At 40.7% G+C, this 72,089-nt stretch overlaps 1 protein-coding gene across 6 annotated transcripts; it reads left to right on the top strand.

Moving 5' to 3' along the window:
• Positions 1-39,174: 39,174 nt before the first annotated feature.
• Positions 39,175-64,988, top strand: NUDT12 (nudix hydrolase 12). Of its 6 annotated transcripts, XR_012656115.1 has the most exons (8): positions 39,175-39,253; positions 42,088-42,301; positions 47,416-47,996; positions 49,639-49,806; positions 55,535-55,648; positions 58,489-58,688; positions 62,180-63,722; positions 63,795-64,988. XR_012656115.1 is itself a non-coding variant. In XM_032763482.2 (7 exons), exons 2-7 carry the CDS (start codon positions 42,096-42,098, stop codon positions 62,288-62,290), a joined length of 1,380 nt encoding a protein of 459 aa, XP_032619373.1. In that variant the 5' UTR covers positions 39,175-39,253; positions 42,088-42,095; the 3' UTR covers positions 62,291-64,988. The 6 variants fall into 6 exon arrangements, 5 of the variants coding, with proteins under 5 accessions (XP_032619373.1, XP_032619372.1, XP_074923227.1 ...); XM_032763482.2 differs by having other exon boundaries at positions 62,180-64,988; XM_032763481.2 differs by having other exon boundaries at positions 39,207-39,769; positions 62,180-64,988.
• The last annotated feature ends 7,101 nt before the right edge of the window (positions 64,989-72,089 follow it).

The raw sequence follows: 72,089 nt of genomic DNA, 5'->3' as shown, positions 1-72,089 counted from the left end.
TTCTGAAAAAAACATTGTTCCCAAGCCTATGTCTTCAATGCCAAATTTATTTCCAGAGACATTTTTACAGCTAAATTATAAACCTATGAAAATAAATATTTACCAATGAAATATCCACAGACTTTAATTTATAGTTGTGTGAATAGTGCCACCGCAATACAAGTTATTATTATAAATATACTAGATACTGGAGAAGTTAGAAAGGGATTAAACAGACACTTATAGTTAATACGTATGTACATAGAATAATGGGTACAACATTGGCCAATCGACAAGATGCTTAATTTGAATTCACTGTTAATTACTACAAATTCCACAATGAAGAAAGTTAATCCAGCAATTATTTTTTCTGGTTAATCAGTACAAACAAAACAAATATTATGAGACAACTGTCTGAATAAATGTTTATATCCTCTGCCCATTTCTACAGCAAATAATACACGTTATGATTATAATACTGCGAGGTAGAAGATACATTCATTATACACCGATAAAAATGTCACCCTGATCTTGTATTCTTTTCACTCCCAAAACTCCCATTGGGGTGTGCAAGGAATTCACAACTGAAATCTATTCCTTTGTGTAACAATTCACTGTTCTGAATGCCAAATACAAACAGAGAATTTTTCAGAAGTGTTCTAAAGCTATTTGTGTTTTATCAATAATGTGCTATGCATGCTAATATTTAGGCTGATTTTTATGCAGACATATTTACAATTGGATATTTTTCAGCTTTGTGAAGTATTGCATATAATTCAACAAATTATATAATTTGTTGAATTATGGATGTTCAGAAAAGAGGAGCTCTGATGACACTAAAACTCAGATCCAGTGAATAGGGCAGTGATTGTTTCTGTAAATCACACACTTTAGCTTGGCAACCGTAGTTCTAACCTTTTGCTCCTTGCTCCCCTAATCCAAGCCTGTCTAGAATTGCACTAAATGGTATGGCATTCTTATTCTATTCTGATTAAAAGTCTTACCTTTAAAAGGGTATCAATATTTGTAATACCAAATGAAATCTCTGAAATCTAGCAGTATAGTCCTTCATAAATTATGTTATCTGTACATAACTGGTAAGACAATAAATTAAAGCCAGTTATTCAAAACCCAGAATATTTTTTTAAAAAGCCTGGGTTATTGCTGAACACTGCAAAAATTCAAGGAAAAAATGATTTTGATCTAACACTAAATAAAAAGTAAAATGTTAATACACTGTTGGCTTTTTTATTTAATCCATCGTTCCTTGTGAGAATACCTGCTTCAACATTCACAATTAACCAAAGCCTGTCTGTATGACGGTCTTTACAAGTGATGGTGATTCAAGACAAAGGAGGCTTTAAACCCATTTAGCTTTAGGAGTTACCACTGAGTTTAACCTCGAAAGCTTTTTGCATTTTTTTCATGCCTTTGTTTGCCTTCAGGAATCTACCTCCATTTTAACTTTAATCTTTTTATATCTCCTACTTCATCTTTGCAATCCATAAAGCATGAGCATCAATTGGGCTCTAAACGTTCTTCTCTCAAAATCTCCTGTTTATGAAGGTAGATATATTTAGATTGAAAAAGTTGGCAAAAAGCCTATAATAAGCATTTTATCCATTAGATTGAAAAAATGAAACTCCCATTGTTCAAGAAATACGTACTTGTTGCATATTAAGCTGCTACTTCACATAGGATGCACACAGGGATGGCTCCAGGCCCCAGCACGCCTAGTGCATGTTTGGGTCGCCATGCCGCGGGGGGTGCTAGGCCAGCCACCGGGATGGCAGTAGGTGGCTCCGGTGAACCTCTCGCAGTCCACCAAAGCCACGGGTCCAGTGGACCCTCCACAGACATGCCTACGGGAGGTCCACCAGAGCCGCCTGCCATGCTCCCGGCTGCTGGCATAGCACCCCCTGTGGCATGCCGCCGTGCTTGGGGCGGTGAAATGTCTTGAGCCGCCCCTGGATGCACAAAACTTATATCAGCTTCACTAGCCTCAAGATGACAAGTTTTTGTCTCAAAAAGTACTTTCATTTCAACTTTAGTTCTTTCTCTAAAAGATCTACCACCCAGTACAAATACAGAGATATGTCAGGAATGGTAAAACAATATAAATTAGTCTTCCCCAAACATTTATTATATAGCAGATATTAATCGCTACATGTTAGCAAAATAAGAAGTACAACCTGTGAAGCTCATTATAAATTCATAAGCAAAAATGGAAATATACAATATTAAAACAAACTGGCATACTGAAGGAACTTTGAATCAGATTCCAGACAGTCCAAAGGAAATTCTGTCTTTCCAAAGTCCAAACCCTTCCCATTCTGCAATTCATCTTATTCTTTTCTCATTTTCTCAGAAAAATTATCAGAAATACTATCTTCCTGAACTGATCATAAAATGTTTTATATTGTCCCTGAATTTATTACTGGTAGTTTTATTACCTCTGTACAGGATCTCTATTCTAAATAATTTAAACTTGGCAATAGTACATCATAGACATTACTACAGGGAGGTGTTCTCATAAGACAACTTTTTTTATTAACTCAGAGTGCTTTGAACAATATATGAAGTGTCAGAAGACTATGAAAAAGGTTTGGCAAGAGGCTATAGTTTTCTCAGCTTAGTCCCCACTTCAAGAAAGCACTTAAATACCTGTTTAGCTTTAAGTATGTGCTTAAGTGCTTTCCTCAATCAGGGCCCAAATCTGTATTTGTTTTCACTTGTTTTTATTCTTTATTTAAAATTCAATGTGGTTTCAAGGCTGTGCCTTGTAATTCAGTGTCTGAGTTGAAGTTGCAACAGTCTGATGTTGCTACCCATTTCACTGAAGAGCTAGGCCTATATAAACTCTGCCTTAAAATTGCCTGATTCGAAGAAGCAAGACTGTTGGTTCATAGTCACAGGTCTATAATGAGAAAGATTTCATAATAGCACTGTGACACTGCATCCCTGAAATATGACTGCTTCTGCCTCCGTAACTTAGTTTCAATGTGCAACGGGACCCGTGACATGAAAAGCTCAAATCTCACTTGTATCTTCAATGACAGAGTTAAGAAAACCCAAGAGAAAAAGGGGAAATCCTTTTATCAAAGTCAAAACACAGAGATAAGTCGCTTGTTAAAGCTTCTGAAATATAGCTAAATAAATGTATTTTAGAGTTTGTGAAAGGTGCTGGGTTGACAGCCCTGGAGATGAGTCATCTACACAACAGGTACAACAGGAGCAGCAGAAGTGCAAATTTCCACACACATCCCAACTTTGTCCCAGAGGAACCTGTGACGTTGCACTGTATATGATTTTATGAAAATATGCTGATGAGTTTAAATACAATGTAACTGGAATATTCTTCATGCAAAAGGTCCCTTGTAAGCTTATAATCTACTGAGTGTGATAATTATAAATCTTATAATCTACTGAGTGTGATCATCCTATTTGTATAAATGTACCACTCTTATATCTGAAATTAGAAATCTGAAATATAACTCTGAGGCCTATTGTAATTATGCAAAGTGTGGGCCACTAATGGTGGTTTGGAATCCTGATGACTTCCATTAACTAGGACAATTGTCTACAGATGGCCGTGTTTTACTTGTAAGTCTCCCTGTATACGTGTGTGCTGGCAAGTGGGAAATGAAGTCTTACGGTGACATGTGATCATGTCACCTGAACTGGAATCCATCTTTAACTTGGTGCTTTTCCATTGAAAAGGAGGGGGTGGGAACCCACAGAGGGACAAAGGATTCCTGCCTTATGCAAAAGATATATAAATGAGTGGAACAGAAAAAAAGGGGCAGCCATCATGAGGAATCCCCTAGCTACCACCTGAGCTAGAACAAGGACTGTACCAGGGGAAAGGATTGTGCCCAGACTAGGAACGAGTCCTGTCTGGGAAAGAGACTTATTGAAACATCTCTCAGGGTTAGATTTTATCTGTACTCAGTTGTATTACTGTATTAGGCTTAGATTTGCATGTATTACTTTGTTTCACTTGGTAATTCACTTTGTTCTGTCTGTTACTACTTGGAACCACTTAAATCCTACTTTTGGTATTTAATAATCACTTTTTACTTATTAATTAACCCAGAGTATGTATTAATACCTGGGGGCGGGGGACAAACAGCTGTGCATATCTCTTTATCAGTGTTATAGAGGGTGAACAATTTATGAGTTTACCCTTTATAAGCTTTATACAGGCTAAAACGGATTTATTTGGGGGTTAGACCCCATTGGGAGTTGGGCATCTGAGTGTTAAAGACAAGAACACTTCTGTAAGCTGCTTTCAGTTAAGTCTGCAGCTTTGGGGCACAGGGTTCAGACCCTAGATCTGTGTTGGAGCAGACGGGTGTGTCTGGTTCAGCAAAACAGGGAGCTGGAGTCCTAAGCAACCAAGGCAGGAAAGCAAAGGCAGAAGTAGTCTTGGCACATTGGTTGGCAGTTGCCAAGGGAGTTTCTGAGATCCAGCCCATCACAGAATCATCTCTAGAAATGATGGGTCTGGATGCTTTATTGTACATTGGATTTGCTGGAAAAAATAAGAAGATATGACAGCAGACCATATAAAATGAACTAAGACACGTAGAATTGGATCCATTTATTAAACTTAGAACAATCTTAAATTCTCCTTTTTTATGCTGGATGTAGAGCACTATTCAAAAACCTGAAATGGTGACCCTAAGACCCTGGATTGATTTAATCTGGATAGGAGATTAACGAAAGAGTGTGAACTCATTCATGGAGATCTTGATATCATGCCAGAAATTATAATTTAGTCTTAAAGGACAAAATGGAACATAGAATCCATTGGGTAACGGTTAGTAGCAACCAAATATTGTTATTACATGTTGGCTGTCTGGTGGCTTATGTTAAATGAGATGGTGGTCTTGGTCCAGTTCCCAGCGTACAGATATCCATGTTATGAAGAAAAAAAAACTTTCACATTTGACACCCTCGTCAATAACCTCAGCAGAGAGTGAGAGAAAGGGAGAACTAAATTCATGGATTGGACTGTTTGTAGGTGCACACTCTACAATACATGGCCAAGCAGGGAACCACAGCTTATAGCAGTCACACCTCAAACTCAGTCCTTCAAAGAAACCTGTGGAACTCACACTCTTCAGGACTTCTGTAGCAAACTCACAGCTAGGGCAAGCAGCATCGTAGGCACATTTTAGCCCATAGCCTTCTGATTCCTGGGTTGTGCCTCCCCCTGGAGTTATTTGTACTCCTGTGTGGCTGATGCACAGGTGCTCTCAAGCCATCCCCAGTAGGAGAGTAAAAAATGCTGCTTTAGCTAAATTATTTTGACCATTTTTAAAGGCATTAGAAAAAGTGTCCTGAATTTTATAGCTCTTAACATGATCATCTGAAACAAAGGGTTTTTGGTGATTTTTACTACACGCTGCAACTTCAGTAGAGATAGATACTCTCAATTCTTGATTAATGTCCTTTATTACCAGAGATCAGGGGGTAGCCATGTTAGTCTGTATCCAGAGAGTGTTTCAAAATCACTGAGTCTTCCAGTGGCAGAAACAGCAGCAGCCCTGGAATTAAGTATCCAAGAGATGAGAGAAAAATCTGCTTTTAAAGAACTTTGCCTGTATCTTTAGTTATATTGTGTTGCTGACTATCTTAAATAAATGTATAGGTAACAAAGCAAACCAAAAGATGATAATTGGTGAAATTAATTTATCACAAACATCTATCCCAAGCACTATATTGCTGATTCCATTTCAGAAAGGATTTGTCTTAAAAATCACCTTCTTTTTTCCTTACTCAGTTTGCTGGTGCAGCTGGAAACTCAGATGAAAAATTAGCTAACAAATAGTCCCCGAGACACATTTGTTCAAAACCTGCTTCATCTTCAATGGACACCTGAGGAGAAACTAGTTAAAGGCTTGACAGATTCAACACATGGCAAAGCATCTTTTGTTTGCAGTGCCTTAAATTGCTATGAGGAGAAGGTGTATCAGTGAATTAGAGGTCAGGACAAAAAAAAGCCACTGTTAGCTCCATCTTAGAAAAGAATGAGGATGTGAGGGAGAATCTGAAAGTTCAGTAAACTATTGCATTTTCTGAAGATATTCAGAAAACAAATCTTCTTAAGAACTTATGTTTATATGGAAACTATATTTTAAAACCTGCTTCAGTAGCAGCAATAGTTTTGTGTCATAGTGTAGATAAATGAACAGATTCTCCAACCATTACTCCCACTGAGCAATACTTACCTATGCAGGAGCTGTCAAAGGACTACTCATAAAGTACAGTTCAAGTACTTATGGGTTGGAGAATTGGGACAAAAGGGTGGTATGACTGGAACTCAAAAGAAATGGAATTGATGACATGAAAGAGACAACAAAACACAGTACATTTGTCAAGAATTAAAAGACGCAGGATCTCCTTGAATGACCAAGGTGCTCTAGCAATATCTATGAATGAACTGTTGTGTTTATTTCTTCTCTCCTCTATTATTTATGAACACAGGTTCAAAGTGTAACCAAGCCCATCTGGGACCTTCAGGCCTGAAAGGATGAGCCTAGAGTTTAAGATCAGTAGAGATCATTGGCTCACCTAGTCTGACCATCTGTTTATCACAGGCAAGAACTACCCTATCCATTTTGCTGGCCAAGAAGGAAAACATTTTTGGTGCCCTCTTCCCTGGGGGCAACCAAAAAAAATCCAACCAATCATCAGCAAAACAGAAAACAACCAGACCATTGGAGCAGAAAACACACACACAAAATAAAATAAAGATGAGCAGCACAGCAGTCTGGAACACTCTGGAAGTTGGCACCCAGGACAACCACTCTGCTCGCCTGCCCCTAGAACCACCCCTGATCACTAGTCAATTAAACATCATCAGTATCTCTGTATAGTGCTCAAGTGTTTGACGACTTGATTTAAAAGACTTAGGCTAGGATTTTCAAAAGGACATAAAGGAGTTAGGTGCCCAAATCCCATAGCATTCCTTCCCCTCCCTTCAACAACATGATCCCTCCCCCACCCCCCGAGGTGAAATGGCCACTGCCAAAACCCCTAAATGCTGCTTCACAGTGGAATAAAGAAGGTCCTGTCAAGCTGTACTCCATTATGCACAAGGGGTGCAATATGCCTTTCTGAAATCTGTCCTTCTTCCTCCCATGCCATATATCATTCTGGTTGCACTGTGATCTGGAATTTCCTCCTAATGGACAAGAAGTATAAACTTAGAGGATAGTAAAAGTCAGAATAGTTCTACTGAAGTCAAAATTATCTTCTCCTAAGGGGGATGGGAAGAGAACTGAAGGAACAATGCATGGCAAGGACCAAGTCCTTCAAGGCCAGGGATATGCACAGGGAACATAGCAGCTCTCAAGCCCAATACAGAAATCCTTCCACTTCCATCCTGTCCACCACAGGCTCACCAAAGACCTTCCACAACCTGTCAAAGTTGAGAAGGAATTGGTGCTGCTAAGGGCACTGCAAGTTCTGTTATCCTGTGAGGGAAACATGCTATGTGGAACAGCCATTTCCTTGACTTCTCCACTCTGCCAGCTAGTGACCAGCACATTGGGCACACAAACAGAACTTCTGCACAGAGGCTGTATGAAAAGAGGCAGCTACATGATGATAGAGGGAATATACCATATAAATCTTCCCATCTGTGCACCCTCAGGCCTCCCTTTGTATGCTTTGGGTTATTCTTGCCTTCAAGCTGTGTAAATATGTGTCCCTTTATGAAAGCACTTTAAAACTTCCAGAATGTTCAAAGTAGGGTTGCCAGGCATCCGGTTTTCGACTGGAACGTCTGGTCGAAAAGGGACCCTGGCAGCTCCGGTCAGCACTGCTGACCGGGCCACTAAAAGTCCGGTTGGCAGTGCAGTGTGGCTACAGCAGGCTCCCTGCCTACCCTCCCTCCAGCTGGCTCCTGGAAGCAGCCAGCATGTCCAGCTTCTAGGCACAAGGATGACCCCGGGGGTCCCACGCTTTGCCCCTGCCCTGAGCGCCAGCTCCACAGCTCCCCTTGTCTGGGAACTGCAGCCAATGGGAGCTATGGGGGCGGTGTCTGCAGGTTTGGGCAGTGCGCAGAGCTGTCTGGCCCCTTCACCTAAGAGTCAGACATGCCAGCCACTTCTGGAAGCCACTTGAGATAAACACCTCCCAGCTGGAGCCCGCACCCTGACCCCCATATCCCATCTCTGAGCCCCCTCCCGCACCCAAACTCCCTCTCAGAGCCTGCACCCCACACCCCCACTCCAACTCCCTGCACCATGTCAGAACCCCCTCCCGTACCATAACTCCCTCCCAGAGCCCGCACCTCAACCCCCTACCTCAGCCCTGAGCCCCCTCCCGCACCCAAACTCCCTCCCAGAGTCTGCACCCTGAATCCCTCCCCATGCCCCAACCCTGTGTCACAACCCTGAGCCTCCTCTTGCACCCCAAACCAACCCCTGACCCTACCCCAGAGCCTGAACCCCCCTCCAGTACCCCAACTTCCTGCCCCAGCTCAGTGAAATTGAGTGAGGGTAGGGGAAAGCGAGTGATGGAAGGAGAGGAGATGGAGTGAGTGGGAGAGGGGCCTCAGAGAAGGGGCAGGGCAAGGCAAGAGTGTTTGGTTTTGTGTGATTAGAAAGTTGGCAACCCTAGTTCAAAGACTGGTTATATTTCATAGTCTGGAATCTAGTTATTACCTGTTTGGAAAATAAAAAGCTACTGAAACTCTTTGGCTGCCCTCATGTAATCCTGTTTGGTAATGCTCTCTTTTGCGAATAAACAAATACCTAATAACACAATATAGGCGAAGCCAGTTTTCTCTGCACATGCAGAACTCCCATCTACATCCCTGTGTATAATGAAATATAATTGCAATGATAACCATAGTACACCCTCATACCCCTAGTTTGCCTAGGTTTTAATTATGAGAAAAAACTTTATGTCTACTATACATACTAACACTTCAGGTAACATGTATTGTTGGTCTAACTCTGCTGAACTCAGTGCAATTGACTATCTGTGGCAAATTTTGTCTTTTGTGCACTTGTCCTTCCTTAAAATAAAAACCACTTAAAAGCTCCTTCGTGTTCCCCCTTTGTTTATGTTCTTAGAGATGTTCTATTCTGCTTTATTTTATTTTTACAGAGAGGAGAAACAATGAACAGTTACAACTGCAAAGAACACCCATGTTTGCAGGGGGCAAGCCTACAAAGAAAGGAGAGTTCTCACTCTCACCAAAGATAGCATAACTGCTGCTTTACATGAGGCAACTGACAGCCTAGGACTGGAGATTGTAGCTTCCATCAGAAACCTCGACACTCAGGATCTGTGAGGAAAGGTTGGCTCCATTCCAGTTTCCACTCTTAATCCAGAGTTCATTTATAATAGCATTACATTTAAATTGTGCTGTAACAAGTTTGCAATGGGTAATTTAATACAAAAATGTTAAAGCTGTTGGTATTAGCAGGTTTAGTGAAGGGGGCCGAAGGTCAAAAATTGTTCACCTGCTTCTCCTCATTAATCATAATGCACTGTAGATATTTTGACCATATTCATGGTTAATAAAAATTATGAGCAATCAGTGAATGACCTGTTAGTTTTAGGCAAATTATATGTAAATGTACATTTTAAAAACAAAATGGATATTAAATGTATTTAGTAAAGATGTTATTACCTATTTTTTTACATATAGCCTTGTAAATTGTGTTCCTCTTTCAAGGAGCTATGGAGCCACATCTTAATAGCTTTTAACACAGTGAAATTATATCAAACTCGTTCACCAAAATCCTTTGCCTACTTATTAGCATTAATAATTCTTATTAATAGCAATCATAATAATACTTTGCACTTGTATAACACATTACACCCAAAGATCTCAAAACATTTCAGAATAGTTTGCTAATTCATCTTGATAACACCCCTGTGAGGTTGGAAAAGGATATTTAGGGATCACTTCACGCATCGGTGAAATACATCTGCCTCTGCAATGCAACACAGCAGATGCTTACCAGCTCTCAGCAGAACAATACTTGAGGTCTGATCCTGCAAGGTGCTAAGCACCCTCATCTTACTGGTTATGGGATGTTTAGTATCTTGCAGAGTAAGGCTGTTAGTGCTTTTGGAGAGTAAATAAATTAGTGTAAATGAGGTCAAGAGACATGTATGGATTTCCGTAGAAGGCAGAGATTGAAAAAGTAGAAAGGTGGAATTAAAACAGGCTATAAAAGGGCAGGTATGTAGGCCAGATGGCCTTTACTTGTTACTGAAATGACTTTTGCTGTAGTGGTTGTCACTGCTATATTCCATTCCATTCCAATGCAATTTTCACACTAATAATTTATCTGTTACACCATCATCTTGCAAACACTAACTTGACTTGTTAGCACATGGTGATATCTATTGGTTTACAAATGGTGTGGTGTGATAAGTCACATGTTCCTAACAAGTGCTTTAAAAACAAAATGTGTTGTCATTATGTATACATGCAACACAGCTATTGTAAATGTGATTTTCTGCATTAAGTACAGTAAAGGTACAGACAGTGTTCTCAAACTATCCTACTTTGTACTGGAACAGCAGCTCAGCCAAAGAAGCCCCACACCGTCAGAGTCATGCCGGTTTCTCAGGGAGAATTTTAAGGTACCAGGAAAAGAACTACTCTTGACTAAACACTAGAAATATAACAAAAAGAGTTTCCTGTCTTGGAGTTTCTTCTAACCCAGATACATAGAGTCCAGTCTCAGGTTGTTCAGCCATTTGGCAAAGCAGCCATGTGCCCTGCTGAGTGACACACTTTCCTGCCAGGTACAGGTCTGATTGTATTTTTTTAAGAATGGAGTCATAGATTTTGTGCAAACTCCTCACCCTTCTCATATTTTGCCCCCATGTTGGCTGACCCCTTTGGTTTAGACTCTGTACTAGCCTCTTGAGAGAGACTGCCCAAGGGTAGTAGGAAAGGATGGTTTTAGATCATCCTTACTCAGCCTAGATTCTGAGCTACTCTAATTTATGGCAACCTCCTAGGTCTGCCTATGAGCTGTGCAGCAGTCCAAATCCCCAGAGTGCTTAGACGCTGGTCCTCCAGCTAGTCCTCACCCCAGTCTGTCCTCCACACCACTTACAGCAAGGCTTGAGAGAAGAAGCAGCTCAGGGTCCATTATATAATCTCTACATTGCTCCTGCACCAATGGAATTCTACCACTTACTGTTCTCAGGCAGTCCCTAAACACCAATGCAGTGTATAGGGGCCTCAGCAGGGGGCTTTTCAGTTTTCCAGGACTTTTTTAACTGCCATGCCAGTCTTTCCTCACTCTCGATCATCTACTGCCTGCCACTGAAAGCTCTGCACAAGGATTCGATGGCAGGAGTGAGAGAACCACCAATGGTGAGAAACAGATGTGACCAGATGAAAGGCAGAAAGGGGGCTGTGAATAAAAGCTGGGGAAAAGAAGGGTATCCAGGTGTTCCTCCCTCCTCTTATTTTCCCTAAATAACTTCCCTGACAGTTGTTCTCCATTTTCTGTTATTCCGCATCCGCTAAAGCACTTCAACACAAATCATAACTTTAAGAAAAAAAAGAAAGACTGTAAGAGGACAGCCACTGATTCTTTTCAGAAGAGAACAAGAAACACTTTTTCCCTCTGACCTCCCAAATCAATGAGCAGGAAATAAACAATGTCACAGCAAAGAGGCATTTTCTTGATTCTATTTCAATCATTTTTTTTAATGTTGAAAATGTGTGTCCTGCTTTGATCTTCCCTCTGCCCCTCCCCAAAACTGTGCTCTGTACACTTGATAAAATGGTGTGTATTATTAATAGCCCTTAACTGACTGTTTAATAAAAGCCCGTAGTTTGAAACTGGAGCAGGTTACAAAAGAAAGGGAACTGAATGGCTCAGAAAACTGGGTAATTGCATCTACTGCTTTTCTCCTCGAGGTGACAAGTTCAAATCCACTTGAGAGTGATAATGACTAAATGTCACTACCATCCAGTATATGGTTGGGCTTTTATATTAAATGAATTCAGTAACACAGGTGTCCATTCCATATCAAGAAATCCACCATGACTGGTGTGCGTTACAACTGCTGGCAGTCTCGGTAGCACGGACAAAGAATTAATGCACTTGGGAAATAAATCACTCTCAGCTCGGAGTTTAGGCACAGTCAGGACCGGCGCTAGGATTTTGAGCGCCCTAGGCAGGCGGTAATTTTGCCGCCCCCCGCACTGGTCCCGGCTCCGGTAGAGCTGCCGCAGTGGTGCCTGTGGGCGGTCCACCGGAGCTGCCCGAGTAGCCGACCATCCGCAGGCACCACTACGGCAGCTCCATGGGAGCTGCCTGCTGCCCCCTCCGGCGGCGCCCTGGCCCACGGAAACCCCAGGCTGCCGGCTGCGATGGCGGCATCCTGACCCAGGGTTAGAGAGCCTCCATGGCAGCCGGCAGCCCGGGGTTTCCCTGGGCCAGGGGACCCCTTGGGCTGCCCGGCTGTGGCGGCGGCTCACTGACCCCAGGGACGGGGGGCGCCCTGGGCTGTCCAGCTGCGGCGGCGGTGCACTGACCTTGGGGGGGGCTGCGCCCTGGGCTGCCGGGCTGCGGCGGCGGTGCACTGACCCGGGGGACACCTTGGGCTGCCGGCTGCAGGCAGCTGCTGCCGCCAGCAGCTCAGCCCCTCCAGCAGCAGCGGCTGCAACCATTTAAAAAATTTTGGGGGGCACCACTTTTTGGTGCCCCCAAATCTTGGCGCCCTAGGCAACCGCCTAGTTCGCCTAAATGGTTTTACTGGCCCTGGGCACAGTAAGGGAAAGCTTTCACTGTGGCCCTCCTTTCTGTGGGTGAATAGAGGGCTTCCTTTTTCAGGGACATTATAGCATTTTTTATACCACTAAATTCACACGTGGATTATTTAAATGTAACTTACAAATGTAATTAATTGATTATCATAAGAATATTCCTATTGTATGAACTTTTTAAAAATTAAAAATGTGAAATCAAATTGTTATATTTTTTGCTTTTTGTCTGTCTGTCAGAATGTTCAAACATCTTGAATTGAGTCCCTAATCATTAATTCTTAAGTGTGACATAAAACTGCAGCTGAATCATAACTTTATGTCTAACACGCATGGTGGTGTAACACTCCCTCTTCCTCAGCTGAGTTCTCAGCATGACCACCCACCACCACCACCACCAAATATCACCATTCTAAATTCTCAGTTTCTTCTCTGGTCCTTTCAGTGCACTTCGGCTTTGGAAGTCAAATGGGCAGCATTTACTTCTGCAGCAAAGCAACAGCCACCAAGCTGTATCTGGAGAAGAAGAACTAAACATAGTCTGCCTCTAAGCTAGAGATAAGCAGATATGATCCACCAAACTCCTGCAATCCAGCAACCTCCTGACTTTAATCCCCTTTTATTTATCCCTGTTAGAAGGCTCCCACCACTCATTCCTCCATCCATTCCCCAGAGCCTGAAAGTGAACCCTTCCAGCGTGAAAGGAGAAGATGGGCAACTCCACAGTATCATCCCTCTTTCTTAGACTCTGGTGAGACCTCTGTGCAGTGTGGGCTTCACACAGGGGAAGGGAGTGTGAACTGAGCTGGCCAGAGGTTGGAGTGCCAGGAAGAGGTGGGGCCCTACAGAAACTAGTCAAAAAAGATAATAAAGTCTGCTGGTCTCTTAAAGTTTTTTACAGCATCTCCTGCTTCTGGGGATAGCCACTTCCAGGGAAGGCCTGGTACCAGGGCTCCCATGGAACCAACTTGCCTAGGAACTGGAGACAAGGAAGGCCAGTCATGGGCCAGAGCCAGTGAGTAGGAAAGGTCATCAGTAACTCCCACTGAATCCCAGGGGCCAGATGGATTTAAGGGTAGGCCCTGTGGTAACCACCCCTCCCTGACAGGACAAAGTTGGGAGAGTGTTTTTCCATAGATATTTTCTCCCTTAGATTATCCCGTCTTGTAGGTTTCTCTGTGGGAGAGGATAATCGGGGCCCCAGTTTGGTGAGCATTGGCTTCCTAAACCCAGGGTTGTGAGCTCAATCCTTGAGGGGGCCATTTAGGGATCTGGGGCAAAATGAGTACTTGGTCTTGCTAGTGAAGGCAGGGGACTGGACTCAATGACCTTTAAGATCCCTTCCAGTTCTATGAGATAGGTATATCTCTATATGTTAATTTCAGCCTTCTAGGCTAAGAGTATGTCTACAATGCAATGTAAGCCCAGGATCTGAACTCAGGCTCAAGTCTAACCCTCCTTCCACCTACACTCAAATTGTACTAACACAGGGCTTGGACCCAGGGTCCCAGGACCTCACAGGCATGGAGGGTCCAAGCTTAAGTCAAGCTGGGACCAGGGTTCAAGCCATATTGCTTTGCAGTGTACATACAGCTCCTCTGAACTCATACGCTGGGAAAGCACCAAAAAGTATTCCACAATCGCATGGGCTGACTTCCTTTGTCCTCTGGACACTCAAGTTTGGAAGACAATCAAGTTTTCTCACATTGCACCACTAACAAAGGGCTAGAGCAGTCACATTTTGAGAGGTCGTTAGGAAATCTGGGCTATGGGTGGCTGGACTCAGGTCTGCATAATGCCATGTAGAGACTGGAGTCTAAGGTTGAGACACAGGGTTCAATAATTCATAATCTAGGATTACAAATGAGTGTAGATGCTCAAATCCTAGGTTAACAAACGCAGGGTCTGCTAACTCAAGTTTTACTAACCCAGATTTGCATTGCAGTATAGGCATACTCTAAGAGGAAAATTTTACAGCTGTTGCACTCAGTCCTGCTATTTTAGACAACTATGAGTACCATAGGAAAATGGCTTTCTGACAGGTGCGTTTGCCCCAGACTGGAGAAGAAGGGGTTAACCCTTCATTGTGGGTGGAGGAACCGCCCCCTCTTGCCACTGCTGAGCATGCTCAAACTGGAGCCTCAGTATAAAAGGGAGCAGCCCTGCTTATTTGGGGTAGACTGCTGAGGAGAGAAGATGCACATTGCAGGCTCCCTTCTGGGAGCTGCTGGAGCCCCAGATTGTAGAGGCTAAGTATGCCAAGCCTCAGGTGTTTATGTGGCTGCCTGCTGAAGCCCAAGAGGGGATGGAGTCATCAGGAGGTTTGCAAGCCAATGATACCAGAGGCCCAGAAGGCTTGTGGACATTAATGCTGGAAATCCAGGTAGGAAGTAACCCAGGGGAACTAGATGTAGTTTCAGCTGTGGAACTGAGACAAAGGCAGTGTGTTTCAGATAGATTCACTCTAGGAAAGTGGGGCTCCATGTGCTGCTATCAGGGCTCTGGTTTAGGATCTGGTAGAGCAGGGAGGGCCTGGGCCTCCTTACCCTGGTTCCCTACCGCTGGGTGGTGGCCTGCTTCCTCAGTGATTGTTTGGCCACACAGCTCTGACTAAGAGGGCAGCCATATTGACTCTGGCCTCAGCCATGGGGCTATAACACCCTTCCCTCTGACCCAAAGGGTGATGGGGTGTACTTGCCCTACAACAGGGTATTACAAAAAACCACAGAATTCATACATTCTAGGGCTGGCTAGGAGTACCTACTTCTACCAACAAGAATTTTAGTAGTCAAAAGATAAAGAAAATATAAAACTGACACCTTCAGTGATCTGTAACAAAAATAAAAAAATTAAGAAGGAAAATGCCTTCTATAAGCCAACATGATCAAAACCACTGTGATGGAACATGACATTTAGGGCCAGATTTATCAGACATTTAACAAAGATTTTTCTTTTGTAACTTACATTTTAATCAGTTAGCAACATTCTTATTCATTAAAGGTTGAAAGCAGATAATTGGGGAGGATTACCTTTTTTTCTGTGTTTAATTAAAATATATAACAGATGTTTCTGGAACACAGATTAAGTTCAGATAAATATTTAAAAGGATCACAGCACCTAAGCTTGTGTATTGCTATTTGTTAAATCTGTGCAATAGACTTCTCTGCTTAGACAACCTTATACAGGGTTGGCTTCAGCTTTTTTGCCACTGATTGTGGTGAAGAGAAAAATAAATAAAAGCTGCAATTGGCAGCACTTCAGTGGCTGCTCTACTGCCCTGCTTCATTCTTCGGTGGCAATTCAGTGGCCTGTCCTTCTCTCTGAGAGACCTGCCACCAAAGACCCAAACGTGCCACCCCTTCCATGGGCTACCCCAAGCACCAGCTTGCTGCGCTAGTGCCTGGAGCCAGCCCTGACCTTATACCTTAAAAGTAGGGCTGCCAACTTTCTAATAGCACAAAACCAAAGCTGCTGCCCTGAGGCCCTGCCTCTGCCCTGCCCCTCTTCTGAGGCCCCAGTTCCCACTCATTCCATACCCCCTCCCTCTATTGCTTGCTCTCCCCGATCCTCGCTTGCTCACTTTCACCAGGCTGGGGCAGGAGTTGGGGTGCAGGATGGGACGAGAGCTCTGGCAGGTGGTGCAGGCTCTGAGGAAGGGCCAGAAATGAGGGGTTCAGGATGTGAGAGGCGGCTGTGGGCTGAAGCAGAGGGTTGGGCTCTGGCCTGGGGTTGCAGGCTCTGGTGTGAGGGGTTTGGAGTGTGGGATGGGGTTCTGAGCTGTGGCAGGGGGCTGGAGCACAGGTGGGGGTTTGCGGTGTGGACTCCAGAAAGGAGTTTGGGAGCAGAAGGGGGCTCAAGCCCGAAGTTAACAAAGCCAGAATCTGCAACTCAAGTTTTACTAACCCCTGGGGCAGGAGGTTGGAATGTGGGAGGAGGTGCAGTCTCTGAATGGTGCTTACCTCACTCAGGTGGCTCCTGGAAATTGTGACATTGTCCCCTGGCTCCTAGGTACAGGGGAAACTGAGGGCTCTGAGTGCTACAATTTCCATCCAATTGGACTTAGAGCCAGTGTCCAGGACAGGGGCAGCACACGGAGTCCCTCTGCCTAGGAGCTGAGGGACATGGCACTGCTTCCAGGAGCCATGCGGAGCTGGGTAAGGAGGCTGCCAGTCCCATGCCAACTGGATTTAACAGCCTGGTCAGCACACCAGGGTCCCTTTTCAACTGGGTGTTCCAGTCAAAAAAACCAGATACCTAGCAACCCTAATTGAAAGACTGGACAATGAGAGTTTTTGGGATCTGAGGTCTTTTGAAAATCTGGCTCTTCATCATTAAGAGCACAATCCTCTGAACATTTACTATCAGATGAAGTCACTTGGAATATTCATGGTAGTAAGCACTATACTTGGTAAACTGGAATTGCTGGCAAAAGTAACATCTTTTTGTTACCTATGCCTCTGAATCCAGACCAGCATGTCAGAGGAATGAAAAGTGGATTATTTTTAACTTTATCTATTTTGGAAAATAAATATAATTAAAGCCTAGAGCTTATGATATTCAATGGTGCCCTTCTAAGATTGTCTACACTGCTGTTATGAGTGTGCCTCACAGAGCATGCTAGCTCTGCTTAAATTAGTGCATGAAAAATAGCAGCGTAGCTGGGAGTAGCGCAAGCAGCAGCTTGGGCTAGCCATCTGAGTACAAACATGCTCCCAGCTGCAATGTAGTCACATCCAAAGAGGTGCAGCCCTGAATTCACAGCCTGAGGGAAGACAGGGCTAAGGTAGCTTTAAGACATGATTCTGGGGGCTGGAGACAGCCTTCAGGGCCTGTTACAGAAACCTCCTCCGGCTGCCCTATAGGCCCCAGCACTACTTAGAATTATAGCAGTCCTGTGTGTGGCAGCCCCACCCCTCACACATCCCTTCTGCATCCAGCCCCACCCCTGGCAGGCTCCCAGTGCTAGGGCTTTCAAGAGTGTTTTCAGAAGGCAGCCTAATGGCTATTCCCTACAATTACAGCTGGACATGGGGCTTTTAGGGCCTCTTTACAGGTCTCCTGACTCTTTGCACAGCACACAAGGTTTGAAGCAAGGATAAGGAGTTCACACAATAGATTAAAAACTAGACTGAACAATCGAATCTTCTCAGTAATTGAAAATTTCAAAGCAGAAATGTCCATGGTACATAATCTTCTGCCTCAATTATTATATCCTTTGATTCACAATGTTACCAAATTTGGCCTGCTAAACCCAGGATTGAGTTCAGTCCTTGAGGGGCCCACTTAGGGATTTGGGGCAAAAAGCTGTCTGGGGATTGGTCCTGCTTTCAGCAGGGGGTTGGACTAGATGACCTTCTGAGGTCCTTCCAACCCTGATATTCTATGGTGCACTTAATCTCTATTCCCTGGGGGAAGTACAGTTCTTGTTAAAGCTTTCTTAGGTCAATGGTATAATATGAAAGGTAAGTGAACTTTCAATGATTACTTGTAGGATTATTGGCTGAACTACAAGGTTCTTATTTTAAGAAGCAGCAATACGTGAAACTATCAAAGTGTAAATTGAACTCTTTATTGACTCTACAACCTTAAAGTTTCAAACATATTTTAGCTTTGCAAGAATGAACACGACAACTTGTTTTTCAGAAGAAACTGAAAGAAAGCTAACCTTAAAGTTGCCCTGAGTATACTCTGCTGTAGGATCAGACAGATGCTCAGAATTTTTTCTAGAAACCTTTGAATGCCCCTTGAAATGTTAAACATTTAGGGTTCCTCAGACATGGTTCTCTCAGCTCCTTACAAAAATCCAGGGAGCAATGTTTGTTCTTTTCTGCAATACCTGGCCAGTGTGCACCCTCTAGTGGTAAATATATATTTCTAGGTATTCAAGAGGATTCTGTTGGTAAGACTGCAGGGCAAAATGCACATAGCAGCACTGAGCTCTTATTTAACATATTTGTGTCTTATGTGTTATAGCTCTACTATAGTTCATGCCATACAATAGCTGAGCACATTTAGAAGAGGAATTTTTAATTAAGGCAGCAATACTTTAATATAAGTAGCTGGTCGTGATGGTATTAATGTGAAGATAGTATGTGCTTTGGTAAGAATGCTACTGTAATGGAGGTCAGACTCCATTTCCACATTAACACTATTTGCTCATCTATAATCAGAGAAGCTTTTTAATCACTTCATCTCAAAGCCCAGAACACTGTAGTGTAGCTCCATTGAATTCAGTGGAGTTATGCTGATTTACTTCTGAGAATTGTAATGTAGCAGTTAACATCTTTTTGCTTATAAGAAAAATCTTACACTTCCACATGAAGCTTTTTTATTTCCAGTGTCTATCAGGCATCTGATATTTTTCTCTGCTATATAGCAATACAGTGTAATGGTCTATACAACAAACTTAGTAATTAGTGTTTATACAATTATTATTTACCAACTACCTCACCTTCCTTAGAACATTCCCACATTCTTGTTCCAGTCAGTGCAAATGCATAACTTAAATCCTTACTTGTTTTAAACAGAGCTAGAGATATTCAGAGTATAAACTTATTTTACCCTAATTTTTTCTCATCTTCTAAAAAGGCTCTTTATAGTAACAATTAAAGTAGAAAAAGCTTTCCTATAGCAAGTACTCTTGTCTGTTTTTAGCTCTACAATTTATGTAGACATTTTAAACAATATGTTAGTGTTTCCTGTGAATACAGATTCTAGTACAAAGGCTCAGACAGTATAGACATCAGATTGTGAGTAGGTGTGTTTAAGATTAGGGACCTTGAGGATGCCGCCAGCGACAGAACATAGTGGTGTGCAACAGTTAGAAATACCTGCATCGCCTTTGAGGCAGACCGCTGCCGGCGTCTACAAGAGGCATGCGAATGACGTCACAGAGCATCAGCAGCACACAATCCGCTGACCATGAACTTCCCATGCACCATCTGCAGCAAAATGTCCACCTCTACAATTGGCTTGTACAGTCATCAGAGGGCATACCATGAGACCAACAATAGATGATCTGCACAGATTTGTCATCAGATTGATGGACTACCAAGAGAGACTATTACAGATGGTCAGTGTCTCACTAGTTATATCAAATATATATGTATATTGGGTTTTTAACTGTTTCCCTTTTTCCCAACTTTAATGTATGTTGTCTCCTGGGGGACAGGGAAAGCAAACTTGATAAGTCAACTCACTACATATGTGCCAGTCATCTCTTTGTTTGCATGTGGTATCCTGTTCCACCTTCCTTTGCCTGTTCTTTGTCTTTTTAAATTATAAGCTCTTCAGGGCAGGGGCCATCTCTAAAAATGTGTGGTTTTTTACTGTGTTGCACAGTGGGAACCCAGTTCTGACTGGATCCTCTGGGCATTACTAAACACAAGTAATCATGCTGAAGGAGTCAGATTCATAAATTTAACAGATAAGACACTTATCCAGGCTTTGCCTTAGCAAAGCTATAATAATATTGACCACTGATTTTTGGTTCATACCAATTCATAATCACTCATATCATAGGATCCTATGATACCTTTCACCCCTACAGGAGATCAACACCTAAGTTGTTCCATAACCCCTAAAAGAAGTCATCCCTTTACCATCTATTGTTTATCCCATAGTACTGCATAAAAATGGTATCACATTACCACTCAGTGCCCCATTTCTAAGCAAAGGCATCACTACTCAAAGGAGCCTGACCTGAAAGATGCTGAGCACCCACATAACAAAAGGTCCTTTGGGCACCATAACAATTCCACTGAAAGAGGCTTTCTGCTCCCTTGCATCCTGACTTGAAACAGTTAAGAGTTCTAGCAAATTAAATCAAAACACAGAATACTCCTTTTCCAGCTTTTATTTTTTACAGAAGAAAAAAGATTACATTAGCACCTTAAAGAGAGACTAAATAATGGGGGTGCATAAGTTTTGCTTTACCTTCCATTTCTGCTTTTTTTAAACTCCATTTCAACTCAATGAAAGCCAACAAATATAGATTTAATTATGCAGAAAAGATGCTTTAACTGCAGTGTACATTCGATACTCAAAATCCAAAGAAAGCAGTTCTACTTGATATGTGTACAAATCAATTCATTATATTGATTTGGAATGAGCTGTGCTTTAATTTAAAACGTAGATTACCACAGGCCAAACTTGATCAAGTCAGACTTTTTGAGGCCAGTAGCTTAGTTTTGAAGATGGCCCGAGCCTCTTTATGAAATGGTGACTTGCCTGGCTTCCCATTTTACTTCTATAAATAGCAATCACATACAAACCATCAGGGGCCTATTACACTGTTTATTTACCATTCATAATTTTTAACAAAACTTATGTGAAACTGAATTCAAGATGAATATTCAACTTTAAAAACCTGCTGACACCTTGTGGAAAATCACCTTGAAAGATTTTCAATTTGGAAACTATTCCTCTTGTAAGAGAAGTGTAACAGCTGCATACTATACCATACTCTATTACCTATTATTAAATAGGGCTAGATCAAGGCATAGAAACTATTAGTCCATTGCTAGACCTCTGGCTTTTGGAGTTAGTTGATAACATTAGAGAATCAGCTTTCAGTTTTTAAAAAGGAATTTTAGTCCTCTAGGTTGTAACTTATAAAAGGGATGTCTCTGTGTCAGCAGAGAGCATGAGACATCAGGTCTGAGAGGAATGAACTCTCCAGTGCATGCCAAGGGCTGTTATTTCTCACAGTGGTGTAACTCAGTCAAATTATTCCTAGTTTACACCAATGTGAGATGCCTGTCTTTCCTTGTGTATGCATAGAGAAGCAAGAAAGATACATCTCAATTAAAACAAATGTATTTGTAATTCCCATGCATGTAACGAACCAAGGCTGTAGACAGATGGTACATGTACACTGCACCCCAAAAAAAGCCCAGGGCAGCATGTCTCAGAGCTCAGGTCAACTGACTCGGGCTCCTGGGGCTCACTTACAGGGTTAAAAACAGCAGTGTAAACATTCAGGCTTAGGTTGGACCCAGGGCTCTGAGACCCACATTTCAGAGCCCCAGCTCTGATTAACTCTAAAAGGAAGTGTCAAAAATAACAATCAATTATACTTTAAAAACAAGCAAGGAACCAAGCTTGGTGTATTATAGATACAGCTGATAAACAATGACGTGTTGAAAGAACTCAGGATAAGAGTCTTAGTAGGTACATACACTGATAAGGAAAGTATATGTTTTCAGCATTGAATAACTTTTGAAACAACTGCTCAACTAGAGTCTAGTTAGTCATTTACCAAGATGTCACATGACTTTGGCTCTATGCAAAATTAACTCATTTCTGGATTGAGCTGTCATATTCCCAGTCCTGTCTGATTACACAGACACACAAGTTTGCTAGCACTGCCACCTGCTGTTGATGATATTTTTAGTTTTCAGCTGACTAGTTTTTGAACACCAATATTGCATAGTTAAACTGGCCTAATCAATAAGGAACAAGCATCATCTATATTGATTTTTTTCAAACCTTTTAAACACCACTCATTGTTCCAGATTCCACTGGCAGCGGCTATGTGACAATCTTTGTCTCCTGTTTTTACAGATGATTAAACAGAAAAAACATATTAAAAAGCCTGTTTTCTGGTACTTGTAATTTTGTGTGGTTCTTGAGTGTTGGGGGGGGGGGGGTGAATATATAACAAATTAAAACTTTTGAAGAGTAAAATAAGGCCATAAATAACCCTTAAATTATAGAAATAACACGTGACTAAAGCCAGCCCTGATAGAAGTAAACAAATATTAAGAGGATATAGTAGGATTTTTATTATTTCTCAGGCCATGTCATTGAATTGTTTACATTTTTAATGCTAATGTAACTGAACAATTCATGCAAGAAGTGCACTGTATTTAAAAGTTAAGCTGAAATGCCTCTTATGCACCTAAACTGAGTCTGAGATTAATAGTTCCCCTGTACTGTCTATCCTGAGTTCTTATACAGGCAATATTCTGCTAAAATCAAGAAGTTTTGTTTTAAGTTCAAATTTGGCACATTTGTTATCACAAAGGAAAATATACTTTGCACACACCAAAAGTAAATCTTCCCTTCTTGAAGTCATTAGGATTTATGGCGCCCTATGCAGTATTATTAAACTGGTGACCTTTTGCCCAACAGCAGCCTGGGCTTGCAGCCCCGGGGAAGGGACGAGGCAGCAAAAGATACCGAGACACCCGGCCCACCTCATGACAGCAGAGAGTCACAGTTCCCCACAGAGACTCCCATACCCTCTCCCTCAGGCAGAATGAACAGCGCTGGCACATTCAGTTCTGTGAATACGGCCCCTGCCTAAGGAGCATGCACTGAGTGCGCAGGAGCTCTTACCTGCTTTCATAGGCTGCCGCTTGGGGAGGCTAGCTCCCCAGCCCACCTCTTCTGCCTGTGGCCCCACCCATACTCCACTCCTGCTCCATCCCAGGCCCTGCTCTTTCCCCACTGTCTCCCTCTTCTCTTCCCTCCCTCTTCTCTTCCCTCCCCCACCCTGCTCACCCCCTTTCAGCCAAATTCCTGAACACAAATGACATTTGAAAAAACATTCTTCTGCAGTTTTTCTGAAGAAAATGGAGCATGTTTTCCACTGCATGCTAGATGGGTGAAGACTGGACATGCAGAAGGTACCTAATTAAAAGCACTAAACTTGGGAATAAAAAAATGTCAGTCACAGGTTTTTTGATATGCCCTGAAATTTGTCAGATTTATGTGCAAAAACTATGTAGTAAGGGTGAGTCAGCTGTCTTGCTGAATACAACATTAAATTTCATGGAATACATGATGCAGCTCTTCTGTCTTACTTTTTCTTAATCAGTATTTCTAAGTTGATTTTATATTTTAAATGTACTCTTAAGCCTCCATAAAGTAAATCAATGTCTGTTTCAGCGAGTTAAATATGTAGTAGTCTGAAATAATTAATCAGAGGTTTAGATATATTTATGAAATTTCACCAACTTTAAAAAATGTTTCCAAAGATTTTTAGGCATAACAAAGGATTTTATATCTTCCTAGGTACTGATTTTGCTGGAAGGGTCTCTTAAAACTATTTCATCAGATAGCTGGATAAAGGGTTTCCCTTTCTTTATTTCTATCTGGAAGAAAAGAGGTGTTGTCCCTTTAAGGGCTCTCCACCAGGGGAGCCGGGAGTGAAGGGAGAAAAGGATGGACAGGAATACCTTGGAAGCAAGTTTTTTTTACTATAGAAATTAAAATGTGTATTTTCGATAAAGGTGGTCTTTTGAAGGATTTACTTTAAAAACTAGGTCTGAAGATCCAAGCATTTAAGGCTAAAGATTATGAATCTAAAAATCTATGCAAGGATTTTTTTCAGAGATGTGATTTTTATATAACCCTTCTGCCCCTCTGAGTTGGCAGCAACAAGGGCCAGGTTCAGTATCCAGAGGTTCCGTTTCAGTAACAATGCATAACCGGCTCAAGCCCCCACCCAGTGACCTGGGACACTTACATACCATTCCCCCAGGCGCCTCTAGGAGGCAATACTTCTGCTCTCGCAAGCATGGAATCTGAGTGTAACAAAATCTTCTTAATAAAGAAAGGAATCAATGCGGCATCCCATGGAGAAACACCACAAGCAGGGTTATAACAAAAACCCACCTCCCAGTACGTTTGGCAATGTCCTTTTCCCCTTAGGGTCTTAAGTCCAATCACCCCAAAGTCCAAGAACCCAAAGTCTCTGGTCAGTGCCACCCCAGAGTTCAAGAGTTTATCTGTAGAGTTTTACCCCCCCAAGCCTGGGGGCAAGCCCACACAGGGTGTTAAGGGGCACCTTACATGGGCCAGGGCCAACTGTTCCACCCCTCCATGAAGTTCTGTTGCAGCCTTCACCACAATCAGCTCCACCACACCAGCTGCGCTGCTCCTCCAGCTGCCCCTGCAAACTGCTTCACTCTGCTCACTGTTCCATGGGCTGCTCCAACTGCTCTGCCCTGCCAGCCACATAATGATAGGTCTTCAGACTCTCCCACTAGTTAACACAGCACTCAGTTCAGCTCTTTCAATGATTTCAGCTCTTAGTAGGGGAGCCCTGGTGCACCATTGGTCCAACATGAATTCAGCTCAGCAGTCCCTAGATAGACTCCTAATGGAATCAAAAATAGCTCTACTCTTTAACAGTGGAGAGAGGAGGATGTGCAATTGGTGTTCCAGGCCCTCAAAAGGGGCCCATACCATTAGGTACACACACCAGTCCCCAACCTCTCTCAATTCATAGGATTTTGGAACCCATGTCCCATGTTTAGCAAGTACCACCCAACTGAGGTTGAGTCATTTCTGTCACAAAGCAGTCTCACAGCTCCCCATTCACACAATCAGGGTGACAAACTTTTTTCTTTCCTCCTGCCCCAATAACAAAGAAATTGGGGATTCCAGAGCTGTTAAAATCACCATCCCAAGCTGCTGTGGGTTTATGCTAAGTGTGGGTGGATGCAATGCAATCTTTCCACACCTTTGAAATTTTGAGATTCTTTCCACACTCCCTACACATGTCACCACCAGATGTCAGGGTAGCACTCAACCTGACTCTCTGCTTACATGCTGGTATTTGGTTATTGGTTAGCATATAATATAACAGTCTGGCCAATGTCCCCAATGCGGGGTGTATGTGTGTGTGGGATCGCAGATACAGTAGAGGGCAGCAGTTGAGGGTACATCGCTCATTATAATGGGTTACACACAAGTCATGAGTATGTGAGTAAAAGCGGGCCGGGTAATGGGGACAGGGATGCCCTCACACGGTGGAAATCAGATTCAGTGGGTTCAAGACTCAGGGGATTATTAGTTTTGGTAGGGGTTGTAAGGGTTTCCCCTCCCCATGGGTTGCATGAAGCCACAACGGCTCACTCCTGGTATTGGGCGGTGCCTGCTGATGTGTTCACTGTTAAATGTCCCTAGACCACCGGATAGTGTTCTGAGACCATTCATCCGTCTCATGAGTCGCGCATACGACGGCCCACCCCATCAGGCCCCTAAGTACACTAGCTTCGTTACAGGGGTCCCAGGTGCCTAGCCGCCTACCAACGATCAGAGCGTCGGTTAAGACCTCGTAGACCTTTGCCCGCAAGGTGTCAAGTCAGGGGGGCGTATTTTTTCGAGTTTTACAGGCTCTGCGGCGCTTCGCGGAACGCCGGGGTCCGGTTCTCGAACGGGATCGTCACGTCGAACGAGGATAATCTTTTCGCTCCTCCGATCCGTTGACGACGATGTCCAGGCCCAGACAGCGCTGTCAGTGTCAGGGAATGGTACGTTGAATGTGATCTCACCGAGGATGCGGGGCGATGGCCCTCAAAAGGCGATCTTGTATCGGCGGTTTGTGCGCAGCTGCCAGTTCTCTGGCGTGGGGCTTTGCAGCTGCTCAGGAACGTGGGGCAGGGTCTTCATAGGCGTACCCGCACATGCCTGCCAGCGCTTGTCTTGGTTCCCGTGATGGACGGCGCCATTGAGCGGGACGCAAGTTCAGCCAGGCGCGGTGTATGAACCGCCAGTCGGCCGAAGCGGCTGAAAGCTGCCGCTGTCGCGAGAAATAGTGGGTTAGCTGGAGGTTCAGACACCGCGCAAGTCCCACTTGCTTGCGTCACGGTCGAAGGCCTTGCCCTGGTCTGCTGCAAGTCTTTCAAGGCCTTGCCCTGGTCGGGTTTTTTCCACAGGGTGTCCACGTAGAGCGCGTGGACGGCAGCCTTCAGGGACTTCTCCAGCATGCCTCTGGCTCCAGGGCTGATGGTGATGCTGCCCTCCGTCTTGATCTGCGGCACCAGGACTCCCAGCTCCTGCCGTTCCTCGCTCCATACCCAGCGGCAGCCCAGTCGCTTTCCTAGCCGGCGCGTGGTGTTGCGGGCGTGGGACCACAGCGAGGCGATGTCACCCCTGTCTCGGCCGAATTCGCCGTCCAGGGAGCCGCTCAGGAAAGTGGCTACATCCTGGCCAGAGGGAGGCCTGCCGATTCGCTTCTCGGTGGCAGTGTGCAGGGCGGTCGCCGCGACACTCTTTACTGTGGTGTCCGGGCACGTCAGGAGGCGGAAGGCATGCGTGATGACCATGATGTCACAGAGGTCTCCCATGCGGGGGACGTTGGCGCCACCGTGCCTGTGAGCAATGTATATGAGCTCGTTGCTGGCTCTCTGGGGCAGGGACAGCCACTTTTTGACTAGCTGCCGGATGGTGTTGTCTGCCTTGTTGAGGGGCACTAATGTACAACTGTTTTGTCAGTAAATTCAGAAACTGACAGTATATCTCTGGAGGTTGGCAAATGCCTGTTAAATGGCTTCATTACCACGTGAATGGTTTTTTAACAGTTTCAGTATTGTGCTAATAGGTCTGGAAGGCTTTTCACTTTTACCTTACTAGATCCCCTCTGGAGTAACAGTCACCAGGCTGCAGCAGCCAGCTGTGGGAGCCTACAGGAAGGCTCAGAACAGGGATAGGAAAAGGCAGGAGCGCAGACGCTAAGACCCAATGGTGCTCCAAATTTTCAGGTGCCCTACACAGCTGCATATGCTACCTATGCTTAAGGACAGCACTGTATTCAACCATCCTCCATGTCTGTGGGGAGGAGAAGGGGCTTCAGTTGAAAGGAGGAAATTAAGTACAACTATTAATCTGTGCATTGCAAATATTTTTGTCAGATGAAGTAAGAAAATTAACTTCTGATTTCCCCAGCATCACTGGCTTAACCATACTGTATCATACAGAAGCATTTTTTTTTAAAGGATGCTGTAATGGATTCCATTGTATATCTATTACGTCACATCTATAAGCTTCTCAGGAAAAATTTTTTTTTTTTAAAAATGCTGTTGCATCTTTTGCACCCATACAACTTGATATATGCATGGACAAATCAGGTAACTGTGTAGCTAACTATTCATTTGCATACACAATTTCCCATTTTTGCCGTCAATGTCAGCCTGTATGCACCAATGCAGACATAATATATACTTGCATATATTTGTAATTGCACTCACGGGACTCTTCTTTGAAAATTTAGCCTATGTTATGTATTAAGGCAATACAGAGAACAATGTAATAACAGTTTTAGGTTTACATAGTACATGCATAAAGTGTATTAGGGCAGGATTCAATTTGCTCAGCTAAGCAATCAGAAGTCTAGAAATACAAAAGCTAAGAATGCTATGCAAATAGTGTGAGTTTGTTTGGGTTTTTTGTCCAGCTCTAGCAGCTAGATCACATACAGAAGTTAGGAATCAGCTACTGTCTCCAAGCTAGCAGAGCTGGTCCTTCAGCTCTAGCAGGAGAGGCTCACATTTTTAGATCCAGAGAGCCCTGGTTTGACCATCAAGCACTATTGTCACAGCATAATTATGTTCCCTGTTGCATATGCATTACAATACAATGTAATTGTAATCATATTCTATCACTCTTTTACAGCAAGATTTCAGAGTTAACACACACCCTGAATAAGAGACCACTTTTGTATGAGTCACAAGTTATTATATAGATTGTTCAGCAATTTAACTGCTGCATCATCAAGGATAGCAAGGTGTTGCAGTCCACCCACCCATCTAATTGTGCCCTCCTCCACCACATGCTTGACCATCCACATTGCTGCCCTACAGTCACATTATGAAGATTGGACTGAGCCAAATTTCTGCATTGTTGCAACCACTCTGGCTGTTCCAGTCCGCAGCCTATGAAGCCTAGTCCACAGTCTGCATCCCAGGTTGGAGGGTGTATGTAAATTAGAGCTCAGAACTGAACTCCAGTCAGGAAAGGCTGAGACTGGCAATTTGGGGTGAAGACTGGGACAGAAGAGCTCTGTGTGTGGCAGAAGAACCAGGTCTGAGTGTGAACTTTTGTGTTATGTTTGTGTTGGGACTCTGATTGTTTGAACCATTTCTGTTATTAAACTAGTCCGAGGTGGAGGCACTGTTAGCCACAAATTAGACTGTGTGGAACTTGTAAGGAGCCTGCAAGATGGGGCTAACAGAGGAAGCATTACTGTGAACAGGGGCATTTCACTGTCCCAAGCAGGGCGGCATGCCGCGGGAGGCGCTCTGCCAGTTGCCGATCCCACGGCTCTGGTGGACCTCCCGCAGGCATGCCTGCGGAGGGTCTGCTGGTCCCGCAGCTCCACTAGACCCTCCGCAGGCACACCTGCGGGAGGTCCACCGGATCTGCCTGCCATGCGACTGGCAGAGCGCCCCCTGCAGCATGCCACCCCAAGTACGCACTTGGCATGCTGGGGTCAGAAGCCACCCCTGCCTGTGAAGTTTCCCCCTTACATGAGTGTGCAACTAGAAGGTAGTTAACCTTGGTACAGAACGTCATTGCTAGAACTGGAGGTGCAGCTGCATCCCATGGTTTGAAGTGGTTTCCATCATATACAAGGTTTGCAGTTTGGTTAAATGACTCTCAGCATCCCCACTATAAAAATTGTTCCAGCACTCTTGGCACAGAGAGTAGTGGGGGGGGGACTGCCCCACATCCAGTATGGGGGGATTAAGTAATCATCCTATCCTGCACAAGCACATAAAGCAACTCAATGAAGCTTTGAGTGGTGTTCTAGAAAGTGACAGGGACTACGGGTTAAATCATCATACTGAATACTTAGGTGTATTTCATAAGAGTCCTGTGTCAACAGTAATGAAAATCACTTAAACACTATAAAAAGACAGCTAATTTCTATCATAAAACACCGAACAGTTGAGGTTGCATGAGGCAAATGTGCATACATTGTAGAGGAGCACTAGAATGTATGACAACCCTCTGAATTTGATAAATCTAAATAAATACATAATAAGTTAACAAAAAAGTTACCCACATAAAAAGTTCTAGGCACTAACAGTTATTTAAATGTTTGGTAACATAATGATGACCACCTGCTGGCATGCAAGACTGATATACAAATAACGTGTAAACTCCACTAGCAGCTTAAAGATACAAGTAACACATTAATTCAGCCAGCCAGTAAATCAAAGTTACAACAAAAATCTGATACTATGATGACAAACACAAGTGGATAGATATAAGTAAAGTCTCTATTAAATGAGTAATAATAGTATATGATAAATTATAAAACTGCATAACATTCACAAGTAAACCTTACATTGTTAGCTTTGAAGACTAATTTTTGCTTTAGTCACACTTCTTTTAATTTTGAAGGCTTATTTTTGTCAACTATTACTCCATTTTTGAGAGCTGCTTGTAGTTCTTTTCTCTTACCTCAATGTATAACTTTACTCTTTTTTATATTTAGTACAATTACAAGCTACAATTTTAGCACTTCCTTTGTTTATCAATATTCTCTAGCACTTTCCATGTTTTCAGTTGCTTATACATTTCCTAAACTTTAACTACTTGGGCTAAATTTTTTTTCCATCCTGGGCATCTGTCTCAGGCTGAGTATTTTTTTGAAAGCTTCAGCCAAAACAGTTCAGCCATTTATAAGAATGAAGCTAAGGAAAAATGTTTTGTAATGTCAACATTTTTCTTTGAGAAGCTTTAGTGCCCCCATGTTTTGGAGCAAGGATGGAAGGAGGTGGACTCCTGTTAAGAATGTGCCTCTTGCTGTTTCTGTGAAAATCTGCCAAATTTTGGTCAAGTTATGCCTTTGAAAAAAATCTCAGTATGCACACACAGAGAAACTTTGCAGAGTTTAGCAGCTAAACTCTCCAAAGAATCCATGCACACTGAGCATCCTCCAGCCCCTAACATGTCCTATGTGTGACCAGACTATATGTGCCATCCCCACAGAGTGAGTATGCTCTAACCTAGCACTACTGGGACAAACCTGGACTTCCCTGTAATTGGTGCTCCCAGTCTTTCAGGCCAGGATGGGGCCAGGCACTAGAATTAAGAGCAGGAAGACTGTCCTTGTCAGTACCCGGCCCCCCTTTCCTCCTCCACACACTAACAGGGACCTACCTGACTCAAATGCACAGCGAACAAAAGCTGGATGGGGAGGCGGTGAAGGAGAAGATTGGGACACAGAGCCTGGGAAAACTGGGGAGGGAGGAGAGAAACTGACTGGGATTTTGCAGGGGAGACTGGGAGCTGGGTGGGAGGGGATGAAGGGAGACTGGGTGGCCAAGGATATTTATAAGACTTGGAGCCAGGGATGAGGATCTGGCTGAGCAAGGGTACTGGGAACCAGTAGGGGGAGAACACTACCAGGAGTGGGAAGGTGAGAGAGATCTGATAAGGAGCAGGGGTGGGGACTAGGACTGCCTGACTAAAGAGTCTAGGACAAGAAACCAGGGAGAGGTGAGCCCGGGGGGGGGGGGGGGAGGAAGGAGCTAGAGAGGGAGTGACTGCATGAGGAATCTGTGGAGGCTTTAAGTACATTGAAATCTGTCAGAGGGACAGAATCCACTTCTCTGCACTAGCATTTGACTGCCTTAACCATGAGACTCTCTCTCTCCCTCTCTGTCTCTGCAGTCCCCTGCCCATTATACTACATACGCATGCTACAACTTCTACAATAAATGAGCCAGGAGGCTTACAGACAACAGCTTTTTTTCACAACACAGTCCTAACTCATTGTCAGGGGAGGGTTCATATGGTAGGGACTGTTTGGAAAAAAATAGTCAAGTCATTAAAAACTGCATCATAATGTGAACACCCAACAAAAGGGCCACGTTAAGGTTGTACAGACAATCTTAATTCTGGCTTTTCCTAACAGTTGAGTGCTTGACTTTGCAACCTTAATAATCTTTTAATATAGTTTTGTGTATGATACTGCAATTACTGAGTATTCTAACACAGCTCTACAGCCAAAATGCTTCTGAAATGAATGTTGTCAAACTTTACTAATTCTGGGTCACTGAGAATGAAAATGATGCTTAAAATTGTTGATTGGCTCTAGTCTAGCTGTTGGGCTCCAGACTACAGCAGTGGAATCTCCTGGCAGGTGATGTTAGGGTTTCCATGTTCCGTGACCGTCAAAAGGATCTTTTCCCATTCTTCTTCATGGAAGGTGATCTTGTAGCCTGCAACAACATCGATGGTGTGATGGCAGCCCTCAACATCGTTCACGATCCAGATGAGTGGAGACTGTTCATTGATTCATCGAAGACGAGTCTTAAAGCTGTTTTGCTGCATAATGGCAATGTTTTGCCATCAATTCCAGTTGGTCATGCAGTCCATATGAAGGAAACCTATGACAACATGAAACAACTTTTGAGGTGCATAAACTATGACCAACATCAGTGGCAGCTTTGTGGCGATTTGAAGGTTGTTGCTCTCTTGCTTGGTCTGCAGACTGGATACACAAAGTACTGCTGTTTTCTCTGCGAATGGGATAGTCGTGCAAGAGATTCCCACTACATCAAGAAAGATTGGCCACTCCGACAGTCATTGGAGCCTGGGAGGAAAAGTGTTCAGCATCCACCACTTGTTGAATCAAGGAAGATTTTGTTACCACCCTTACACATCAAGCTGGGTCTGATGAAGAACTTTGTCAAGGCCATTGACAAAACACAAGCAGCTTTCAAGTACCTCCGTGGAAAATTTCCAAGGTTAAGTGAAGCTAAGATAAAGGAAGGTGTGTTTGTTGGTCCTCAGATTCGTGAACTTCTTCGAGATGATGCATTTGACCATGCACTGCGTGGCAAGGAAAAGACGGCATGGAAAGCCTTCCAGTTAGTGGCAATAAATTTTCTCGGAAACAACAAGGCAGACAACTACAGGTTGTTGGTGGAAAACCTCCTCAAGGCATACAAAAGCCTTGGTTGCAACATGTCACTAAAGATACATTTTTTGCACTCTCATCTAGATTTTTTTCCACCGAACTGCGGAGCAGTGAGCGACGAGCACGGCGAGCGATTTCACCAGGACATTGCAACAATGGAGAAACGCTATCAGGGCAAATGGAGCCCATCAATGCTTGCAGACTATTGCTGGACAGTGACAAGAGATGCTCCATTTAATGAATACAAGAGACAAGCCAAGAAGCGCCGAGTAGACACTGAATAGGACTAAACTATGTACATAATAGTTTTTTGCCTTTTGTTTCATAATAAATTTTATTTATATAACCCTTTTGCTGATTTTTAAAGTGTTACATGAACAGGACAGGTGAAATATTATCATGTAAAGCAACTATAAACACATGAAAAGACCTAGGTTTACAATTTATGATTAAAACTCTATCTACACAATATACATAGCATAAAATGTAAAAACTTAAATATCTTAGAAACAGTAGCCAATCAGTTGTTTTAATTGTCATATTTGAATTCAGCACATCAAAATACATAATAAATACATTTTATCTTCTCAAAAATTGTAGACCAGTGTAATTTATGTAGGTTACTGATATGATTAATAATGTAATGACAGAGGTGCCACTTTGAGGAAGTAGGTAGACTAGGGTATCCCAACAAGTACCCAGAGAAAAGAGATGGTATGGGGATGGGGCTATTAGAAAGGGAGCTTGTTCAGGTATTAAGGAAGGGCAAGGAAGTTTTAGTATCTACCTTCTCTCTAATTTTTGGCTGATGTTACAATACTGGATACCCCATGAGATTGGAACTTTGCAGCCAATAGTCATGCAAAAATTACAGATTTCATTGGTGTCGCAGTTTTTCTAAATCTGAATATTTGAGAGAGACTTTCAAAATGCTGAGTTTATCTACTTCTGAAACATCATGACTAATGGCTCATAGTTTACTAAAAGGTTTGCCTTTTTACCAACTTTCATGCCAGAGGCTGATCCTCTACATTTAAACTTCAGCAGTTTTACCTACTTCCTTTAAAATAACAATTCAATCAAATATGTGCAAGTTTTGGGGTCAATTTTGTTTTATGCTCCATTCAAACTATTTATTAATCTGAATCTTTTTTAGGAAGATTAGAAGTGACCAGCCCTGCCTAAAATGTAGTGCCTATAGAAGTCAAATATATTTATCGTTATTAAACAGATAAGACAGTCAAAAGGCCAACGTTTCAACATAGCAATGCCTTTCATATAAGGTTATTTCTTTGTTTCCAACTCAAATCATATTTGATTCATTCTATCTTGTCAAGAATAGAATGTCATGGTTGGGTCAAAGCTAACAAAAAGCCTTCCATTAATACCACTCAGTTGACTGAGGGAATAAGCAGCTTTATTGAATACATTCAACTTTGCTAAAAGGTCTTCCACTGAACTAACTGTTGTTTTCAGTGGACTTTGGATCAGGCCCTACATGTCCTATGCCAGCAAGCATCAGTTCTTAGGATGGAGTCTGTGGGGACTGTGTCTACTTTGATTATAGCACAGTCATGGTTAGACACACCGAGAAGATTATTCTGGGTCCTTACAATCACTATTCAAGAATTCCAGTCCGATCATACTGATTTCCACCTCCCTCATACAGCCTTAAATCCTTAGATATGCCTTACAGTTCTGAGCTGAAGCCAAAGTGTTAAAAGATTAATCCATTATAAGGCACTGTACAAAAACCAAAAGGTTTGGCAATATACTCCTTTCCCAGATCCATTGTTATTACTTTTCTTCATTTTCAATGAACTTCTAATGAAAGCTGCCTTTTAGCCTTCACCTCCTTGTTGTGGTAACCCTTGGGGAAAATGAGTTGCTGTAAAAGATCTTAAAATGAGGTAATAAGAATGCAATACAGACCCAAATGCAGAACTGGCAAACCTTTTATGATTTTGCTGCTGTTTCAGAATGAGTCTGAATACCTTCAAAAGAAATTATTTTTGTCTGTAATCTGACTCCAACTCAAACTTTATTCAGGCTAGGATATGATTTCTTCATCTTCTCTATTTTTTTGTTAGACATTTCATGCTTTTTCTAATACCAACTCTGAATCTACGTAATCAGACATAACACAATTTGTTGAAAAAACTGTCGTCTTTATAAAACAAATGTGTTTTATCCACTTGTGTGTACTGTTTCCTCACTGCACTAGCAGAGGACAAGCTTTCTCTCCATAATTTGTCTGACTCTGGAGTACTGGAAGATAATACAGTGAAACTCTCAGGATGCCAGGTACCCTTCAATCAGCATGAAGAAATCTCTTTTTAAAAAGTTATTTCCAGATATACATTCCCAACACTTACTTCTGTGATTCAGAAACATTACTATTCTCTAATAATAAATTAACCAGTACATAGAAATAGAAAATACATAGCAAGGCAAAAGCCCTGTGGTCTTAAATATTAAATCATCTGTCCCTGCAGTGCAACAGGCATGGATTCCATGCATTGCAGAATGTAGAAGATGCAGAGCTCTCAATCACTGGGTGGAAGGAATTAATGTGCATTGCAGATACTTGCTCAGTAGAGGGTCACTGACTGCATTGTCTGGGCAACATTCCCTGCCAGCCAATTTAAAGAATACACTGAGCACTCACTACTCTTGAAAGGAACTGCTTTGTCTCTCTCCAGGTGAAAGATTAGGTGTTGCAATCACACTCAAGTCAAATTTAAAGGCAAAAGCATAGGAGATCAAAAAATACATATTAAGAAAATGTACTCTGCTTTTGTGTGCATTCAAAGACATACATACAGTACTTAAAACTGCCTGAAAATATTAACTAAAGCTAGGAGGATGCAGTTTGCATCTGGATTAAGTGTAGGCTCTAGGATTTGTAATAGATGAAATCAAACAAGCTATTTTTGCAATATTTCTACCAGCAGAGGAAGTGTCCGATCAGACCCAGGAAAGAGACCCCTTCTGGTCTGGATACAACACAGAATCAAAGGTGTAGAGATGGGTCTGTAGCCACAGATTTTAATCTGACCTCCCCTAAAAATTCATTAGGGCGAGTGGGTAGTTTTGATTTTCCTGTTCACGTCCATATCTAATAGTAATAAAATTATTATTTTAAAGCCTAAACACATGATTAAATAACATTTTAAACCTTCATTAACACTCATACAAATATAAACAAAGGGAGCTGAATGTAAAAAGAAGTGGGGAATCAGAGCTTCACAGGGGTAAGTATTTGGACTAAATATACTGATTCAATTTGAATATGATAACTGAAGTGCTACAGTCAGTTTTGTAATACTTTACATTAAATGGATTAAAATACAATAAAGCCATCAAAGAGCTATTTAGTCTAAATATTCAGAAGAAGAAATCAAGCCAAGTAACTGACATGAAATGTGTACAACTCAATGATGAATTTATTATATCAATTAACCTCAAATCACACAAAAATCTTTCAAGTGATGTTAATTTTGCTCCATTTCAGGCACATTCCTGTGTCATGGTGGCTAATTTATTAAATACACAACAAAATGAAATATGACTATCTCTATAAAGCACTACTGTGGTACAGAGTATCAGAGGGGTAGCTGTGTTAGTCTGGATCTGTAAAAGCAGCAAAGAGTGGTACATAGATTATTGTAACAGCAAAGATACTGGTCATAACTAGCAGCAAAATCTCCCTCTCCCTCCCCCTCCCCAAAAGCTTATGATTTAAGACCCAAATCCTGCTACCTACCCCTGTGTAAGTAAGGAAGGCCCTTAATGACTGTACAATTGCCACAGTTCCTTTCTACTAGGGGAGGAGATTTGTCCATTGAGAGGTCATTGAGGGGAACTGTTCCACAGCAGTTCTCTTCAGCAAGACAGAATGGGGGAGTTCAGGTAGACAATGGGAGATATAAAGGTTGGGTCTGCAATTATAAATCAGGGAGGAGGTTCACAGGGCCTAGCAGATTCTGATGTGCATTCCATACCCTTTGCGAGGAGGATTTCATACATGCAGCTTCCACAGAGCTCTATAGTCCAAGGCCTATTTATTCAGGCTTTGCCCAGGGGCCCAGTATATGGCACTAAGGCAGTTTGTCTAAACTGGCAACTGAACAAAACTTGTCTTTCAGAAGTGATTTAAAAAAAATACCACACACACCCCCAAAAGACACAAGTTTTGCTGATGACAAGCACTGGTGTGAACAGTGCTTTGTCAGCAAGAGCACTCTCCTACCGACAAAGCAAACACAGAAACGCTGCTCACTGGGGGTGGAAGTTTTTTGTCAGGAGGAGAGCTCTCTCCTGCTGACAGAGAGCGGCTATACTGCATGCCTTTTAGCAGCACGGCTGTAGTGACACAGCCATGCTGCTAAAAGCTGCACAGTGTAGACATAGCCAAAATAACAAATTCTAAGTATTTATTGAGAAAAACTGAGACTGGGTTGTTTAACATATATAGGTATACTAGCATGCACATGCAAGAAGAAAAATCATAACACACGTAAAATAAATTCAAGACTCAGATAAAATTACCATTGATATGAGTGATTTTTGTGTGTTTGTACCCTAACAGAACATAAATCAGCTATTTTAAGAGCAAGAGAACTGTAGAGTCTCACAGGTTGAGTGTTGAGATATGAGTTCATTTAGCTATACGCCCATCACAAATGCTATTTCAAGTTGCCACGTGCGTGGGATAATACAGGTATAGCCAAAAGGAACATTAACAACTTAAAGCCTATTAAACTGTGCCTAATATTCCAAGCTGCAGTATTTGCTTGATACTGATGCTACTTTACTGACCAGTAGCAGAATTCAGTACCTTGCAATACTCAGCAGGGACTTGAAAGCCTATCAGGCAATTGTAAATACTTAAAACACACATTTTGAACTACTTAATATGTTCACAAAATCATTTATAATGAAGCATGTAACATTTAACCATTAATGTTGACTATTTAAATAATTTGCATAGCACTGGACATACGGCTCTGTAATTAACTCAATTATTATTTAAGAAACTTTGCTGTTACATCTAGCCCTCTGTAATGTGAAGCAAGATGCCTAAACCAGTTTTAGACACCACTGCAATTGACAAAACCCCTGCTCAGCTGCCACCTAATCCTGTAAGTGCCTAAACTCACTTCGCACCTAAATTTCCACTGTAAAAATTCCCTAGGTGCCTACACATTTGCCCCTGAACATGTGCACAGCTGTCTCACTCTAGGTGTCTGGATCCCTATCTCCCCATTAAGTCCCACTGCAATCCAGGAACAAGGAAAAATAGGCAGAGGGGCCCATCCAGCTGGCATGTTTAGGGGCCACATACCAGATCAGGTCCCATTCAAAATCTAACCAAAGGAGAAGATGGTATCCACCTTACCATTTTCAGCCTAGTGGTTAAAGCAGTCGTCTGGGATGAGAAAAACCTGGGTTCAATTTCCCTCTCTGACTGATAGGAGGATGGATTTGAAGAGCTGTCTCTCCACCTCTCAGGTGAATACTCTAACCATGGAGCTATGGCTATTCTAACATTGGGTACTCACGATCTTTCCTGAGAAGCTGTTGCTCCTTGGATAAATACTTAAGTCATTAGGCCAAAGACAGTCATTAAAGAGGGAATATGAATCTGTACATTTGAGGTTAGCATGATCACTTGCAAGGTGTGAGATGCAGAGTCCAGTCCTCCTGCACCAGTGACTCTTATTATTTGTACACTGTGGAACAGTTTTAACAGGAGAGAATGACGGGGCCTCATCAGAATAATCCATAGCTCAGTGGTTACAGCACTCTTTTAAAAGAGGAGTTTCCTACCTATTTTCTTCTCATAAGACAAGGAAGACTTGACCTGGTCTCCCAGGTCCGTGCTCTAACCACTAGTCTAAAAGTTATAAGGTGGGCAGCAGCATCACCTCCTCCCACCTCTATCCATTTTGTGTGGAGCAAGGCAGGCATCTAACTCAGTCTCACAAGAAATGGCTTAGGTGCCTAAATCATCTGACTTCAATAGAAGGGTTCCCAGTCTGTGGATCCCTAGCAGAGACAAACACTTCCTGCCAGCCACAACTTAGGTGCCTAGGTCAGTGCAAGAAGAAGGGCTTGTCACACACCCCTCATCAGAACCTCCCCTTGGCTAGTTGAGGCAGCTCCCCATCTGGCATGCTGTTTCTGTTAATCCCATTCTTAGTAGGGTTTCCAACCTGCCAGGAATTCAAGATTATGTCACATGGCTAAATCTCCAGGAATACATCCAAACAAAACTGGCAACCCTAATAATTAGGTGCCCAACTCGCCCCCTTCATTGCATGGGGGGGGGGGGGGTGCCAAGGATCCCAACTAAGGCTTTGCAGCTAACAGGGCCATTCCTCTGATGTTTTCTCAGCATAATACTCAGTGCTGCAACCTCCAAGTCCCTGTGCGGATCCAGGCCCCAGTGCCCAGCACCTAGTGTGGGGCAAGGCACAGAGCTGAGCCAAGCGCCGTGCGCACTCGGCCTGCTATTCCCGCCAGCGGGCAGGGCGCACATGGGAGGACCGGGACTGAGGGCACAAACCAGGCTCGGGACAGCCAAGCTTCCGTCCCCGGCCCTGCACTAACCAAGCCCAGAGCGCCCGAGCTGCGACTGAAACGGACTCGGGGCTTGCACCCGGTGGGCAACCAGGCCCGCAGAGTGCAACCAGCCAGCAAGCCGGCACCAATTACAGCTCCCAGGATGCAGCGCGCGAGCCGCCGCCGGAAGTGCGGGCGCTTCTGTTCTGCCCGACCGGAAGCGGACTGTGGTGAGATTTGTTTCTCTCGCTGCTGCGCCCACCTCCACCATAACGGTAACGGCAGCGCCCCTGGGAGCGGGGTTAGTCCAGCGCTCCGAACCCGCCCCGCCGCCCGTGCTGGGGGGACTGAGGCTCCCACCGTCCCAGCCCCGCCCTCACGTGAGCCGCCGCTCGCCTCTCAGCAGTGCGGCCCTTCGCGCCGCTGCAGGCCCAGCGCCCCCTGCTTAGGCTCCTGGGGGCTCGTAGCCGGACCGTTCCGCCTTAGCGGTTTTCAGACCAGAAACTGCCTAACGGAAACCTGGCTGGTGCAGCGCGGGCACGTGGGTTTTCCCTGCTGCCCTGTTGAAAAATGGTTGTCACGCAGCTGCCAGCGAGGTGCGGCTGTCACCTCTCCAGGGCAGCGTCAACAAGACCAGGAACGGACTCTGTCCCCGTAGCTCTCCTCATGCTCTGTCCCACCCCCCCGGAAGGAAACCCAAGTCCTGTCTTCCTTCTTTAAGAGTAAGGTTGGGGGCGGGGGGTAGCGCCTTCTATTCCCATTTCATTGGCCTGTACAAAGAGGCTGACAAGGTATGAACATGGGAGAAATCTATAGTTTAATAGATATTGTTTTTATAGAAAAATGACCAGAAATATTTTTAGTAAACCACATAGATTGATCACGATACATAACTGATTTTGTGCTCTTTCCTGAAAAGGTGCATGTATCAATATTTCCATCTTTAATGTTTTTTAAATATGTGTTTTAGACTTGGTAAAAAGTTTATCTCAGGTATATTTTTTCTGAGAGTATTTTTTTTTTCATATTGTGTGGCACACTAGCAAAATGAAATTAGTAAGAATCACACTTTGTGAGGTGGACTGTACTAGCTGACCTCTTGAGGTCCCTTCCAGGCCTATGATTCTAAGCCTTGGTCCAGAGTGGTTTATTTTATTCCATTATACTTCACAGTTGGTATCCAGGAGGATGCATCCTCTGTGGCCTGTCGTTTGAGCCTTTTAACATGGCAATTAAAGTATGTCTTAAAATATATTCTTTTATATATACACTAGAGACCACACACAATTCTGAACTTCATTGTTTTCATTTAACTTACAGAGAATCTAGATTTGTTATTGGTAAATCAGAGGCTGAAACTTTATTTTTTTTCTTGGAGCTATAAAACTATATAATAATTTAGTGCTAGTGAGAGTTGTTAGATTAGCTATTTAGTGCTTTGAAAGTCCTGCATGTTCAGAACGAGGCAATGTTTGTGCAAGCTTCCAGACTAACCTGTTAGTGTGCCTTTCTGACAATCTAAATAAAGGGGACTCACTTCTGAGTGAAATGGTTCCATTTCTGTGACCATCCATGCATGTGGGTCCCCAGATCGCCTCTCATCTCCCCCACTTCCTGCATGGCTCCTGGAATACCCCCTCCACTCCAGTCTGCACTGCTTCCCCCGTCAGCAGAGCTGTCCGCAGCCCTGGCTGCATGGGCCAGCTCCTTTGGCCACACCAGACGTTCATAGCTTGACTGGGGGGGTCGAGTCCACAGCCGACTCTCTTCTCCCCTCAGATGCTGGGACTGTGGTGCCAGCAGGGGTGTCACTCCTGACCCTTCAGTGCTGTGTCTTCTGTCTCAGCTTCCAAGACAGTCAAGAAGTATTTGATGGTGTCTGTTGTTATTTGAGCACCATTGTTTACCTTCAATTCACTGTATCTTCAAGACTCTCGGAAAGCTAGTTTTCTTTCCTGGAGGAAAATCTGTAAGGAAAGAGATTTTGTCATGTGAGTTTTGATATAAAGAAACTTGCTTGGTGATGACAATTTCATTAGAAATTAATGGCCATACTTCCACAGACCAGTGGTCCATCTAGCACAGTATCCTGTCTTTCAACAGTGGCTAGTGCCAGATGCTTCAGAGGGTAAGAGTAGAACAGGGCAATTTATCAAGTGATCCATCCCATGTCATCCAGTCATAGCTTCTGGCAGTCCGAGTCTTAGGGACACCCAAAGCATGAGGTTGCATCTCTGACCTGACCATCCTGGAAAATAGCCATTGATGGATCTATCCTCCTCCTTACCTAATTCTTTTTTGAACCAATTATACTGTTGGCCTTCACAACATCCCCTGGCAGTGAGCTCCATAGGTTAACTGGGTTGTATGAAGAAGTACTTATGTTTGTTTTAAATGTGCTGCCTATTAATTTCATTGGGTGACCCTTAGTTCTTGTGTTATATGAAGGGGTAAATAACACTTCCATATTCACTTTCTCCACACCAGAGTTCTATAGACCTCTGTCATATCCCCACTTAGTCATCTTTTCTCCAAGCTGAAAAGTCCCAGTCCTATTAATCTCGCCTCAAATGGAAGCTGTTGCATACTCCCCGATCATTTTTCTTGCCCTTCTGTGTATATTTTCCAATACTAATATATCTTTTTTGAAATGAGGCAACCAGAATTTATGCAGTATTCAAAGTGTGGGCATAGCATGGATTTATATAGTGGCGTTATGATACTTACTCTATTATCTTTCCCTTTCCTAATGGTTCTTAACATTCTGTTAGCTTTTTTGACTTGTTGCTGCATGTTGAGCAGAGGTTTTCAGAGAATTATTCACAATGACTTCCTTCATCTGTAACAGCTAATTTGGGCCCCATTGTTTTGTAAGTTTGGGATATATTTTCTAGTGTACATTACTTGACATTTATCAACATTGAATTTAATTGATTTTCTTAAATTTCATACTATGCATGACATTGTTACGATTGTATCATTTTTCCTGGTGATAATTGTGGGTGAGTTTTGTTGTTCTACAAGTTATATTTTTTCCTTATTCTTTCTTTCTTAAACAATATAAAATCCAAATTTTGTTCAGACATATTTCTGTTTTTTTTTAACATAGGTGAGACAATGACAAACACTGAAAGGAGCCCCAGGCACCAAATGATTTCTCAACTGCACAGTTTTGCTGCTGCTGGAGACAAGATCAGGTTGACAGCGCTATGCAGTCATTCTCCATCCCTTATCAATGAAGCTGCTGAGAATGGTTGGACAGCCTTGATGTATGCTGCCAGAAATGGACACTTTGAGATTGTACAAATTCTTCTTGAGAAAGGGTAAGAAAGTTAGAGGATCCTTTACTTAGGATCTAATTATACCCTTCCTGCCCCGTTGATCAGTGTCTCTCAATGACCACTATATACAGATCCATATGAACATCTTTCTTCTCTGAAGTTACCTCCTGTATTGGGATCTCACTCAGTTCCTCATGGCAAACTGGTGGAACTCTCCTATCGCATAAGATTATTTTCATTCCTGAGAGTAGTGTAACAGGGTAAAGCATGAGCCATGCCCTAAACTGACTATTGCACAACTTCCCTTGCATGTATAAGTTGAATATATTAAATTTAATAAATCTAAATATTCCAGTTATTTTTTCCTCAAAGCCTTAACTCTAATCCAGCACTTGCCTTTGTATTGTAGTGCAAACAGGTTTGTTTCAGTGCTTTTCTTGGCACAGTTGTTGACTAGTACCTCAGTTCTTCTATGGTATTTTCTTTTACTTGTATTTCTTAGTACTCCAGTGCTAGCACTGTTCTCACTGGAGTTAGGGCACTACTGTGCCATGCCTTTTATTAGAGGATCTTAATACTACTTGATGCTTAATTTCTTTATTTTGTCACATGGCACTTACTTCTCAGCTGGTTCAACTCTTCCCTCCATGCACCACTGCCTTCTAAGTGTGGCTTCTAAGGAGAGAGGAAAACCACATAGTATCTTCATACCATGTCAGCACACCAAACCAATGTCAAAGTCTGACTACCATGTATGTTGTGTTGTCTGCCTTCAAGTCAACCACAGTACTGCTAGATATGGCTACTAACATTGTGAGCATTGAAGGAACATAAAGATTGCCTCAAAGCTCTTGTTTGGACATCCAAGGCATACTATTGTAAATCCAGCACAAAGCTGGACTAGAATGCTATGAAGTATAAAACCCTCAAACTAAAACCTGAGTAAGGGACAGATTTTCTAAGGCAATTGAGCTGTACTTTGCATCAGAGCAGAGGGAAGCAAAGTTGACTTTGTCACCTTTTTGTTCCCCCATTCCTGGAACCAGCCATACTTGATCCAATCCCTTGCTAAATAAGTCATCTGATGGCTTCTATAATTTGCGCAAAGCTATCCGCAGCCCCAAGGGACCATTTTGGCAGCCACAAATTGGCCAAACTCAGTGGTGGTCTGTCCACATCTTTTTTTAACTCATTACATCCTCTTTGCCCATCATGGACTGAGGCCCTCTCCTACTACTGGATTGCCTCAAGCAACAATGTGTGTTCTTTATGCTAGGAAACCTTACACCTGCCTTAGAGTTTAGAGGATACCTTCTTTGAGGTAAAAAATGACAGACAAGATCACTTATACTGAGCAATCTGGATTGATTGATAAGCTGGGTGCAAACAGTGTGTTTTAATGTAGCCAAATGCAAGAGCACGTCAAGTCACAGAGAATGAAAATCATATTTACAGGATTCTGGAAAGCAGTGATTCTGAAAACGACTTAGAGTCTTGTTGCATAATGAATTGAATATGGGCTCCTAGTGTGATGCTATGGCAAGAGGGACTAATACAGGGGTGGGCAAACTTTTTGGCCAGAGGGCCACATCTTGGTGGGAAAATTGCATGCAGGGCCATGAATGTAGGACTGGAGTGTGGGAGGAAGTGCGGGATGTGGGAGAGGGTGCGGTGTGCAGGAAGGGGCTCAGAGGCTCAGGGCAGGGGGTTGGGGTGCAGGAGAGGTGCGAGGTGTGGCAGGGGGCTCAGGGCGGGGGGTTGGGGTGCGGGAGTGGGGCAGAGTGCAGGAGGGGCTCAGGGCAGAGGTGTAGGAGAGGTGCAGACTGAGGGATGGGGCTCAGCAGGGGGTTGGGGCACAGGAGGGGTGCAGCGTGTGGCAGGGGGCTCAGGGCAGGGGGTTGGAGTGTGGGATGCGGCAGCGGGCTAGGGTGCGGCAGGGGGCTCAAGGCAGGGGCTCGGGACTGGCAATCCCATGGGCCAGATCCAGCTGATGGGCTGTAGTTTGCCCACTCCTGGACTAATATAATCGTTGGAGGTATAAATGAAGATTAAGGAGTTGATATTACATCTGTATAGAACATTGATGAGACCACTACTGGAATTCTGTATCCAGTTTTGTTTCCACACAAAAAAGATATTGAAAAATTAAAGGGAGTTTTAAGGCTACAAGAATTATTTGAAACATGCAAAATCATCTTACACTGAGCCTCAAGGGATTTCAGTCTATTTATCTTATTGAAGAGAAGGGTAAGAGGCAACTTGATCGCAGTCTACAGATACCTACTCAGGCAGAAGATGGAGCTCTTTGTCTAACAGACAAGGCACAACAAGATCCAATGATTGGAAGTTGAAGCTAGAAAAAATAAAACTGGAAATAAGGGGCAAATTAATAACAGTGAGACTAACCACTGGAACCGACTACTAAAGGTGTGGCTTAGGGTAGTCTGTAGGTGAATCGCGGTACAAAATCTGGACTGCTAGAGGCTTTTTGAAAGGTCCTCAAATATTTACTTATCATTTTTATTATTTTCTCTGGAGTTTGGACCTTGACTATACCTTGACCAAGAAATTTGGACCTTGACAAAAAATAATGGACTACCCTGGATGTATATTCTCCATCACTTGAAGTCTGAATCGAGATTGGATGCCTTTCTAAAAGGTGCTCAAATTCAGTCACAAATTAGTGGACTTAAGGCAGGACTCATGGAGTGAAATACTCTGGCCTGTTTGTTAGACTGGATGATCTTAATGGCCCCTTCTGGTCTTAAAGTCTACTAATCTATGGAGTATTTTTTCTTCCACTTTTATTTTCATTTTTCTGGGGTGCATATTTTCATCTTGAATTGGCTTTTTTTCCTCTGAGTGTTGCTTTCCAAACAGTCAAAGGAATTTATTGAAATATTCAGAGGGGCAGCATTTGAGCTAAACATGATAAATAGGGGGCTTACCTCTCACTCTGCCCCATTACCCTCAAGGGTAAAAAACCTTAAGAGTTAGGGAAGTTTTGTCAGTCTCTTGCTAAGGAGCTAAAACTCAGAACTGAGATTTCTTAAAAGTGAAAGCTTCAGGGAAGTAGAATTACAAGATTAAATCATTTTGGTTTACATTGTTAAAAAAAAAAATTTCCCAATCCAATCTTTACTATAAAATCCCCACTGATTGTTATAAGCAAGAAAATAGCTCATGGAGAAATACAAAGCAGTTGGAACATACAGGTTAATCTGACCCAATATCTACTATTTTTTTTCGTGATTTATGGTGATGCTGTTGTCCATCATCCACCAGGGTTTGTATTTACAAAAACAAGTGCATTCTTTTCCTGACTTCCCAATCATAGTATTTCAGAACTTTCTGTTTACCAGAATTGCTATTTTCAATATAAGAATTCACAGCATGCTGTTCAGTGATTTTAAAATTGGTTTATAAGAAAATATTTTAAACCTGAAACATTTTACAAAGTGAGGATCAGATTTTCCCCATAGAAGATGATTGTTAGGGCATGTGCTTAGCTCCCAGTTGAGAGAACTGGTGTTGCATGTCAATATGTGAGGGTGGAATTTGTCCCTGAATGAACAAGTAATCCTAATTGGAAAAGGAAAGTTCACAAGTCAAATTGTATGGGAGTATGGATTGGTTTCATATTATTTATGCTTGTGATCTTTTCCTCCTAGTCTGAAACAGATTATATGCACTGAAATCCCAGGTATTCTAACATTTTTTATGAATAGTTTAATATATGCCTTACAGCAGTGTTTCTCCAGCTCTTTCATTCTGTGGATAGCTCTATAAGAGAGAGAGATTTCTGTCGATCAACTCTTCTCCCAAAGCATGATTTTAAAATGCTCATTCTGCAGACCTCCGAGAAAGCGTTCCAGAATCTTTGCCTCTTCTGAGTGTCACACTTGTTTCCAGAATAGTCCATTGTGATGCCACTAAGGCTGAAATGTTTCTTTTTGTAATGAATTAGGCAAGAAAAGTAGAGTGATTACAAACAAAAATATTTTCTTGAAAGTAGAAATGTTTTGCTAACAGGCTATTTCCCTGATTCTTCTTTGATGTTGTTTCCTCTGCATATTCTCACTTGTGGAATATGCCTTTTAGTACCATTGATCTTTGGGATCCTTCTAGAAAGCATTGCCCACTACAGCTGCAGGAGCTCCCTCTTGCACCACTGAATGTTCAGAGCCAAAGCTATAAAAGGGCTATGTGGTCCGTCTTAGTTCTTCCCCTTCTGCAGCGGAATCTATTTTCTCTAGGCCTGGAGCAATTTCTGCGTTTTGATCCAGGACTCCCTTAACTTCTGATGTTGTATTGCATTAAAGTTAATTAGGTAGTTACAGGTTTTCTCAGAGTTCTACTGTCCTGTGACACGAGTACAAGTGGAAAAGTTATTTTACCTCTGTATTGGGCATAGATGTGATCACTGCTGGAAATCTGTGTCCAGTTCAAGAAGGTTGTTGATAAATTAGAGAGGGTTCAGAAAAGAGCCACAAGAGTGATTAAAGGGTTAGAAAAACCTGTCTTTGTAGACTCAGGCAGCTCAATCTGTTTAGATTAATAGCGAGAAAGTTACAGGGTGACTTGATTACTGTCTGTGAGTGCCTACCTGGGGAATAAATATTTGATAATGACCTTTTCAGTCTACCAGAGAAAGGCATAACACTATCCAGTGGCTAGACAAATTCAAACTGGAAACAAGGTGTACATTTTTAATAATGAGGGTTATTAACTATTGGAACAATTTACCATGGGTCATGGTCGATTCTCCATCCTGGCAATTTTAAAATAATATTTGGATGTTTTTCTAAAAGGTATGCTATAGGAAATATTTTGAAGAAGTTCTGTGGCTGTTATACAGGAGGTCAGACTAAATGATAATAGTGGTCCCTTCTGGGCTTAGAATCTAAGACTCCAACATTTGGATTTAGCAGGAGGGAATGAAGGTATTGGGAACATATGGTCATTTTATCATCACATTTCTAAATGTTCATTGCTGTGAAAGAGTACACACATGGCCCTAATTGGGACTACTTTTCTAAAGGTTCCCAAAACTCAGTGGTGGTGTGGATATATCTCACAGTGAGAATATGCTTCAGCAAGACTCTTACAGAATCACAATCACTATAGTAACCATCATTTTTCTTTTCTGTTTATAGGTGTGACAGGTCCATTGTCAATAAATCGAGCCAGACTGCACTAGACATTGCTAAATTTTGGGGGTATAAGCATATAGCTAATTTACTAGCAAATGTTAAGGGTGGACAGAAGCCTTTTTTCTTGCCAAACGATACAATAGAGAGTGAAAATTATTTTAGCAGGACGCTTCTGGATAGAAGGAGTGATAAAAGAAGAGATTCTAAATGGTTAAACACAAAACAAAACCATCCAGCCACAGTATACATCCTTTTCTCAAATTTAAACCCATTGGTCACTTTGAGTGGAGAGGAAGATGGTTCCCAGCAGCCTGAAGTCAGGCTTTGCAGGCTGTGCCACAAGGATGTAAAGGAATATGTGAGCCAGACTGAAAAAGTCACCTTGATTTTTCTTGGAGTAGAACTTCAGTTGGCTACTCTGAATGGAGGAATTCTGAAGGAAGAAGATGATGATGGACTGGTTGCTTGGTTTGCCCTCAGCATAGATTCTGCCTTTGCTGAACAGTTTAAACAGAAGCATGAAGACTGTTATTTTCTTCATCCTCCAATGCCTGCTCTGCTGCAGTTGCCTGAAAAAGAAGCTGGTAAGATGTCCAAAATGTAACTTTTAGCAATTTGTCTAGTCAGAAAAGAGCAAATGGGGAGTAGGAGAAGGGCCATGGAAGGGCTTCTGTATTGGCTCCTATTTGCCCCTCTCCTACTGATTAGTTGCATGATCTTAAGCAAATCCCTACCCAATTTGTGTTCTTCAGTGATGCCCATAATAAGCTGTAATAATATATATCTTCCGCATAGAAGAGTTTTGTTGTTTGTTTGAAGTATGCGTTGCGATCCTCACATAAAAGGTGCAACTTTTTTTATAGAAAGATTGAATTAAAAAATGACAGCCAGCTAGTACAGGCAAATTCCGTTGTTTCCAGGGGCTTTAATTAGAGATCCATGACCTGATTTTTTCACTAGTTACAACTGGTTGTATAAAAATTTGCATACACAGTTGAAAGATACTAATGTCTGCAAAACCAGACAATAATATTGCAACTATATGCAATATCTGTGGGGAACATGTTGCATTAAGTGTATGAGTGGTTTATGTAACCCTGGCCCCGGGGATTTTATTTACCTCTAAGTGGGGAGGGTTCCTACTGCTCCACCAGGAACTAAAAACAGTAGGGAGTGATTAAGGTGAATCACTTAATTATAAACACCCCCCCGGAGAAGTACTACCTCCAGGGAAGGCTTTCATATACTGGTTCAGACAGAGTTTTTCAGAAACCAACAGACGAAGAAAGAGCTTTTAATATAAAAAGACTGAGTTTAAATTAACTCAGGACCATCTTTCTGAACTAGCACACAGACAGGACCTTATATCCAAGATGGGCCCCAATCCTTGCAGAAGGATTGGAAAGTCTGGCCTACTAGGGCCCCATAAGACTGATGGGTGAGACCCTAATATGTTTAGTGTTTTCTTTGTGTTTTCTCTGTAATGCTTTTACCTTAAGGATAAATGTGCTTGCCTAGAAAAAATCTCTGATATAATTTGCAACAAAGAGTCCTGTGGCACCTTGTAGACTAACAGACATATTGGAGCATAAGCTTTCGCAGTGTATTCACCCACGAAAACTTATGCTCCAATACGTTTGTTAGTCTATAAGGTGCCACAGGACTCTTTTTGTTGCTTTTTACAAATCCGGACTAACACAGCTACCCCTCCGATACCTGGTATAATTTACAGCTGCTGGCAATAAATACGCTGTTTATAGCACTTGAAGAGACAGCAAAGCACAGGCACTGGCTTTTAGGCAGTCTGGCTTGCTTGGGATATTGCAGTGTAAGGCAGGGAGCTGTACAGTCTTAAAACTCCTGGTCAGGAGGGAGAGAGACACGGGTCTCCCTCCAAAAGAGGTGCTTGATGGGAGCTGAAACCTTAAGTGGATGCTATCTAGAGATCACAGGAGGGGGAACAGAGGTACAGTTACCCTGAAACTGTGATGTCCTGCACAGGGTTCAGGACAATGCAGGCCTTAAATTAACATAGTTACAAGGGAAAATAGATAAGGGAATTTGAACAATATGAGGTTATCAAGAGGACATTTTAAAAGTGTGGTTTTAGTGTGATTTTCCTGTTAAATTACAATAATTCTCTTGTTGTGCTATATATTTTAAAAGATTAGAAAGCTTGTAATTTGATTTTATGTGACTCTATCATTTTGGTGCATTCTTTTAAAGGAGTAGTAGCCCAGGCCAGATCTGTTCTAGCATGGCATAACCGATACCAATTCTGTCCAACATGTGGCAGTGCAACCAAGATTGAAGAAGGAGGCTACAAGACGACCTGCTTAAAAGAAGACTGTCCCAGTCTTCAAGGTGTTCACAATACATCATACCCAAGAGTTGGTAAGAATATCATAAAAATAAACAATTGGCTGAAGAAAACTGGCGTGTATCATAGAATCAGAAATGTAGGAATGGAAAGAATCGTGATAGGCCATCTAGTCCAATCCCCTGCACTGAGGCAGGATTAAGTATTATCTAGACTATCTCTGATAATTGTTTGTCTGACTTTGTTCTTGAAAACCTCCAATGACAGAGATTCCACAAACTCCTTAGGTAATTTGTTCCAGTGTTTACCTGCCCCTACAGTTAGGAAATTTTTCCTAATGCCTAATTTAAATCTTCCTTATTGCAATTAAACCTATACTTTTTGTCCTGCTCTTAATGGATTAGGAGAACAATTTATCACCTTCCTTTTTTTAACCTTTCTTTTACCTCTTTGAGACTTATCATGTGCCCTCCTCAGTTTTCCCTTCTCCAGATTAAACAAACCCAGTTTTTTCAGTCTTTCCTCATAGGTTTTGGTTTCTAGACCTTTAATCATTTTTGTTATTCTCCTCTGGACTTTTTCTAGTTTGTTCACATCTTTCCCAAAGTGTGAGGCCCAGAACTGGACGCACTACTCCAGTTGAGGACTTATCAGTGATGAACAGAAGAGAAAAAAAAAACTTCTAATGTGTTTTTTGCAGCACTCCTGCTATACATCACAGAATGTATTTGCATTTGTAACAGTATTACATTTTTTGCTCTTATTTAGTTTGTGATCCACTATAGGCCCCAGATTCTTTTCTGCAATACTCCTTAGCCGGTCATTTCCTGTTTGGTATTTGTGCAACTGATTATTCTTTCCTAAGAGCAATACTTTGCATTTGTCCTTATTGAATTTCATCTTATTTATTTCAGACCATTTCTTATTCCAATCCTGTCTTCGAGCCCCTCCCAGCTTGGTGTCATCCACAAACTTTACACATATACTTTCTGTGCCATTATCCAAATCATTTATTAAGAAATTGACTAGAACCAGACCCAGGACAGATCCCTGTGGGAATGAACACAATATTTCCTTTCAGCTTGATTATGAACCATTGATAACTACTCTATGAGTACAGTTTTCCAGTTAGCTGTGTGCCCACCTTATAGTAGGTTTGTGTAAGCTATATTTCTCTAGTATGCTTATGAGAACGTCAGATGAGACAATTGTCAGCCTGCCTCAGTGGGTCACAGCTGAGAATACCAGGTTCAGGAGAAACCGCTGAGAAATTGGGCAGACTCACCCCAAACTGATGGTTATTCTATTCTTACTACACCATGCCAGTAACAAAAGTAAACTTCTGTCTCATCACGCTGGTTAACAGGAAGTCTCAGATGCAGTCTCCTTAGCCATTCCAGCCATTGTCTTACCACCCAGACACTGGCCTCTATGATGAATGGTTACTTAAAATCAGTTTCATCACCTATAGAGTCCTCTAATCCCAAGAGGTCAGCCACACAGCCAGGTAAATATATAACTCAGATGTGTCCCAATAATCATGCTGCTGCTAATCCTTTAGTAACTAAAATCTAAGGGTTTATTAATAAAAGAAAAAAGACAGCAGTTAAAAATGGTTAATAGATCCTATACATACAAATAGTTGCAAAGTCCTTATATTATGTTTGAAGCAATGAATGGAATAGACCGCTAGTTTGTAAAGTCTCCCTGGTAATTTCCAAAAGATTGGAAAGTCCTCAGTCCATAGTTTAAAATGCTCCATTCTGTTGTAAGTCCATACTCCAGAGAATCAGGGCAGGAAAGGCAAAATGGAGATATCTCAAGGGTCTTTTACACTCTTTGCCATATGCCTGGAAAGTTACTGGCTCAAGATGGATCCCAGAGTCACATGAGCATATCACATATTACATGCTTTGATGACTCACGTGGGCAGCCATTACCCATATACTTGTTGAGGCATCCTCAGAAAGGCTTATTGGGCAGGATGAGTTTCTTCTATGGCCCACCGTTAGAGTGAAGTGTCCTTAATGAGCCATCAAGCTTGACTAGTCCACTCACAGTGGGCTGGCAAGACCGGATGTAAGCTACCTTGTTGTTGTTACCCCAGGAACAAATGTATTTGAGATACAGATACATAGCCAATATTCATAACTTCAAATGGATTTAAACAGGATAATCTTATTTAGCAAATCATAACTTCTGGATTGACACCTTAAATGATATACTTTGTACAAGATTTGTTGCAAATGCATAACAGTGGTATAAATGGTCATATTCAATCATACAGCATCAAAACAGTATCAAAAGCCTTACTACGGTCAAGATATATCACATCTGTTGCTACCCACCCCCAACCCCTTTCCACAAGACTTGTTACCCTGTCAAAGAAGGATGTTAGCTTGGTTTAACATGATTTGTTCTTGACAAATCCATGTTGCCTGTTACTTAGCTTATTATCTTCTAGATGCTTACAAATTGATTATTTGATTTTTGTTTGCTCCATTATCTTATTCACATGATCTTATTATTCACTACGTACTTCACTGTATTCATGTACCTTAATCCCTTTAATTCTCCCATCCTCTTCACTCAGTCCCTCCAAGTCTTTTTTTTCAACTGTCTCCCCAGACCCCACTCTGTCAGTTTTATTCAAGGTAAAGTAGTCCAAGCTTCTCTGTCTGTCTTTGAGTTGTGCATGACAAAAAAAAAGTTTTAATTCAACTTCAGCCTCTTGATTGCTGTGCAGAGCACTAAAAATTCTATGTTACAACAATGTAAGCAAATGATTAAAATAACATTAACATTCTCCTCTTCATCCACACAGCATCCGGACCCTCCTCATCTCAGGTCTTGATTATTGCATCCTCCTTCACTCTGGCCTTGACAAATCCTATCTGTTCCCACTTAACGTCCATTCCAAATGATGATGCAACAATCATTTTATGGGACATTGCCTTGACCACATGACGCATCTCTCTGTGTTCCTCCACTGGCTCCCCTTTCTCCACTGCATCAGTCATAAGCTAGTTTTCTTTACTTTTAAGGGCCTTCATGGCCTAACCCTGCCCAACCTGACTTCTCTTAGATGATATAGGGACATTGACGCAAGCCTTCATTCTGCAAAAGATGCCAGTTTTGGTTGTCCCGTTTTTTTAAATTTTCCATCCTGTCTTTCATCATAAGGAAGGCTTGCCATAGATATCCACAAAGCCACCTCATCATCCTTCTTCAAATCCTTTTAAAAACTCATCTGCCATGTTGCTTACAAAAAAAATTCTGCAGTGCTTAGGCAACCATTTCTGCTGTGAGCACTCTCTTTCATGCCTTTATTTCATGCTATTATTTCCTTGTGCCATCTGTTTCTTTTATCTACCTGCTGTCTGTGGTCTGGTACTTAGATTGTAAACCCTTCAAGGCAGGGACTGTCTTTGTATTATATACTTGTTCAATGCTACATACAAAAGGCCTCAGACTCTAGTCTAGGTGTTACTCCAATACAGATAACATTCCAGTGTGGCATCACAATGTGCTTACATCTTACAGTCTGAAATAATTTTTAAGACAGTAAAATGATTCTGCAATCAGTGCTTAAAGGCCTGCCCCATAAAAACTGCAACAGTTCTAGAAAATCCATGATAAATGGTGACCCTGGCAAGAGATCTCATAGAGCTGGAATCTTTTCTTTTGTTATCCATGTAACATCTGCACTTGGAAAGTTGTTTGAGAATTTGTTGTTTTAAGCTTGTGCCAAAATCCATAATCTAGCATCTTTTTACCATAAAGGTTAATTTATAGAATTGTTTTGCTTGGCATTCTGAATGTTGTACATATTGTGCAAAAGGTGGTTATTTCATTTAATTGTAAAAAGATGTTTAGAACTGTACTGTAAACTAGGGACAGCAGTGCAATATAGAGGATACTTACTTCAAAGACTGAAAAAACTATTTTAAGTAGTAAGCTTTTGTAACAAACAGGTAAAATTCAGGGGGGAAATTGCCTGCTCCTGAAACCCTTGTCATATAAAAAGATACATGCCCGTAGGTAACAAATGAGAATTCTGTCCTTTCTTTCCAGTTACAGAGTTGTGGACTTTCTGCCAGGGAAATATAAAACATTTGAAGTAAATTAAACAAGTAAACAGCTTTCCTACCTATGCCCTGACATCATATTTTTCCTTCTTGGTCTCTCTCTTTCCCTGTTGGCCTTTACTATATGTAGAATATATTTTCTTGAAATTTATGCTTTTTTTAATCCATTGAAGTTCGTTAAATGGCCCCCCATTACCTTAGTATCTAAGCACCTCGCAGTCTTTAGATCCTCACACCTTTATGAGGAAGGAAGTACTATTATCCCTGTTTTTCAGGTGGAGAACTAAGGCACATAGAGGCTAAGTGATGTGCCCAAAATCACACAGGAAGTCTGTGGTAGAGCAGGGACTTGAACCCTAGTCTCCCAAGTCCTAAGCTACTGTCTTAATCACTGGACCATCCTTCCTCTCCTTAGCCTTTCAAAAGCTTGAGTTACTGTATCTTTCCTCTCATTCCATTGTCTCACCATCTTTTTTCTTGTATCTTCACCCTTTGACCTCTTTTTCTTTCCCCTCACTCTGTAGCATGTCCCTCCCAATCATAGTATGTTGTTTGTCTGGCCCTTCTCTCTCTCCTTTTGTCTGTTGCTTCTCCTTTTTATTAATCTTACCTGCTCCACTTGTTTCTTGTGCTCTGTGGACTACAGTGCAACTTGATAAAATCATTAGTAATTTTTTCTTTACAATCTGCAGAATGCACTAAGAAAAGGAGTAAGATTAAATGAAAAATTGCTGAGCCAGCATTTGTTTGTGGTATCTTTTTCCTAAAAAAGCTGGTAGCCAGCAGGACTTGAAATACTACAATGTGCTCCATGGCAAGTACTTTTTGAATAAAACACCAATCTTTGAGAAGCATTTGCCTAGTGAGATTGATAAATCAGTCATTCTAACAGAAGGGGATATACAAAAAGAAGGATCAGTGAGGCAGGGAAGATAAAGCAAGTAGGATGAATACCAAGGCAGAGAGAGACAGAAAGGGAAGGCAAAAAGAAAACATAGATATTAGGATGGTTAAATGAGAGAGAGGCAACCAAGAAGGCAAAGAGATAACCGAAGACTGTATAGAAAAAGGGGAGAGGCTCAATATAGATATGACTGATGGAAAGGGGAGAAAACAAAACAGAAAATTAAAAGAAAGAAAAAGAGACAGACAGGGAGAGGAGAGGGACAATGGATAAAAAATCCAAAGGAGAAAATGAGAACTAGAAACCAAGAGAAGGAAATAAAAAGGTGAAAATGAAAAAACATGACAACATTTAGGTCATTATAATAATAATAATATCTAGCTCTTTTATAGTGCTTTTCATTTGGAAATACGCCCCACAGATCTGTGACTGAGGAAGAGGTGATGGCTTATCATTCTTGCTGCTGAAATTGTTGCTTTCTGTTGGATGTGTAACTAGGTTAATACTATGGGTACTTCTATAAATTGCATACAGTTGCAAGTAATTTCTATCCTGGCTCTCAAACATTGGCTAGTTAAGTACCCCCATTAGGCCTGTGTTTTACAAAAACAGGTGAACAGAGATCTTGTTAAAAAACATACCCTGATAATACCTGGAATACATCTACGGAATTGGACTTTCAAGCTTGTAACTGTACTATATCTGTATTTACACCATGAATATTGAACAAAGAATTGTACATGCCTGCAATTTGTTACTATATTTTGAGCCCCAAAAAAGTTAAAAATATTTCTTTCACGTGCATTCCAGATCCTGTAGTGATAATGCAAGTCCTTCATCCAGATGGGAACCAGTGCCTTTTAGGCAGGCAGAAGAGGTTTCCTCCTGGCATGTTTACTTGCCTTGCTGGATTTGTAGAGCCTGGTGAGATTTTCTTCATCGCTTTGATGTCAATTCATTTTGTATTTCTATCCCAGTTTACCCTTGAAATAGCCTGGAGCTTTTCAAAAGGAGTTTTCGTGCAAATTGATTTTAAACAGTGCTGTACTTTGAAAAGAATGTCAGAAGTTTGATCCACATTAGGTCAACTAAATGTTTATATTATCTATTCGGCATGTTTTATAATAAATATTCCACACACCTTACATATTGGCAGTTGATTTGTTTTTTTAAAGGAACATTTGTCAACTTGAATATTTGTTTAGGTTAATTTCAAAAAATTCCATTTTATGATAGAACATCCCAGGCCCTAAGTTAAAAAAAAATCTTTACGCATCTATATAAGGATTTCTTTCTGTTCCCCTCATGGTATTTATGAGGATATTTTTGGCCAGAAAGAAACTGAAATTGAACTCAGCAGGACTACTCATGCTTAAAATTTAGCATGTGCTTAAGTTTTTGCAGAATCAAGGCCTAATTGACTGTACAGAGGAACAGTGGAAGTTGAAAAAGCTTTGTAAAATGCGCAAGGTAAAGCGAAGATACTTTTTTCTGCTACCTGTTGTCAGCGACAATAGTCTCAGGTAGTAACATAATTATAGTGGATACAAAATTTTCAGACAGAAATGAGATTTCCAGTTTGTTGGCATCCCTTTCAGCTGAAACCTCTTTTCCGTTATTGTCTAGAGAATTTGGTACAAATAAACTGTACTCATTCACTACTATGAGGTTTTGTTACAAATGAACAGCAGGGGAGAAGGAGGGCACTTGGCTACAGATGTTAAGGACAGAGATTAAGGCTTAATATTGAATTACTTTTTTTGTTACTATCCACAACTGTGATTTAAATATAGTTTTCTGTATTGACTTCCCTTTGTTTTGGAAAAAAGGGGCAAAAATTATTGCTTTAAACATTTACTCTAATGTGTCTTATTCACTGAAGAGACCATAATGCATAGCTAGGCCAAAAATTCTCTGTGTGACTGACTTCTGCTATATGGTTGAATGAATGGTTCAGATAAAATAAGAATTGACTCAAATATTATTTTAGAGGTTGTAAAAATTCAGATTTTTTTTTCACTTCCTCACTTGTCCTACCTTCCCTTGTATTTTTCATTGTCGTACCTCTTTGCACTTTTTGGTTTTGAGTGGACATAGAGTTCTGAAATACAAGGACACCTGTTATCAGAGTATTTCCAGGCTGAATTAAAGACTATTATTGGAAATCTCACGAGCCAGCATATTTTCATACTATCTTCATGCCAGTTTTGCTTATCAAAGAGATTTGGCTAGTTTGGATAAACAACCTGTGAGCTTCCCAACTCTTCCAGGTTCACGCATCAGCTAATTATTTACTTGAGAAACCTTTTAACAATCAAGTGTTGGAGAGTGAACATAAATTGTGAACAGACTCTTATCTGGCAGCTAAGTGCCTAGTTGGTTGAACTCAACCTAATGAGCTATCCTCTTACTAGTCAGAATAGAAAACACAAACGATGCACAGTATATTAAGATCTGTCTGAGAGAAATTCCAGTGACTGCAAATCCAGTTTAAACTTCAGAGAAGGGAATTTTGGAAATATCTGCAGATAAGACCCTATGTTGATGCATGGGTTATCTACTTTAAGGAGCCTTTGACCATATAATTTAAGGAAGAGGTTAGGAGTTATCTCATATAGCAGTAATGCCTGTGTTATCATTTAATTCGGGCAGGGAAGATATCACTTGCATATCTAAAGCAAAGATGGAAGAAAATAATTGGATATTATCCACCAAAGAAAAGTAGCAAGAGGCACAGTCAAGATGTACTAGAGCTAGAATTCTGAGTTTTATATTACTGTACCAAGAGGTACTGGTCGCCATTCAGATTGGCAGAAAAAGTGGTGTATTTCTTTATTCTAGAGATCTTCCAGGCTAAAAGTGACATTTATTCATGTTTTAATCATACCTGACAACTCATCCTTTGATGAACAAAACTCCTCCTGTTATGGGTACTAGAATCCTAAAGTATGTAGGCCAAGATTTTCAAATATAAGAGCCATAAGGTAGGAAAATTAAGGAAAAATTTAACTGACTTCAGCCATTTCCCATGTACAAATAATATATTATAAACTTATCAAGTGCACATATGCCAACGGTGTATAAATATTAATATGCCTGATGGTGGAGTTAAAGTTTTTCATTACAATTTGAATTAGAGGAATTTAGTGTCTGTTTTGTGTTTCTTTATATGTTGTGAGGTGCAAAGGAGGCTCCTTGAAGAGAGGAAGAATGTGTCAGAGTGGGTAATGTAGGCATGTATTTGAGTGTATTTGAATATCCACCATCTTTTTACTGTTGATTGTCATACTTTGAAAGGCTTAGTTAAATTTTAAACTGTAACATTCCACTATTATAGTCATAGTACAAACCTTAAATTAAAGTTAACAAAATTATTTACCTGTTATAGTGAACAAATGATTATTTGTTTCAAAGTTAATTTGAGGTAAGATGTGTTATTTTCTATACATTCTGCATAGTAATTTCAAGGAGTAACGATAGCTTTACATAGGAAATACACATTACGATGTTGATAATCTGATATTTTTATAGTATTTATTTTATTTTATTTTTATTCATTTTGAAAATGTTGCTTTGGTGCCTGCCTTTCTTTTATTACACTTCTGCTTCTCATACTTCAGATCTGTGTCCTATCCTGGGAACTGAACCCCTAGAGATAATTGTTCAAGGCAATTTTAAATCTTCTGAGTCAGTTCAAAGCACAGAATGTAATCCTTGCTTGGAGAATTTTCATCAGATGCTTGTTCTTTGCCCTGTTTGATTAGGGGAAACAATAGAAGATGCTGTTCGAAGAGAAGTAGAGGAGGAAAGCGGAGTCAAAATTGGCCATGTTCAGTATGTCTCTTGTCAACCATGGCCAATGCCCTCCTCCCTAATGATTGGTTGCTTAGCTGTTGCAGTGTCTACAGAAATTAGAGTCGACAAGAATGAAATAGAGGATGCCCGTTGGTTCACTAGAGAACAGGTAAAGTTCAATTTAATTTCTTTCTCTCATTGATTGTTCTGTGACTGTATCGGTTCTGGTGTACAATAGGAATGGACCCTTTTTCAGCAAGTTGAATAGGTGTTTATACGCACCACATCATACAGTGATTACATTGTAATTGTAAATTACACACAGCCAGAGAGAGGTAGCTACTTATAAAAGGCTGTGTGATGAATGCTCTGCCCAGTGCAAGCCCATTTCAAGACGTTGTTGCCATGCTTAACTATTCAGTGTATCTCTCTGAGCAGTTTCTATTGTTAGTTATTCTAATACCTTTCTGTTTACTTCCTTGAGTTTTGTTTGGATCTAGATAAGAGAACTGTTAAGTAGCATTCATTTCTGAGCTTTTTCTAAAAAAAAAATTAAGAAATACTTGTCCTTTTTTTTAGAGATTTAAAAAAGAGAATTTGTTATTTTTTAGCATATTTTTTTCATACATTTGTAGGCCCCAGTCATCCAATTCACTGTGCACGGGCATGCCCAGTGTACTGTGCAGCACACTCCAGGATCAGAGTCTAAATGGGTAAAACTAGAAAACTAATGAAAATCACAATAGATGGAATTTTAAATATAACTATAAAACAAATTACATGAGGCTTTGTTGTTGGTGCTGCTGCTGAATTCCTTCTGCCACCTTTTCTGTCGGTTAGCATTTACATTGTTATATAAACTTTAAATGGCAAGTACTTTGCAGTCGGGTCCTTATTGTCTTATACAAGTAAAGCAAATGTGTGTCTATACATTTGTATAAATAGCAAACAAAAACTACATTCAGCAATAGTGAAGGTGGCATTAGGCCAGATCCCTCCACCTAAAACCTTAAAAGCATGGAAATAAGTTAAGGGGAAAGATATATGCATTCTTTTCCACCTTCATATTGCTTTCACTTCCATCTCCTACAGATCCCTGCTCTATTTTTATTATGGAATTCTTCACTATCTGAAGTAAGGAGAGTCAGTGTGTAGCATCAGGGCAGCATTTATATGCTAACAGTCATGTGTTTTATTAGCATATTAAAACAGGACTGGGGGTGGGGGGAAGAGGGGCTATATCCTGTATGGTCATGATAAAAATTAAAATAAAGTTTAAAACACATGTACGCATCCAGTGCAGTCTGAGTAATACAACAGTACTTCAGTTATCTGAATCACCTACTCCTCTCCATTTCAGTTTGAATAATCAGAAATTTGGTATATTGGGATTCTCCTGTCTTCAGACTGTAAATTTCCTTGCTGGTTTCAGTCTTCTGTATTACCTAGGTTGTGTAAGAGTGAAACATGCAGCTCCACTCCCCATGTACTGAAATTGTATGTGAAACCTCCATTTTTACAAGGCAACATGCTGTAGTTTAGTGAATAGGCAAGTTAGGGTTATCAGAGTTCAGTAAATTAGAATTCTACTATACATAGGGCCTAAACCTAGCCTTCCTGTGCATTACTTTCTTTTGTTTCTCTGTCTAAATTTGTAATGGAAATGGAGAATAATTTATTTTCAAATTTTTCAAAAGGGAGTGTCTAAAATTAGGTTCTTAAACCTGTATGTAGGCACTGAATAAGAGTGGCCTGATTTTCAGACGTGCTGAGCTCCCACAAATTTTATGAAAGTCAAGGGGAGGTGCAAGTGCTCAGCACCTTTGAAAATCAGGCCACTTTTATTTAGAAACCTAACTTCAGATATCTGTTTGCCAATTATTTTCATAAAGCAGAAAGTAGGATGAACCAGATACTTTAAATACAATAGCGGTTTCTCAAAAGATGATTGAAAGATTATGGGGCAAATGTAAACTTTCAGTGAAGTTTCACAGCCTTACACCAGTTCTGAATTTGGCTTTACATGTTGTAAGAGATTTGTGTATTATAAATAAGGTTAAGATTTTGTCACAGTTATTTTTAGTAAAAATAAACAGTGACCTTTTACTAAAAATAATGGGGGAAGCGGGGGTGCTGACAGCTCCAGGGCCCCACCACCCTAGGGCACAGGGCTGAAGCAGAAAATGTCACGGAAGTCTCTGAAAGTCACAAGATCCATGACTTCCATGACAATATCTTATTCTTAATTATAAAGAATCTACCAGAAACTAGTTTTAAAACAGTGCAAATATGTCCATAGCATGTAAATCACAATTTTATAAGGTGATGGTACTATGTGACTGTCTTACTGTAATTGTAAGGTAATGCACGTTGGAAGGAGTAATTTTAACTAATGTACACATTTCTGGGTTTTAAATTAAATGTGACCACGTTGCAGAGAATTCAGTGAAAATATCTTCTCAGTCCTCATTGGAGGTCAATGCCTCACACTCCAAATGGTAGAAAAAAGAATGAAATAAAAAATAATAGTAAAAATATTATAATGCCACTATATATATCAAAGATACACCCTCAACTGGACTGTGTTCAAGTCCTGTCATTCCACCAGAAGAAAGATAACAACAGAATAGAAAGTTGTACTGAGACCAGCAGTGAAAGTGGCTAGAAGCACAGGAGGTCTTCCATGTTAGGAAAGATTGAAAAGGATTGTTCAGTTTAAGGAATATACAAATGAGAGAGGGCATGATAGAGGTATAAATTAATGAATGATATAGAAAAAGTAAATCAGGAGTACCTTGTTACTGTTTCTCATAATACAAAACCAAGGGAACCATTCATAAAAATAGACAGCAAATTTAAAATTGATAAAAAGAAATGCTTTTAATAAACACACCATATAATCTCTGCAGCTCATTGCCCTGAGCAACCATTAGGCCAAGATCTTAATATTGTCACGCATCTTTCAGAACAGTAGCAAATGTTGGGGCTTTGCAAGTCAGTTTCCCATTAAAGAAGAAATCAGTGGCATGGAGTCTGGATATAGTCTTAGAGTAACTTGTTAATCTTAAAGAGTATATGCAGGTTTTGAACACAGATGATCACAAACAGCACGTGGAGTAGTCCCTTTGTCTAGGGATCTCAGCCCAAACACAAATACCTACTTTTCAGGAACAACTCTGCCTCAAGAATTTAATTAGCAAATTCCATTACTGCTTGCCACAGCTCCCTAAAAATCTGTATCAGAAAAATAAACAACACAGCATTTTCTTCCCAGACTAAAAGCTTGTTCACACGCAAAGAAAAAGAACTTGTAGAATAGTGTAACAGTGCCATCTGGTGATTCCTGCCCTAGCGATCAGCTGCACAAAAAGATTAGTCATGCATATGGTTAGTGAGAGTGTACACAGTTACTTTAGAATAATAAGCTTGCAGGCTTTAGGGCATAATTCACTTGCTGCCTGACTAGTTAAAAAGCCTTCCCTCTTTTTTTCTTGCACCTTCCTCTGATGCATCTGGTAATGGCCTTCATCAGAGAAATGATACTGGACTTGGAGAAGACCACTAGATCACTCCAGTATGGAAATTCCTATTTTCATAAAATGATAGATTCTGCGTGTTTATAAGATTAATTTACCAAAACATAATCTGTATGTATTGCAGGTCGTGGACGTTCTCATTAAAGGAAACCAGCGTTCGTTCTTTGTGCCACCAAGTCGAGCTATTGCACACCAGTTGATAAAACACTGGATTGGAATGAATGCTAATCTTTAAATTCAAGGAACTGAGTTCTTAGAGTTAAATCACTGTTTCCAATGACTGCTAATGTAAATAAATTTGAAATAATTGGTCATTTAGTGAAGCGACCACAGTAGTTCTTGAGTTTCTTAGTCCTTTGACTCCTGAGATATACTTGCACTCAAGTGATTCTTTTAAGAAATTTGTTGGAGTGGGACAGTCACCCACTGATTACCTCAAGCAAAAAAGTCAACATTAAAGAATCATTTTGAAGGTTTTTTTATAATCAGGTTATTCTGCCCTTCGCTATCCCTCCTTTTATTTTCCAGCACTTGTCTGAGCTCTTCTAGATCTACTACTTTTGTTGAGACATTAGGTTAAAATCAGCCCTGGTGTAAGTTGTGACAACTCCGCTGATTGTGCCTGCTATGTCTGAGATTCTTTTCCTCTGTGTTTACCTGCAAGTTTGTTGTTTGTTTTTCCTTTTTCTCCCCTGTTTCCTCTTTCTTGTTCTATACATTTCTCGCTTTCCCTTTTTTATCCTCCCTCCCTTTTCCACGCTCCCCTCACTTTTGGCCGTTGGTCACTCCCCTCTACCCCAAGGAACACTTAGCATTACGTTCTAGCAGCAATATTTGGATTTAATTCTAGAAGCTCTATTAGCAACAAATATCACTTGCTGGTAGTACATTTATTAGAAGCTAGGTGTGTAATGCTTTTTGTATCTTATATGATTAGTGTTGCCGATGCTAGAGTTTGAGCCAGCAATCTTATGTGGATCCTGTCAACTTATTAACATATTGTCTAAACAGTATTTTAAAGGCCTTTTGCAATATTAGTTTGCAATAAATGTAGGTGAGGATTGCTGCTCCAGAAGCCTAAATATTAGATACTGTTATAAGCAGCCACAGACTTGTTGACTGGTAGACAGCAAACAAGATTGCAGTTGATTGGCTTCTTTGGTCAGTGCAAATTAGTGTAAAGACTTCAGAAGACAAGTAGATTAGACAAAAAAGACACAAGAATTAATGACATTTCATCTAAATACAAAATAGTGTTTTTTAAAATTTGAGACGTTAAGGAATGCTGTTTATATAGGTAATATATAATCAAAAATGTTAGGTAACTTAAATATACCAGATCTAAACGTAATGAAGAGAAGACAGCATTTTTAAACAATAAAATATAAATTTATTGATATATGTTTAACGTTAGTAATTTACAGTACTGTTTCAGATTTTGTGCCCCACCCCTTCTGAAACATCCTTAACATTTCATATGCCTTTGGTCAGACAATACTTCCAGTAACAGCAATAGCCATTTAGGAGCAACATAGCAAAAGGGCACCGATGTGTTGCTACTAGCAAGCATCATACTGGAAAGATTTTTATTTAATAAACTGATTACACAGAGAATGTAGTGGTCTGAAGAGAAGTGCAAATGACCTGAAGAAATTGTAATTATATAAGTCTCAAACATAGAAATAGTGTATTGCTTTATGGGATTCACTTATTCAGAGTAAATTAGATGTCTTTTGTAGAAAATGTGAGACCAAACTTGACGTAAGTGGCTCTTTCATTGATTAAAGAGTCCGAGTCCAACAGGAATATTTGTATGGCCTCTTTCAAATCCCAGTAGAAATAAATTTTCCTGTGCATTGTTTGCAATGCAAACACTGCAGTATTTTACTGTTATCAGAGTGGTTCTCAAACTGTGATCCAGGCAGCACTTCTGCTGGCCCATAGGGACCTAACAAGTCATATGTTGCTGACCTGTGTTCCAGCTGTATCTTCTGTTGAAGAACCTGGATGTCTGTTAAATCATCTGTAAGAGAGGAGTTTGAGCTAGACTATCTGCCTACACTAGGAGCTTCTGCTACACAAGTGGAGAGGATATAGGAAATGCTTTCAGGGGCCCGAGCCACCAGTAGGACTGGAACCAAGTGTCACCTATGGAACTGCTGCTCCTGTTGATAGGAGGGTGGAGAGAAGGGAATCAGGTAGCAGCATGAGAAGCAAAAGAATAATAGGCAGCATGTGAAGCAGAGAGGAGGGCTAAGTGATTAGGTAAGCATGGGCAGGAGAATGATAAGCCAGGGGAGAGACTGGAATAGATGGGAAGGGGGAGAAGAAGTGAAGAGCAAATGTAGACATGGTAAAAACAAATCACTTATCACATTAAGCAGCTAAAAATATGGATGTACAATCCTTTCCTAATAATAGTTTTTCATGTTAGTTGCCATAGGGATAGAATGAATAGTGAAGCTCATAGGCGGGCATCCACAAGACAATCTCTTTCTTAAGATGCAGACCGCACTATGAAAAATTTGAGAATCCATGTACTACTGTAAAAGAACCAGAAAAACCCATTATTTTCTAGTCACTTACACTATTTTTGTATTTCTTCCCCCAAAGACAATGAAAGGTAAATTGTGAAAAACAAAGTAATGGTTTAATAATCTTTCAGTTTTAATCCTCTCTGGTTTTATTTGTAACATATAAGGACATTTTTTTTAAATATTACATTATATAAATGTTAAACTGACAGGCCTTTTTAACCCTCTTCTCTACTACATGTAAATGACCATTGCTTCTCTTCATCCCAAAAGTTGTACATTTCAAGAAGGTGTTGATGTGTCAAAAAGGCTACATTCACTCTATCTAATTTATCAAACATGACTGGAATGAAACATTAATACTTGTATGTTGTGGGAAATAAAGGCTATTTTAGCTAACTGTTTGCCATGGCTTTCTTTGTATTCTGCTGCCTCTTAGTTATTGCTGGAATCTTCATTTTGAATTTTTTTTTAAAAATATCTGCTCCACATATTTAGTAATTTTCTTAAGAATAGTTATTTGCAAATATATGGACCAGCTAACTGAAATTCTGCCACTTCTTGCATGAAATGCTGCACTGCAGCACATTAGGAATGAACACAACTGAAATTTAGCATGGGGAATTAAAGTAGACAGAATATAATTACTCAAATTGGAATTTGACCAAGATTAGACCAATTTTAATGTTTTGTGTCTCATTCAGTAGAGTGCACTTACACCAGCAGAGTATTCCTGAGAACCATGACAGTGCATTGAATACTGTTTAGTGGTTTTGCTTCAATCCCAATAAGGATGCATCCCTATGGCTCAATGTATGAAACGAAAGAAACCTCCTTGGAGTTTGTTTGAAACACTTCATTTTGATACAAAAGCAAACTGAAAAGCATTTGTGATGGAGATGTGAGAGCAGAAGGGCTGTTTCAAAGGACATAAATACTTTTTATTTCTTAATCACTTTTACATTGATTACTATTAATGTTTATCCTGTATAAAATACCTTATTATAAACATAGAAATATAATGCATGCAATATATATATATATAAATATACTGGATGTATAAAAGTAAAAAACAGACAAAACAATAGAACGTAAATATATGAGGAAACACTCAGCAATCAGGATAAACTCACATTAAAAATATAGCATATATGACCTGAGGCTTCAGAAGTGATATTTGTATACAAAAACTAAATATTTAATGTGTACCAGGACCCTTCTCTTAAGCATATTTCTTGTAACTACAATATATTATAGTGAAGATGAAAATTTGTGAAAAATAAAATGTTAGTAGTTTCAATTCGCAAATTTTGGTGAGCTGTACATTTTAACATGGTGAATAACTATCAAAAGTTTCTATATAAGTATCTTAAAAGTTTGAATAGTGACAAAAACATCTCTAATTCTTATCTTTCAATCTGTAAAATATGTGAAGGAAAAAGAAGGTGGATGCTAATAGGCTGATTAAAGGTAGACCATTCCTGATGCAGCATGGAATTAGGTATACTAATCAGATTCTCTGTACTTAAGGGACAGAAATAGAAATCAAAAGAAGTGGAGCAGGACAACACACTGAATAATTCTGCCTCTTATCTTTATTTTTAATGTAACTAATTGTATTGACCCAGACTTTCCAGAAAAGATGGACAGTTGATAAAATATTTACCCAGGTAAGTTGTTTATTGTTTTTCCTATTTTATTTTAGCCACCAATGGTGTCTTTTTCCTTCAGTAATTGGAAAGATACATGTCTATAGTTATACTATTATTGCTGACCTGGACTGAGAGTACAGAAAGGGATAAGTGCAAAGGGAAAAATGTTTTAACTTGTTAGCCTGTTTAGCTCCAGCAAGATCTCAGCTTGTCCTTTATCTTAGAAAACTCCTGAAGCTTCTGTGTTAACACATGGGGAATGTGAACAGCTAAGAAAAATGGCTCATATGACGGTAAATGCGTCTATAAACATCTTTTGTGTTTTAAAATAACTGGCCTAAATGTCCAAAATGGATTGTGTAGCTATATAATCATTGTAACTCATATCCACATCTTCTGTATTTTTATAAAATAGGGAAATTCTATAGTAATTCTACATAATAAGAAAAAAGGATTCAATTTAAGGAATCAATTATATTTGAGTGTGTAGTTTAATATTGTGAATTAAATGTGAATGAAGGTTCGCTAAATAGCATCAGATATTTTGAGTAGATTTTGTTTCCTGGTGTTAAATCTGATATTTTATATATGAGACTTAATTCTAATATACAAATACTTTGCATAGCAGAAGGCATAAAAAGCTAAAGTCTGTCTGCCCAGTTATTTATATTGCCGTCATCTGTAATACTACCTGAGCACTTTTCTGAAGGAAGTATATCTGTATAGGAGCGACGGATGGTGGCTGTGAGGACTGATACAGGTAGAATGGAGAGGTGCAATGCTTAACCAGCAGTGCCTGTTGCACTGCAGAGTTGGTTACTAGTTTACCAACTCAGCAATATCTGATGGTAAGTTAACTAAAACTGGTTATACATTTTCTTGTCAACTCTTTTTTCTCTGCCTATTTAACCTCTTTAGAGGAAGTGTTTCCCCACACCTGTATAAGAAGACAAGCACTCTTATCATTAATCCTAATAAAAACAATGTAATCAAGAAACAGGTGTGTTTTCAACATATCTAGACTGAACTAAAAGTCAATTCAGGCAGGCCTTTTAAATATTAAACACCACTGCCTTCTATCATGATCATCACCCTCGCTCACCTTTGAATTCTATCCCATACAGATATGCCAGAGAGTGACCCCAGAAGTTTACATCAGTGCTGCTCTGTGGGCAGAAGGTGCTGTACAATGTAACTGAGCTGCTCTGGCTTAGGGAATGATAGCCTTAAGGATATTGCAGGAGCTGTGGTGCCACAAGCTACCAGGATGGAGTTTTAACTGTTGTATTTTATCTAAAATTGTTTGGTCTTATTTTTTTTCTTTTTTTTTTACTTAGAATCATAATGTTATTTTGCTGTGTTCAATAGTCACAATAATCTCTGGTAAACAACAACCTGACTCTCATCCAAAGAAAATTGTTACTGACAATGTGCAAGCATTGCACAGTCTTTTTCTGTGGGACTTGTGAATTGTAAGTGTAATCAGGAAAAGACTTAAGATTAACAATATGCATGTTATGGTTGGAGGAAAAATAAAATGGACACTTGCTAAGTGCCTGGTTACAATAGACACCAATGGTTTGGAAGTCAAATAGACAGTAGCTTTCAGTGAGTAACCAACTGAACCAAATAAACCAGACAAGCCTTTACCCATAATATTAGTAACTACACTCGGGAGGCCATAATGTATTTTAGGTCTGTGGCCCATTTTGCAGAACAGCCTCACTGTCACTGAAGCATTTGAGGTGTGCGAAGCCAGAGCTGGCTGACGCTATGAGTGCCCCATTTGTGACTGACTGACCAGGCCACTGTTACAGCAATCATGCTCTCCCTTATTAAAGTTGATGAAGATTTAGCCTACAGCTACTAGTAATTTCACATCCTTCTGCCCTGCCAAAGGATCGCCTGACCTGGCATCTCTCTGGAATCATGCTTTGTTATCAAGGATTATCTGCCAAGCAAAAATGAATATAAAAGTTACTATAAAACACGTGTGCAGTACCACAAATACCCTAGGAGCTTTGACAAACTCATTTTCATCAAAAGGAGCTACTCCTCTCCCATTTAAGCCATTAGGAGTCTTTCCATTGACTTCACTGGGAGCAGGATAGTGCCAAGAGATCTGAGATGAAAATGGCAAAAGACAGAAAAAAAAGAAATGCAGCGAAATATGTATTAAACTGACAGAACTTTTACAAAAAAAAATTGATTCAATATAATGGAGGATGTAAGGCAAGGAACGTAACATAACCTTTTTTTTTTTTTTAATTAAGCTAAGTGCAGAAGCCCTTTAAGTCAGTTACAAGGCATATATACAGTAATGGTACTATGAACATCTGTCATTCTTCTGAACTAATATTGGTCACTGGAAAATGTTAGAAGTCCCATCCCAGAACCTTCAATGTACAGAACTCCCATTAAAGTCAACAGGAGCTCTGTTTATGGAGTGTTTGAAGGCTTAGGGGGAGAGGGGGAGGTATCTTTATTGATTTCATTCTTTAATACAACGAAGGGAGATGTATATTTTCAAATTTATGCAAAGGCTAAGTCTTGTGATTCAGGGCTAAAATGGATCTCCACACCTTGCCATGGGCAAGATATGGTGCCCTTGTTATGTATGATTTCTTAATCATTTTTTCCCCACAAAGTTTCAAAATAATTTAAGAAAAAGTCAGCTTGGCTTAGTAGTAAAGGGAACTCAGAGCATATATTTAGCTTTCACAACAGAAAATGTCAGAAGTGGCTTGGTCAGAGATGATGAACAATTGAAAGCTGAAGCTATGTCTTTTTCCTTTCTTAAAAGGAAAGGGGAAAAAAAGTCTTCCCTTTCCTGTCACCGCCCCCTAGTGACAGCCCAAGTATAATTTTAAATATAATGTTGCCTATATTTAAACTACTTCTAATTCTCAGTTAAAATAAAGTCCTCTTTGTAACATTGAAATAACTTCTACTTTCAGCTCATAATACTATGAAGGGATTTGGCTCTGTGTGAAGGACTACATGAAAGCTACCATCAATTTGGCACGACCAGCTTCCAAGCTGCCAATCTAAATCTGTTTCACACTATCAGTCTGATATTAGATTATTCCATTTTCATTTTGTTACAGTATTAGCCATGCTAAGTTCAAGTAATTTGTTTGGGGGACCTCTGGACAAACCCTATGTGCTACATAAGTGATGTTATTAATTCTGTAGGTAGTACTCTTTCCTGCAATTCAGTATGGTGTTGAGAGGTACTGTGCAGGCGGAGGTACCTTGTTTTGGGTGAGATGGAAAACCAAGACCCAAATATCTTTGGCTATTAAAAATCCCATGGGATATTTCATATGGCTAGAAATGTTAATCATGGTGTGTTGGCCTGACCTCAGTCTGAGAATAATTCCCATACCTACACTTTCATTTGGATATGCTATTCTTGTTTATTGCCTGTTCTGAACCAGCACGTAGTGTTGTTGGATGCTTCAGATTTTTGAAGAGTTCTGTCTAAGTGGAGGCTGTATTTCTGTGAGCAAATTATTTTCATGTTTTGTGAAATGTTTTAGGATCTTGTTGAACAAAGGTCTCACCCATATGCCTTGCCTCCCATTTCTTTTGTGGTGATTTTATAGTACCAGTGAGTGTTCCAGGTAGTCCACTGAAGATATTTTAAAGAAAGCCAGGTCTCTTCTCTTCTCCGGCGAGCATACAATATAAGTGGGAATAAAGTGTAGAGCAGTAGAGGCAAGGGATAAGAAAAAAAATTACTTAATTAAGGCCTACATGTCTTGGCAGCACGTGTTTTTTCTTGGGTGTGTGAGTTTGTGCATTTAACATAAAAAAAAAATTCTTTTTGCAGGCCATCCTGCAGAAATGGGTATTTAGGAGTGATTTAAATGAGCTGACAGTGATAGTTTGGTGAACAGATAGATGTTGGAAGAGCATTCCTAGAATAAGAGGCAGTGTGGAATTAGGCATATGAAAAAATATGAAAGGTATCAAGGATATGAATCTCTCTGCCTACATAACTTGATGGAATGATTGGCCTCTAATTAGAGTTATCTTCAAGTTATCAGTGTTAGTAGTAGAGTACGATCAATGTACCTGGCACTTTACAAGATGAAGGACAAGATCTGCTCTTTAACACAAAAAATTTAAATTTGAATACAGACAAGATGCAACAGAACAAAAATGGGTGTAGAGATCCACTGATTTTGGGTGGGGAAAGCAACATAGGAAGTATTCAGGAGCAATGTGAGTTTTAAGAATGGCTTCGAAGGAGCAAGGAGAGAGAGAGAGGATACTTGGGAAACAAGCAGTGACCGACTGTTCCAAACGTAGTTGGTAACATGATACAAGGAGCAAACACAAGTTGGAAAAGGAGATGAACACAACAGTAAGGAGAGAGAGGATATTGAGAAGCTTAGGGAGTGAGAGAAGTAATGTAAGGCAATGAGAAAGAGAAGTAGATAGGGATACGTTTATGTAGGTCCTCGAATGTGAAGACAAGGATGTTGAATTTGAAGACAAGAAATGATTTAGGGCCTTGTAAGAGATTCCTATGGTAGAGGAAGGAAGGATGAGAGGAAGGTGATTTTAGCAATGACATTTTGGGTAGCTGGGAGAGTTGACTAGTGTGCAGTCACCAGCATTATATGTTTCTGGAATATGAAACATTTTAGCTAAAGATTGATTAGGACTGTTCAATGTAACATTGTCATGTGTATTATGGCTACAGCTAGGCCATCTAAAACATAACTATAATTAATTACAAAAAAGAATGAACACTACTTGGAAGCTAATTTTTATCCTGAAAGAATGTTAAACATTTTACAAAGGTATTTTTCTTCATTGCTATAAAAAAATTAATACTGATTCATTGTTTCTTCTCTGGTTACTTATTATTACACTATACTTTGTTCCTCCATATTTTTCTTTAATTTCCTCTATCTTTTTTCCTTTTAAGCCAATGACCATTATTGTAATGTCACCTCACTACGTTTTTAATATTTATTGCTATCTTGAAGAAGTTCATGTTTTTAAAACGTAAATAGATTTAATTATGTTCCACAGCCTAAAATTTAAATTCCTACCACCAGTTAAACAAGAAAAAATATTTTTACAGCAATTCATACCTAACAAAGAACAGTGGGATCTCAAAAATATATGTTATTAAGACTGTTTCTTTGGTCTAAGAGAGTTAATACCAAGGCTTGTAAGAAGTAATGAAATACATTGCCCCTTATTATGGAACAGGAACTAGAATGGTATTCACAACAAAGATATGGACAGAAGCTTTAATTAGCTTTATGGTTGTGGATAATCTTTCACTCATGTCTGTTAGTTAAGGAGATATAAATACTAGTCATTTATTCTGAGCCAGCCAGAGTGCTGCTGCTTATATCAAGAATAATCTTAGCACGTAGAGTTCTATGCCAGTACATCTCAGGCTCAATCCTGCAATCTGCTGAGCACCCTTAACTCCCATTTGAGCTGATGAAAGTTGTCAATGCTCAGTGTCTCAAAGGAAGTTCACAGCAATGTTCAGAATTGAGTCCTAGTTAAGGGTCTTATCTTGCAATCCTTATCCCTTCAAGTAATCTTTACTGCAATCAATGAGACTGCTCATGTGACTAAGGATTACAGGTGATAAGACTGTTCATTCTCATCAAATTTACAAATCTAAGATGTGGAACCAACAAAAAATAAGTAGGTACACTGGTACAGTGAAAGGAAAAAATAACATGTGAGAAGAAGCACAGTGAAAAAGCTGTGAAGGAAAAGACACCCAATAGTCACCTTTGCCTATTCTCTTACCTGAAGCAATGAATCTGGGGGTGGGGGGAGAAGCATAAATAATATCAGGAGAAGT

This window comes from Chelonoidis abingdonii, chromosome 6, assembly GCF_003597395.2.
Source record: "Chelonoidis abingdonii isolate Lonesome George chromosome 6, CheloAbing_2.0, whole genome shotgun sequence".
NCBI lineage: Eukaryota > Metazoa > Chordata > Testudines > Testudinidae > Chelonoidis > Chelonoidis abingdonii.
Note: the sequence above shows the minus strand (reverse complement) of the source record. Positions and strands in the feature narration are given on the sequence as shown.

What these genes read in the sequence shown, in the direction of transcription:
- NUDT12 (XM_032763482.2), top strand. Translation starts at nt 42,096, where the DNA reads ATGACAAACACTGAAAGGAGCCCCAGGCACCAAATGATTTCTCAACTG. An exon ending in TGCTGGATTTGTAGAGCCTG is followed by an intron (nt 55,649 to 58,488) that starts GTGAGATTTTCT and finishes CTGTTTGATTAG; the next exon opens with GGGAAACAATAGAAGATGCT. An exon ending in GTTGGTTCACTAGAGAACAG is followed by an intron (nt 58,689 to 62,179) that starts GTAAAGTTCAAT and finishes TATGTATTGCAG; the next exon opens with GTCGTGGACGTTCTCATTAA.